Source organism: Neovison vison, chromosome 4 (assembly GCF_020171115.1).
Source record: "Neovison vison isolate M4711 chromosome 4, ASM_NN_V1, whole genome shotgun sequence".
NCBI classification, from domain to species: Eukaryota; Metazoa; Chordata; class Mammalia; order Carnivora; family Mustelidae; genus Neogale; species Neogale vison.
The window spans coordinates 18,401,496-18,473,584 of NC_058094.1; the positions used below are offsets into that span (position 1 = coordinate 18,401,496).

The 72,089-nt window shown below is 41.4% G+C and overlaps 1 protein-coding gene and 1 pseudogene across 1 annotated transcript; one reads left to right on the forward strand and one right to left on the reverse strand.

Annotated features, from left to right (window-relative positions):
• Positions 1-2,669: 2,669 nt before the first annotated feature.
• HAS2 (hyaluronan synthase 2) lies at positions 2,670-35,718 on the forward strand. Its single transcript, XM_044245023.1, has 4 exons — positions 2,670-3,255; positions 16,536-17,162; positions 30,589-30,690; positions 32,818-35,718. The coding sequence occupies exons 2-4, from the start codon at positions 16,536-16,538 to the stop codon at positions 33,745-33,747; spliced, it is 1,659 nt and encodes a 552-aa protein (XP_044100958.1). The 5' UTR covers positions 2,670-3,255; the 3' UTR covers positions 33,748-35,718.
• Positions 35,719-40,744: 5,026 nt separating this feature from the next.
• LOC122905300 lies at positions 40,745-40,920 on the reverse strand (annotated as a pseudogene).
• Positions 40,921-72,089: the final 31,169 nt, after the last annotated feature.

Below are 72,089 nucleotides of genomic sequence, written 5' to 3' on the forward strand. Positions count from 1 at the left end.
CAAACTATATCATCATAACTGTGTAAAGCAGGTATTTGCTTCTTCGTCTATCAACTAGGAAATACAGGTCTTGAGGGTGAGTACAATTCCAGGATCACACAAACGGATTCCACATCATCACACAATGCCATGTCAAAGATAGGGTTTTAATTTCAGGTGTCTCTTATCCTGGATCCTCTCTAAGAAAATCATATATAAATGTAAGTAAATACATATATATTTAAAATATATGTAAATAAAATATATAAACATATGTATGTATGTTTATATATTTATATATAATATATATAATATACATACATATATATGTATGTATGTATATATAATATCTACCTTCAGGAACTTTCATGTCTGGCTTTAAATTACACTAGCCTCTTCCCTGTTCTCCTGAGGTGAGGGAGCTGATAGAAATCCATGGATGTGTAATGAGCTTTTATAGTCGTCCATAGGCAACATTCTACTTTTTTTTTTTTTTTTTTAACATTTTACTTTTTTCTTTATGGGCCATGAATTACAAGCACAAGGGGACAAACAGCAAATGTGTTTCTGTTTAATAAAGAAAACCCGTTTCACTAAATGTTCTCATTGCTGGAACTATTAGCACAGGGACAGCTAAATGCTACTAAGCAAGAATCCGCCATTCTGCATCACATAATACCATGGAAATTCAGAGCCAAGGTTAAGTGTTCCTGTGGGGTCCCACAGCTAGACACCTGACACCCACGATTTTCACCCTACCCCTAAATAAGGTTAATCTATAGTATATGTAAGAGTGCATAAGGGCGCCTGGGTGGCTCAGTGCGTTAAGCCGCTGCCTTTGGCTCAGGTCATGATCCCAGGGTCCTAGGATCGAGTCCCGCATGGGGCTCTCTGCTCAGCAGGGAGCCTGCTTCCCTCTCTCTCTCTGCCTGCCTCTCTGCCTACTTGCGATTTCTCTCTGTCAAATAAATAAATACAAATCTTTTTTTAAAAAAAAGAGTGCATAAGTTAGATAATATATTTTAAATGACAACTTAGCATTTAAAAGCTATCATCCAATTAAAATTCAAGAAAGAGGAGTCTAAGTGGGATGAAATTGAGCTCTGAAACTTAATCCAGTTCCTCAAGAGCTGAATCACACCTAAGGCAGTGTTCAAACAAAGGCTGAAGCCTTGAGGGTGTGTAGGGGACAGTTAGTAAGTGGGTTTCCCCAGAGCGGTGTGAAGTCATCAGGCCAGGGTAATGCTTCCCAGAGGTGTAACCTCGTGGGGGGTGGGGGGCGGGGAGGTGTTGGCGGAAATGCGTGGTACTTTGCAGGTCTGCCCCTGGGGACTGGGTTGGCTGCGTACCTGGTATTGCCATAAAATTCTTGACCTCCAAGCACATCCCCTACCACCACACCCTGCGCGACTCCTTGAAAAGCATCGTTTCAAATTTCACTCGACTTTTCTGTTTTGACTTGTTCATTATTATCCAAAATATGTGATAAGGAGCAAAAACCCACTTTTCAAGGCCTAGCCGAGTTTCAAAGAAGTCCGCACTAAAGAGAAACCTTGGAAGAGAAGGAAAAAAAAAAAGAAAAAAGAAAGAAAGAAAGAAATCTCTTGTTCCCCTGTAATAATTCCAGCGGAGCCTTCAAAGGCCAAAGCGGTGCATCTGTAAACTCACTCCCATTTTTTCCTAAACAGTGCCACCTACTGTCCATTTTAAGTCATCAGGAGCCGTGTTGGCGAGGACCAAACAAATAAGGGGAGATTAACCGGGAAAAGTAACTCTTCCCAGCTTTAGGGCATTGGGGGAAAAAAAAAAAAAGATTGAGAAAAGAACGCCTGGGAGCAAATGGAAGCATTCTGACTAGTCAGCTTCTTAGAAGGCTCGCAAGAGGCAAAAGTCATTCATTCAAGCCATTCTCTTGGAAATGGCTTTTTCTCATGGCCCTGCCTCCGAGTTCTCCAGAGCACGGTTTTTATTTTATGCGTTGTTTATAATGCGTGCCGCTTGCGTATTTTTACATGAGGGGTTCAAGTTAGGAAAAAAAAAATATGATCATGTTTTCACTTTTTCCGTTACCCAATACGGAAACGTCTGTGTAAGGAGGCTCTGACACTTGACATCTGCTCAGAAACTTTTGAGCTCCTGGGAAGAAAGGGTTAACATGCGGTAGACCTGTAGCTGATTTTACTTCATTTAGCGTCGCAGGCGGCTTTCGAATTTCCAGGTGTGTGTACACAGACACACACACACCCCCCTCCCAGATATCCCTCCCCTTGGCTGTTCCTTAGCCTAAGGGCACCATTTGGCCTTAAAGTGAATTAGCGGAACGGTGTGGGGAGTTATTTTGCGAAGAGGGAATCCTTGTAACTCACGCTGGAGTTCAGGGATGTCTGCAAAGCGCGACCTCCCCGCTCCGCCGCTGGAGGGAAGGAAGGAATCAGGTGGTGACCAGCATCTGTGCAGTGAATTTCTCTGCACACGTTAGCAATCAAGTTAATTGAATTCATTGGAGTTTAGAACCGGCCTCTAGCTCAGAGAGGGCTTTGAATGGCCCATTTCTCGTTCTTCCTCTCCCCCTCCCCGCCTCCCGCCCGCCCGCCCGCCCGCGCTCCCAGTTCCCTCCCCTCCGGGTTCCCCAGTCCGCACCTCCCTTCTCCACTCCCCTCACCCCCCACTCCCTCCTCCGCCCTATTAAAACACCCACCAGCTCACTTGTTAAGACCCCCTTAAGTTGGAGGAGGCAGAAAGGCAACAACAGCGAGGAAGGAGAAGTCAAGACGTCTGGAAAGAATTACCCAGTCCTGGCTTCCAGCAGCCCATTGAACCAGGGACTTGAACCAGCCCCAGCCAAAGACTTTCTCCTGATTCTGCGCTTCCTGGGTTCTTCGGAGTCTTCACCGGGCTTTTCTTGACCCGAATAAGAAAAGAAAGTTTCCGATATCAGGGGAGGGGGAACTGGAGCAAAAAATAAAATAAAATAAAATAAAAAAGTTAATTTATTTTTAAAGCACAAATTTTTCTTTTTAAGAATTAGACTGAAGTGCAACGGAGATAGTAAACAGAATAGTAGTGATATTTCCTTTTTAAAAGTGGGGGAGAAGCAAACATTTAAGACTCCCCCATCCTTTTTAAATGTTGTTTTTAAATTTTTTATTTTTTTTGGCTGGTCGTCTCAAATTCATCTGATCTCTTATTACCTCAATTTTGGAAACTGCCCGCCACCAACCCTCCGGGACCACACAGACAGGCTGAGGACAACTTTATGACCAAGAGCTGAACAAGGTACGTTACCCTGGCGCGATATGGTGAACCAGGAGGGCCCCCCCGACTAGGCCAGGGAGAGGGAAGAAATTATCCACGGAAGTGTTAAAAAATTGTAAAGCTGGTTTTCGACAGATAAGTTTGAGGTCGGCCAATTTCCAACAGACTGAAAATCAGGGGCTACTTCAGATCAGTGTCAGGCCTGGCAATAGATCCCTGCCCTTTCTCATCCCTGCGGCGCTTGCCAGAAATCCGCTGCCTTTCTGGGAACACAGGTAACCTCTCTGCCTGGGAAAAGACTGCGTGTCCCGGGATGTACTTTTCCACTCCTCATCTTGCGGAGCCGCAGAGGGGCTCCAAGTTGGGAAACAGGGATTTCCACTGTGCAAGGAAAATGCATTCCGCACAGCACCCCCGCTCCCCCCCACCCTTTGCCCCTATCCTTTCTATCCCCCCCCCCCCGTACGTGGGGAGGAAAACCCTGCAACAGCCCAGAGCCTTTTACTTTCAAGTGGGAAACCCGCTTTTTACTTGGAAAGCAAAGGGTTAAAGCGATCCGGGCTCCCAGCCTCGGAGAGCCGGGACCCCCGAGAAGGAGGGTCCTTTGCCACCTCCTCGCGGCTACCGGCCTCGCTCGGCCACTCCCACTTTCCCGGGCTTCCCTTCCTTTGCTCTCCTCCGACCCCAGAAAAGTGTCAGGCTGGGTCTGCCCCGGCTCTGCTCGGCTCCGGAAGCCTGACTCGGGCCGGGGGTCCCCGACGCGGGCGGTGGCACTCAGGGTCCCCAGAGGGAGGAGGGCGCGCGTCCCTCTCCCCGCCGCCCGGGGGCAGGGCGTGCGTGGGGACCGGGCGCTGCAGCGCAGGCAGCTGCAACGTCCCGGGAGCCAACTCCGACGTGGCACCGAGCACGCTGGCGCTTCTTTCCGCAGCTGCAGCGCGGGGCCGGGAGGGTGGGGGGCCTGGGGGTGCCGTCCCTAGCGCCCGGCCGGGAGGTGGGAGCCGGGGGCCCGCGGGAGCCGGGGCGAAGTGGGAGGCGAGCCAGAGGTTGGGTCGGGATGGATAATTAACACCTTGGGCGGAATTCGTCACGCCGGTTCCCGCCCAGCGTGAGCGAGGGCTCCGAAGTGGGTCCCTGCGAGCGGGAGGGCGGGTCTGAAAGGAGGGTCTGTGTGCGGGCGGGATGGGCTGGCGACAGAGCCTCTTCCCTCCGGCCAGGGAGACTCAGCCGAGGGGAAGCGGCGCTGAAAGAATAATTAAGGCTGGAAAGAGGGGCTGGGAGCGGAGAGGCGGTGCCTGGGGAGGAGGGTTTACGAGACCCGGGTCCTGTTACACCGGCTTAGGTGCCCGCGCCTCTCCCTGCATCCCCCCCCCACCCCCCACCCGCCCTCAAGGTGTACTTGGACTCAGCGGCCCTGCGCGCCTCCGGGCGCGCGAGCAGCTACAACCGTGCGCTCCGAAGGTGCGTGTCGGAGTCCTGGCGGCTCCTCCCTGGCCGCTTCCCCCCGCCTGGGGACCGTTGCAGCCGGGCGTCTCCCGAGCAGCTGCCCAGAACCTCTGCACTCCAACCCACGTGGCTGGCCTGGGATTGCCTTTGACGTCACACCCTGGGGGGAGGTGTGACGCAATAGATCGGGAAGCTCTGATTGGCTACAAAGGGCTTCCCCGACCTGGCAGCCTGAGTATATATAGACTCTCAGCTCAGGGTTAGGAGTAGAGAGAAGGGTATTAGTAGTTGGACTTTGCTGGGGAAGTGAGGGTGATGATTAAGAGGGGGGTAGATTTCACTGCCTTTTGTAGATTTCAAGCCTTTCTCCTCGCAGATTTTTTCATTGCAGTGAAGGAGTAGGAATCATGTATTTTGGGAAAGCGTTGAACGGGATTATGATTTTTTAGAAAGGCAATTTTAACTTTTAAAAGGTCAGCACGTATTCAGACACATTCAATGATGAAAGGCTTAAAAATTAAAAGGTGTATTTATATAGATTTGGTTAGGACAAATATTTATGCCCGTTAAACTGTTGTAGATACGGTTTTAAGTTTTGAGACTAGGATTGAAAAGAATACTTAAATTCTAAACATTTTCTTTTCATTCCAGTGTGTGCAAATTGACTCATTCATTATATTTTCGCTGCGTTTTTCTAGATGCTAAATAAGATTACTCAAACTACTGAGGTACTGCCTTTTTATGTTTACTTTTATTTTTATTATTTACTATTGATTGACTGGTACTGCATTTGTAATACCCATCATGTTCATTGCAGGTTTTTTCACTCCTTGGCTATTTTACATTTTCAATAAAAGGTTAACTCTTTATAGTTGCCTATTATAGTATTTATGTTATGTCATGTGTAAGTTTGCAGTTTTGGAACTAGTATTCAGAATTCTAGGTCAACATTTTTCAATGATAGCATTGGAATTAGAATATCAACACTCCGACTCACTTTTTCTTACATATTTCCTGAGGTGGGAGAGTAGGAAAATGTCTTGTAGATATATGGGCCAATGTATTACCTGGTATTGTACCTAGAGCTAAATCTTTACTTTACCAGAGAAAGATCTGCATCTTTGATAAATTAAGGTCTTAAGTTGGTGATTAGTCGCAAATTTGAATGTCACTCTCCAAAGCAAAGGAAGTAGCTGCCATCCTGGAACACAGGAATTGAGCAACAAATGAATAAGAAACTTCCTAGAAAGTAAGTCAGATTGAAACTAACTGTTCTTGTTAGGTTTATAGAAGAGCCTCATAGTTTTGAATTTCGTAAACACGTTTATACATCGTTTCTGTGCCAGCTTTCTTTTAAAACTTTTTTTAAATTTTTTTTTTTTTTTTTAAAGATCTCACATAGAGTGAGTTTGCGAGCATGAGCTGGGGTGGGGGAGGGGTAGAGGGACAGAGAAGCAGACTCCCCTCTGAGCCGAGAGCCTCAAGTGGGAATCAGTCACAGGACCCTAAGATCATGACCTGAGCCGAGGGCAGACATTCAACCAACTGAGCTACCGAGGTGCCCCTAAGACAATTTTTTTTTCTTGAAATTTTAGGCACAGACTGCTCATGGATTTATTTATTATCTATTACTAGAACTGTGGGGAAAGCCCTTATGGGTAATGTATAGGTCCCCTTTGGCCAAGTTATATTACAGTGTTACATTTTTTTAATTGAAGTGTGGTTCACACACAACGTTACATTAGTCTCAGGTGTGTAACGCAGTGATGGAACAAGTTTGTTCTTCTCGCTATGCTCTCCACTGGTATACTACCCAACCCCCCATAATCGGACAGTATTACAGTACTATGGACCGTTTTCCCTATGCTGTGCCTTTTACCGCTTGACTTATTTACACAGTTACATTTTTTTCAATCTAAAAACAAGTGGTTTGTTGAATTATTAGCTTCTCAGCTTTTGCGTAATGTGGGATTGCTGAGTTAATGTAATTGGAGAACAGAACATAAACTCCACTGTCCCTTTCTGGGTTCTGTTTTTTTTAAAATTCAAATTCACTCAAGTTGTGTCCCACTAAGAGGCTGCAAGGACCAAGCCAGTGGCAGGTATGACAGCTGAATGGGGAGACAACTCCCTGCAGAAAAGTAATTTCCTCCCTAACTTGGTTTTAATCCTTTCCTCTCTAGCAGCGATTTGCATAGAGTAAGTATCACCCCGGTGCGTAGACATTAAATTATTCAAGTATATTTTGAATGTCATCAGTGTATACAGATGTATAGAGTTTCTGTGTGTGTGTGTGTGTGTAGCCTTGTCTACAATCTGTCTTTCCAAGTTACTCCCAAGGTGGGACTTGAACTCATGACCCGGAGATCAAGAGTTGCATGCTCTGTTGGCAGAGCCAGCCAGGTGCCCCTCACAATCTAGGAAGATGTTAACTGATACAGGACTCAACATTAAATATAATGAGGTTACATTTTTTTTTTTTAAGATTTATTTATTCGGGGGAGAGAGTGAGCATGAGTGAGCAGGGGAGGGGCAGAGGGAGTGGAGAAGCCGGCTTCCCACTGAGTAAGGAGCCGCATGTCAGCTCAATCCCAGGACCCCGGGGTCATGACCTGACCTGAAGGCAGACAGACAACTTAACTGACTGAGCCACCCAGGTGCCCATCTTAAATATAATATATATATACACATATATATATATTTTTAAAGATAATATTTATTCATTTGACAGAGATCACAAGTAGGCAGAGAAGCAGGCAGAGAGAGAGGAAGGGAAGCAGGCTCCCTGCTAAGCAGAGAGCCGGACAGGACCCTGGGACCACGACCTGAGCTGAAGGCAGAGGCTTTAAACCACTGAGCCACCCAGGTGTCCCTTAAGTATATTTTTTTAACTTAAATAACAAAATAGAAAAGAATGCCTCTTAACTGCATAATTTTTACTGAAAAGTTCTAAAAAACAAATAAGATGCAGTTTGCATTTTAATGGAATTTGTCAGACAAAAAATATACTCAGAGACGTCTTCATAAATAACCGTAGTGTAAGGCAAAATATAATGGGGCCCATAAAAAAGTAAAATAATAGCTGCTATTTATCACATCTAATATGTATCAGGCACTGAATTAGATACTTTATATACATTATGTCTAATCCCAACCCCCCATAAAGAAGATTCTGTAATTAAAGGAACCTTGCTGTTCCTTTAGAATGAACAGCAACTCAGAATGATGTTGAGTTGAAGCATGAATGATGAAGCAACTCAGTCAAAGTCACAGTGTTTAGAGAGGAGTGTGAATGTCATTGAACCCACTAATTCTTGGGTTTCTGGGTGGCTCAGTTGGCTAAGCGGCTGCCTTCGGCTCAGGTCATGAACCCAGAGTTCGGGTATCAAGTCCTGCCTTGGGCTCCCAGCTCCATGGGGAATCCGCTTCTCCCTCTGACCTTCTCCTCTCTCATGCACTTTCTCACACTCTCTCAAGTAAATAAAATCTTTAAACAAAAAAATCCAATAATTCTTGAATATAAGGCCCCCTGAACTGGTCTATGCTGCAGCTGGACTAGTCGAATTTTATGGGGGCCAGTGTTGAGGAGAAGCCATATCTGAGAGAGATGAGAAAAGATTTCTCTAGGATTCTTGGCATTTGTGGTGCCTGCGGCTGCTTGGGGCTCTGACCAGTGAAGATCGTGCCCAAGAGCCAATGGAGGAGGAATACAGAGAATGAACATTCCATGCCAAGTCTTTCTGCAAACTTTCCCCTTTGCCATGTTGAATTTCAGGATGAAGTTTATGATGGTGAAATTCAAGAACCAATAGGGCAGTTGGGAGAACGGGCATCCTGGGAGTGATCTATCAGTACTGATGGTACCAACAGAGAGAAATCTGAAACCAGGAGCTCTGGATCCAGACACAGCTGGAGTGTCAAGGCCTTGGAGAGGCCCATTGCCTGACCTTGCAAGCGTGGCTCCAGGGTCTCTGCTAGGATCAGTGCAGTGGGACGGGAGAGACAAAGGCCAGCTTCAAAGCCAGAGAGGGAGAGGAGGTCAGAAGGGGACAAGATGAGGGTCATGTGCTCTAATATGTCCCAGAGGGGAATGTGCTGTAGTGTGAAGTCTGTTGAGAGGCTCTATTTGGGCACTTTTTCCTCGGATTTCTGGTTGAGGACAGTGGCCGAGGCAGTACAGGAGGGATGCGGATGGATGCAAACAAATCATTGAAGTTTTCTTAGACTTTAACCCAGTGATTGCCAAACTTTATTGCAATAAGTATCACTTAAGGAGATTTGAAAATTACTGATGCCCTTTCAGCACTCCATACCAATGAACATGGGTTGTTGTGGAAGGCGTGCATGGGTAGTTTTTACAGACCCCCCCAAGTAATGTGGATGTACAGGAAAATTTGGGAACCCCTGCTTTTTCTTTGCTCACCATGCCTTCCTAACCCACCCTTAGCAGGCAAATGGCTAAAAGCAGAGTATGTCTTACATGACAAAGAAGCAGGTTTCCACGCTCCTCGCTAGGATCTCCCACCTAAGTTAATATTCTTTTTTTTTTTAATTAAATTTATTTTCAGCATAACAGTATTCATTATTTTTTCACAATTCTAATTGTTCTGCCTATGACTGCAGGCCTGGCCGCCCCCACCCCCTGCAATACAACAAGTTAAGGGTTAAGAAAACCTGTGTTCCAGAGCCAGTTCAGCTGTTTATGAGATGTGATTTTGAGCAGTGCGTTCGTAAAGAAATAATCTTTTTTTTTTTTTAAGATTTTATTTATTTATTCAACAGACGGAGATCACAGGCAGGCAGAGAGAGAAAGACGGGAGGAAGCAGGGTCCTCGCGGAGCAGAGAGCCCAATGCGGGGCTCGATCCCAGGAGTCTGGGATCATGACCTGAGCCCAAGGCATAGGCTTTAACCCTCTGAGCCACCCAGGCACCCCCACTAAAGAAATATTCTTCACGGATCTCCTTTTGGGCTCTATATGTGTAGATACTGGCTACAAATTAAAAAGACAGCAATCTAGACTTCCGTGGGTTTTGGAATATAATGAGGAAGAGGGGCAGGTGTACTTTATGATTTAAGTTACTCTTTCTTTACATTAGGACATTAAAGCTATTAGTATCCCACAGAAGCTGGGATGGATGGATATATATATATATATATCTCCATATACATGTATATCCATATACATGTATATATAGACATAGATATATATTCCTTGCCTGCTTAAAGCAAGCCCACAAAAAGTTACATTAGGCACAGGGAGTGGACAGATACCAAAAGGAATTTACTCTCTGTACTCCTCCCAGTTGAAGAGCACGTCCCCTTTGCAACATAATGTTCATCCACCTAGACACTCTGCTGTGGGCGGTTGTGATAGGAAAATAAAGTTTCAACCCTGTCCCCCAAATTTGAAGTCAGGGATATTGATTGTCTAAGGACACATGGCTCATTCACAGGAACCCTCATGTGGTCAGAGAGCTAATACGAGGCAAACTTGGGCTTCAGTCCATTTCTTCCCAGTCCAGCTGTGCTCACTATGCCATGCTTATCCTTTATTAACTAACAGTGGATCAGAGGGAAGGAGAGTCAGGCTGATGGGGTAGTTAGCAGAAGGACAAGTGGCAGAGGGCTAACCTCGCTGAGCTCTGTTGGTCATTTTTTTTTTATGTGCTTGAATGTGTCTCTTTATTAATTTAAAAATCTGTTTGTGAAGTCAACATGATTATTTCCTTTTTATCTTACATGGAGGAACTTACGATGTCAGGTATTACGTAACTGGTTCAGTGTGTACCATGCCATTAAAAGGAAGAGCCTGAATCTGGCCCAGTTCAGTCTGGTTCCAGAGACGTGTAGGCATGTGTGCAACACACAAGTATACACACACACACACACACACACACACACATCATTAGAACCAAACACAAAACAGTATATGGTTCAACGAACAGTAAGTAGTATAAGAGTACCAGTATGCCCCGTGCCCCAGACTTGACCCCTGAATTCGTAAGTTCTTCAGACTGTAACTCGCAATTTCTGGAAATGCTTTCAGAAGGCCAATTGCCCTTTTCTAACTTTACTATCATAAGGGCTTCTACAGCTGGTCTGGTACTCCTTAAAACCATTACATTTAGATAGCTGGGCAAAAAATCATTCAAAAGTAAAGAAAAAAAATCCTGCCGGATGAGGGGTACCCTTAAGGGTTCAACATATACCCATCGCCCCTGCAGCAAAGATAGGAAAGGGACCTGTTCTTATTCTGCATTGACCGTCTGACTCCAAAAGGACTTACTCATTTACTCAGCATGCCTACTATGTGCGGACCCTGTTTTGCGTACAAGAACACATAGTTGACAGATGATCAAGGCCCTGTGGCCAGAGTGTACACAGGGCTCGTTAGAAAATCAAGTAGAATCTGGGGAGTGGAACAGGGAGTGAAGAGAGGGAGGAATCATTTTAGAAGGAAGTGCTAAGCTAAGACCTCTGGGAAGAGGAATCCCTTGGCGCTTATCTCTGCAGCCTTTCCCAGATGCTGACGAATCATTGAACTCACTTCCTCTTCTCCCGCATCCCCCACATAAGGAACCCTTTGTGAAGCTGTGGGAACACAGTTCTTGCCACGGCGCTAGTGCTGTGGGAGCAGCTGTCATTCTAGCTCATCCCATGTTACTTTCTGGTTAATAACAGGTTAAGGGGGAGAAAGGTTCTGATACCCAATGACGTGTGGAGTCCAGCTCCAGGTATGTGAGCTAACAGCAAAGCTGCTCTCTGCTCTACAGATGGAACAGTGAATGGAGGAGTGCCTTTCTCATAGGAAAGCAGGATTTGGGCCGCTTTCTTTGGGATAACGAATTTCTATGTCACTTTTGGCTGCATCCACATAGAAGAGTGTAGGAGCCCAGAAATCCTCCTGGAGTGTTGGTTGATCGTGTATCTGTACCTGTCAGTTCCCCATTTTCCATAACAGCAGGAAAAGAGTTTTTGAGGTTCATCGCTAAAAGTTCTTTTCACAGCATGTTGTATTAGCCAGAGACAAAGGGATGGTGCCTGTTGCATCATGAGGAGTCAAATCTACGCAGCAAATGTTTATGGAGAACTCTTGAATCTGGCATTACGCTACCCTGCGGATCCTATCCCTGGTTTTGGGACTGTGGACAAGTTAACTTCTGTACTGGAGAGCCCTGGGTTTCCTCGTCCTTTGTAGATGTTATTTGTAACATGAGATTGAGAATACATTTACCATTTAAAGCTGTTAAGATGAAATAGGATCGGGATGCCTGGGTGGCTCAGTTGGTTGAGTGACTGCCTTCTGCTCAGGTCATGGTCCCGGCGTCCCGGCGTCCTGGGGTCAAGTCCCACATCGGGCTCCTTGCTCGGCGGGGAGCCTGCTTCTCCCTCTGCCTCTGCTGCCACTCTGCCTGCCTGTGCTCGCTCGCTCTCTCTCTGGCAAATAAATAAATAAAATCTTAAAAAAAAAAAAAAGAGTAAATAGGATTATGCTACTCAACAAAACAGACAAGACTTGCCCTGGTGCCTGGAACAGAGTGAATGGGGAATGTTAGCTGGTAGAAAAATGATGCCAGGGACAATATTGATGGGTAAAGTTAGAACCATTCACTCAGCAAATATTTACTAAATACCACCCATAAGCCAGACAGTGTTTTATGGCCTTGGGGCACATTAGTGAAAATAGATTTAAAAAAAAAAATCTGTTGACTTTGCGGAACTTACCTTATGGTACATCAAGATAATTCGTTAACAATTGGCTTAGCTTAGAATTTACTGTGAAGACTAGTACTCAGTGAATTAACTGGTATCCGGTCTAACAGCGGCCTAAAAATCAATTAAAGTTTGATTCGAGCAAAAAAAAAAAAAAATAATAATTTAAGTTTTATGCTTTAAATGCTTACAGAAGGTGATTTCTAAGTCCATTTTCCATGTAGCAATAAACTCTTACGATCCAGGATGGAACTAACCATATTTTCCGATTTAACAATAAAGCCATATGTCTGACAAGGAGACTTTGCTTATGAAACAGAGTATCTGAATTGAGGATTGTCTCAGACTCAGAAAGTCTCACACATATGGTGCCCATATCTATGAAATTGCCCTGGGGGGTGGCGGGGTGGGGGGGTTATAAAGCAACACACACAGTGTGTCCCTCCTGGAGATCAATGCATCTCAGTAAAGTTGGCTCTGAAATGTGCCTTGTGCCCTCTGGCCCGGACCGACATGCTGCATGTGTCATAACGGGCAGCAGTACAATATGTTGCAGAAATAGAAAGGTTCGATTTTTAACTGTGTTGCTGCAGCTTACTAGCAACTTTTCCCAGGCTTCAAAGGGACATTCTGGAGACTCCTCTGATGTAAGAGGGTGTTCCCCCTTCAGCTGTGGCCAGCAGATGCTCTGCAAACGCTCTTTGTCCGCGTGTGCTGATGAAAGCAAGGAAACTGTGAATAATGGAAAAGAATGGCAGGCAGTTCTTTTGCTGGCTCTGGCGATGTTAAACACAAGCGAAACACACACTTCAGCTTCTCCCTGGCAGAGTGTTGTAGTCCCCTTAAAATTTTTCACTCTTGTGAGAATGACTCACATCTTGGAGATGACAAGTTCCAAGTCTGGGGCTCCGTGCACCTTTAGGCATTGGTTAAGGTGCCCGGTGGGAGTTTTCAGCATCCTGTCAGCTGTTTTAATTAACAAGGGATGCTGTGCTCTCTTGCCTTCCACTGGGAACTCACGTTTCACCGCTCCCCAGCTCCGAGAATTTTCCGTTGTGTTCAGATTACCTTTATCAGCCTCTGATGTCCTGTGTTAAGTGCCTAAAGGGGAACACGCATTTGTGTCTGTTGTTTTAGCTTCCTTGTTAGCCAATACTTGAAACTGTCATGCTTTGGGTTTTTTAAAACCCTTTCATAAGGGTTGGTTTTGATTTGGCTTCTCACTGCAGCTCTGTGAAGGGGCCTTGACAAATACTATTATCTCCTCTTGACAAAAGAACATAATGTCCACAAGCTAGCATCCTGGGCCTCCAGGCTGCTTTGCATTACCTGGGTTGTATTAGTTAGAGTAAGTGAACTTAAAATTCGTAGTGGGTAAAGCAAAAAAACAAAACTCAGCAATTCATTCTTGCTAACAGAGCGTCCAAGGCAGGTCTTCCTGATTGGTGGCTCGCTCGCCTTCCATGTGGCTGTTCAAAAACCAAGATTCCTTCATCTTTGGGCTCTGCAAACCCCGGGGACCTTGTCGGTATGCACATTGAGCCTGTGGAAGGAAAAGAGAGATGGCAGGAGATCGCCCTCAAGTCCCTATCGGAAGTGGCCCATGTCAGGGTTCCAAAAGCTGGAACACCAGAGCCAGCCACCCCAAGCCATCTTGTGCTTAGGAGGGGAAACACGGTTGATGGAGAAGTCATACAAAATTTCCCCAAAGCACAATGTGTTTCCACTCAGGACCACCTCAGTGTATAATGACAGGCACTGGACTATAAATGATGCCTCTTGGATCTGGGAGACGTGTTGGCCACACAACGGGTAGCAACCAACATCATACCAGGTGCTGGGTGGGCATTCAATTTTAAGTCAACGTGGAGTGGGAAAACGGAGACTTTGCAGAGATCATTGCTTACCTTAAGTTTCCACTTAAAATAGATTTATTTAGCTTTCAGAAGTTGGTTGAATTCAAGAAAAAGGTCAAGTATTAATTATACATAGATAGGACAAAAACCCCAATGTCAGAGTGAATGATTGAAGATGGGGGCGCCATGTTTACAAACACCAGTGACATCCTTCATTATAGTTCATTATTGGAAGAGGAAGACATGAACTAAGGGGTGAGGGATTGTTATCATGGCTTATAGTAAGATAATATTGGTTTTCATCTTATTCCTGGCACAGAGCTTCTAAAACCCTTGTAGTTTTTTTGTTTTTAGATTTTATTTATTTATTTATTTATTTGACAGAGAGAGAGAGAGAGATCATAAGTAGGCAGGGAGAAGCAGGCTCCCTGCTGAGCAGATGCAGGGCTCGATCCCAAGACCCTGAGATCATGACCTGAGCCAAAGGCAGAGGCTTTAACCCACTGAGTCACCCAGGTGCCCCAAACCCTTGGTATTTTGAAGTGAGACGATAGAGGTGTCTTTTATTATGTTAATGGGGTGACTTTTAGACAGTCTAAGTAAGGATGAGGACTCTGGCCAGTGGAGCCAACCATTTGATTAGAGGATTGGAGCATCTAGTCCCACCCCCCAGGCCTCCGGGGAGTCTAGAAGGGCTGGAGATGGAGTTCAGTTGCCAATGGCCAGTGATTTAATCAGATATGCCTGTATAATGAAGCCTCCGTAGACACGCAGAAGGGGAGAGTTGAGAGGGCTTCTGGGCTGGTGAACACCATGAGATTTGGGGGAGTGGTGCTCTTGGAGAGGCATGGAAGCTCCGTGCCCTTCCTTCAGACCTTTTTTGCTGGCTGCTGCTCCTCATAAAATAAACCCAGGAATCTAGTAAGTAAACTGGTTTCCTGAGTTCTCTGTGAGCCGCTCTGGCAAACTAAACAAACCCAAGGTGGGTGGGTTTTGGGAACCTCTGATTTAGAACTGGTAGATCAGAAGTATGGGTCACCCCCTGGGTTTGGGACTGGTTTCTGAAGTTGTGGAGATGCGGGCAGTCCTGTGAGGTCTGATGCTATTGGGGGGATGGTGTCAGAATTGAGTTAAATTGTGGGACAACCACTGTTGCCCGGAGAATTGTTGGGTACGTGGGAAACCTCCTTCCCATCACACACCAGAGTTGGGTCCAAGAACCCCAGAAGACAAACAAAATAACAGAAGTCTGCCAGGTAATTCTTGTACGTTTAGTTTTGTAGATATTCAAGGAAATTTAAAAAAAAATTGTCCTATACTTGGGTTGTTCAAAGCCTTATTAGGAGATAACACAAACTATAAAGAGGAATACACAACCGCCTACCATTAAAAGCTGAAATGTGTTTCAAGTCTAATACATTACAGTGTGTTGCTGTTTGTTCCTTAATTTATGAATGGTTTCTATAAACACTTACTGTGTGCTGACTGTGTTACAGTAAGATTTCTGATCCTCAGGATTTTTTGTGCTGGTGATTGGAGGAAACAGACTTCTGAACAAAGGAGTGCAAATCAGAATTACAGGGGCTTGAGAGATGTATGTGCCGGGTGCCCAGGCTTAAAGAACTTTCAATGTCAGCAGAGTTTTGGAGTCTAAATTCCCTCATGTAATAGATTAAAAAACCTGAGGCTCAGAGAGGTAAAGCGACTCAAGGTCACACACCGCTAATTGTCGGAAGAGTTAGTACTAGAATCCAGATCTCCAAACTTGGATGGCTGCATGGAGAGGGTGTGAGCTGAGGGATTTGCATTGGAGAGGAGATGAAATTTAGCAAAATCTCCAATGCATTTTTCACTGGTCAGTATTGGGCGGGGGGCAGGGGGCCCTGTGGTATAGGAAGAAAGAATGCCTTGCTCTCTAGAACAATTAGGTTCTACATGTAGCTGTGGCCTCCTATGTAGAGTGTATCCTTAGGTAAGTGATCTAACATGCTAAAAAGAATACTTTCACATATTTTTTTTGACACGTTATGGTTTCCAGTAGCACCTTGGCCACCATCATCTCCATTGATTCTTGAAACAGCCCTCTGGGGTCTACCAGAAGGGCATCTTGATCCCTATTTTGTAGATGAGAAAACTGAGGCGGTAGAAAGTCACACAGCTGGTTAAGTGAGGAAAGTGAGCTTGGAGCTCTCGGTTGCTTCTAGCCCAATACTCCCCATGATGCCGTGTTGACAGCAAGTAGGGGACAAGAGTGGTTAACCAGCAGTATCATTTGATTTTCTTCCAGATGCATTGTGAGAGGTTTCTGTGTATCCTGAGAATAATTGGAACCACGCTTTTCGGAGTGTCTCTCCTTCTCGGAATCACCGCTGCTTATATCGTCGGCTACCAATTTATCCAAACAGATAATTACTATTTCTCTTTTGGACTGTACGGTGCCTTTTTAGCGTCCCACCTCATCATCCAAAGCCTGTTTGCCTTTTTGGAGCACCGAAAAATGAAAAAATCCCTAGAAACACCCATTAAATTGAACAAAAGCGTTGCTCTTTGCATTGCGGCGTATCAAGAAGATCCAGACTACTTACGAAAATGCTTGCAATCGGTGAAGAGGCTGACCTACCCGGGGATTAAAGTAGTCATGGTCATAGACGGGAACTCGGAAGACGACCTCTATATGATGGACATCTTTAGTGAAGTCATGGGCAGGGACAAATCAGCCACCTACATCTGGAAGAACAACTTCCACGAGAAAGGTCCTGGTGAGACGGAGGAGTCGCATAAAGAAAGCTCGCAACATGTCACCCAGTTGGTCCTGTCCAACAAAAGTATTTGCATCATGCAAAAATGGGGTGGAAAAAGAGAAGTCATGTACACGGCCTTCAGAGCCCTGGGACGCAGTGTGGATTATGTACAGGTGGGTTTCCGAATTCCTGCCAGGGCAAACATACATTTAAATAAAGCAGCTTTTGTATCTCTCCAGGCATGTGCTATATAGCCCATCCTTGTCTCTCTGAACACAGTACTTCTTTCAGTTCATTTGAAAACAGCCTGACTGCTGAAAGCACATTTTGAAAGAGAGGAAAAAAAAAAAAAATCTTGTGTAACTGTTAAGACTATCTACGAAAATGCTTAACTTATGCAGTGTTATGGGTTGGAAATCAAGATTATTTTGAACAGGAGAACCTTCCTTCCTTCTCCCTCCCTCTCTCACCTTCTCTGCCCCCTCGGTTCTGCCAAAACAAATCCAACGTCATTTTCCACAGTCTTAAAATCTCCAGCCTGGTAAGAAAATAGTGTCTGCCGAGCAGAAGGGTCTTGAGAAAATCTGCAGGCTTGAGAGATGGCTATAAAAACGTTTTTCACAGAGACCGGGCAAAAAAAATGGGGGTGGTGAGAATGATTTTGATTTAAAAGGGGAAAGAATTCAAAACTGAGAGAAAGAAAAGGAAAAGAAAAAAGAGAGAAAAACAAACAGACAAAGAAAAAAGAAAAAAAAAAAAAAAAACCTTCCCAGAGCAAAACCAAAGTAATGTTTATTTCACTCCCCAAACAGCATTACCTCACTCACTGCACTTGACCTTTGAAAGCATTTGTGATGGTGTTTGCTCTCATGAAAATGAGACAGGCTGTGTCTGTCATTAATTCCCTGACTGCTCGCCCTTGGGTTTCTCCCCTCTTTGGTTCTCACTGAAGCTTTCTTTAGAATGTTGGTAGGGTCCCTGTGAATTTGTTGGTTGCAACTGTCTTGCAGATACTTTTGTTAGGTTTTTGGCCACGATGATATGGAAAAGGGAGACCTATCTCTGACTTAAAATCTGTTGGGACACCCTTCTAGTCCTCTAATAGGTAAAATCCTACTTTTCAGAAGAACCGTCATATACTTCAGGGGCCTCGATTGCCACAAAGTCCTGGACAGTGGGATGACAGGCTCTGTGTTACGGGTTGGGAATGGACACTGCCTTCAGAATCGGTTGATGCTAGCTGGACGACCTCTAGTGGGACCACCTCCCCAAGCCTCAGTTTCCTGCATAGAATAAACTAATCTCATAAGGGGTTTGGGATTACCATGGGGTAAATTTTGGTTAATAGCTGAAGAGTTTTGAGGTACTTTTTTTTTTTTTTTCCAGTTCATACCAGTCTGCATATTACTATCTTCTGAGGAGTTGATACAGTTTCATTCTCTAGTTTCTCCTAGTCTCCTAATTTCGGAATGGTCACAATTGAGGTACTTTTTAGTTAACTCAGGACATTTTTATGTATTTTCATAATGCAACGTCAGGCCCAGATAGGGGAGGCAATTATCCTTTTATTTAACTTATTTTAATAAATATTTTTTAAGGTTTTATTTATTTGATGCAGAGAGAGATAGCGAGCAAACACACACACACAAGTAGGGGGAGCAGCAGGCAGAGATAGAGGGAGAAGGATGGGAGCCAGACATGGGGCTCGATCCCAGGACCCTGGGAGCATGACCCGAGCTGAAGGCAGAAGCCTAACTGCCTTGAGCCAGCCAGGGCCCCTAAAATGACCCTTTAAAAGGAAGTGATGGGATGGCTGGGGAATTTATAGAGGGTTTGAAGACTGAAGCTCTGGGCCTAAAATGAGGAAGCATGTTTTGATATTTTGCCTTTAATTCTAGTTAAAACCATTGCTATGTTTGTCATTTCTAATCAAGATGTCATTGTGAGTGTTTTCTTTCTTTCTTTAGGCCTCTTCTTCCCAAATCCCCTTCTCCCTTCATTCTTGTTTTGAATCTTGTTTGTATCCTTGACAACTTGACACTGTGCCTGACCAGGACAAACTGTGAAATGTTAGAGTAGGCTTCTTGCTAGAGCCCTAATCAGGTTCCAGAACTTTCCTTCCATCAGGCTGAGGCCTCCAGAGAGACTGACCCAAGCAGCAGCTGTTCCCTGGGCCCTGAATCCTGCTGGAATTCTCAGCCCATTCTATGCTCTCAAACAAGGGTATTTGAAAACCTTTTGGCATTCTGAATCCAGGTGATTCCATGCTGTCATCCCTCATCCCATCCCCGGATATTTAATCGTGTCCTATAAAAATGGAAATGTCCTATGGTTCAAACCAGTACATTCTCACCATCCATTCTGAGTGACCCAGGGTCCAAGCATTGCAAAGCAGAAGCAGAAAGACAAAGGAGAGGGGGTTAAAGGAGGTTGGCTACTTACTAAGCATTTAAGTGACTGAATGGGAAGAGCAGGTTGGCTACAGAAAGAAGGGAAGTTCAGGTGCTCACACACAAGAGAAGACAGGGTTGGGGCAGACACAGGACCATCAGCTCACAGGCTTGCTAACTTGGCTGAAGATACTGCTTAGCTGTGCAGACGCAGCCAAGGTGATTGGTCTCCTCTGGTTGCAGCTGGGTCTTGGGCACTGGTTAGCTCTCTTTCCACTTGACCTTGAGTAGTTGTCCCGCCTGTGGCTCTCATGACCTATTATTTCATGCCTTCACCGCCCTCCCAGCACCTACCCAAACTTCCTCCTTAGCTATTAACACATAGCCCAGCCTCTTACAAGAGAAAATCAAAGGTACTGCTTCTCAATGCTGTCAAGGTCATCTTCTCTCTTCCTTGTTCACAGTCGCAAGGGTTCCCAGCTTCACCACCTGACTCAAGGTGAACCTTTCTGCATATGCGCCTGGGCACTCTGGAGCAGCTCCCTCTGATCTCCACCACTGCAAGGCTCTACTGCCTGTCCCTCCACCTGTCTCAGCTCTCCTGTCTGGTCGTCTCCGCCTAAAGCCTTTCAAATAATTAACACCGACCTAGAATACAGAGAGAGAAGCTTTAGCTGGGAGAAAGCTAGTGTAGTAGCAAATTCACCTAGGATGCTAGTGGCTGCTTTCAGAGATAAAGAATACAGGAAAACATAAATAATGAAGTGAGAAAAGAAGGAAATGAGAAATAAAAGAGGAGAGTGGGGAAGGTTTTCTGAATTTCGAATCAAAGTGTTTTCTGGAAAGAACTTTTTTTTCTTCCAAAGAGAGACAGATCTGTCTCATGGCTTAAGTAAGGTAGGGCAAAGTCTGTCTTACTTTTGCAAAATAGTACTTATATTAGCTTTTTAATTTACTATAGTAACACATGGTGGTGTGTTTAAAAATATGGAAAAGCACAATGAGCAAAGTTAAAATCCTCCGCAGCAAATACTTGACCTATAGATTCTCAAATTTGATACTTGACAGCATAGACCTTTCTAATTTCCCCTATTTTGAAATAGTTTTCAGATTATATTGTAGTTCCTTTTTTTGTTGTTTATTACTTATTAACAATGTCAGAAGACTTTTTAGCTGTACTTTGATATCTAGATTATGTAATTTCTTTATTCTTACGTCTTTTTACTGAACATGGATATTCCAACCAAAGTGACCACTGGTAACCATGTGACCAAGGTGTAACTATCTTCATCCCCTGATGTGTGTATTAGGGATTGTCCAGGCACAAAATAACATACTAAGCATAAACATTTTCTACTGGAGAAGAGTAGAGGAGACAATTTTATGATTAATGTACTTTTTTTTTTTTATTTAAGATTTTATCTATTTACTTGACAGAGAGATCACAAGTAGGGAGAGAGGCAGGCAGGGGGTGGGGGTGGGGAAGCAGGCTCCCTGCTGAGCACAGAGCCCGATGTGGGGCTTGATCCCAGGACCCTGAGATCATGACCTGAGCCGAAGGCAGAGGCTTAACCCACTGAGCCACCCAGGCGCCCTGATTAATTACTCTTGACAGTATCCTAGGTATCCATGTTTCCTTTAGCAGGAGAAAAGTAAGACTGAATTCAAAATTGTAGAGCTGACCTTCATTATTCATGGAGTCTGTATTTGTAAGTGATCCCACTCGCTAAGATGTATTTGTAAGCCCCAAATCAGTACTTGCAGTGCCGTGGGGATCATTTGCAGACGTGGAGAACAGCATACAATTTGAGTCACCTGATGTGTGTGTTCCCAACTGAGGTCAGAGAAGACTGTGCTCTCAACTGTCCTGTACATGGTACAGCACAGCGTAAACAAGGAGCTTCATAATCTACTTCGTATCATGTTTCTCACATTGTTGTGCCTTCTGTGGGTGATAACGGCTGTTTAAAGTGCCCCCCAAGTGTAGTGCTGAGTGCTGGCTAGTGGGACTGCCTCACGGAGGAGCTGGATTTGTTGGGGGGCTTCGTTCAGAGGTCAATAAAGTGCTGTTGGCCCTGAATTCAATGTTAATGACTCAAATTCACATTTTAAGATGTATTTAAACAGAAATGCAAATAAAACAGGATTCGGTATTGATCCATAGACAAAAATTTGCAACCAGAGGCTCAGAGGAACTGAACCCCATATTTGTGCCAGAGGCAATTGTTTTAGTGTTCTCTAAGTAGTGTTCGTGGAAACTTTGTAGGACATAACTGTCAAGGATTGTGAGAATCACCCGATGTCATATTGCCTTGGTTCCTGTTCTCTATGGGAAACCTAAGGAATTCAAATACTCCGAGGGCCAATGTTGAGAATGTTGTGTCTTCTTGTATTGTTCATACTAGAGGGTGAGATTAGAATATGTTGAAATAGGAATGGGAATGGGGCAATCTGAATTCTAGACTTGACTCTTGTTTTCTTGCTATGGTAGAACAAATGATCTTTGAGATACATCCTGAGCTTAGAGCTTTAACTCAGTATAGTTGGTTCTTCTTCTTTCTCTTCTTCTTCATCTTCTTCTTTAAAAGATTTTTTTTTTGTTTGACAGAGACAGAAAGATCACAAGTGGGCAGGCAGGGGTGGGGGAGGGGGAAAGCAGACTCCCTCCTGTGCAGAGAGCCTGATGGGGGACTCAATCCAGGACCCTGAGATCATGACCTGAACTGAAGGCAGAGGCTTTAACCTACTGAACCACCCAGGTGCCCCCTTCTTCTTCTTCTTCTTTTTTAAAAATTTTTCAGGATAATTTTAATTCCTCTGACATTCTAATTTCTTTGTGGCAATACACCTAGACTTTGCATGAGTATAATCAAAAAACAAAGCCAAAAGACGGGGGGAGGGAGGTTACCAGAATTTACTTTTCATTTAGCAGTTACTGTCCCATTTTTCCACTTTCATTTTTATTTTGTCATTTTTATTGTGTTCTTTCTTTTTTAAGATTTTATTTTTGAGTAATCCCTGTACCCAATATGGGGCTCAAATTCACAACCCTGAGATCAAGATTCACACCCTCTACTGGCTAAGCCAGCCAGCTTCCCCTCACTTTCATTTTTAATCTGCCCTTTGCCCCAAATTTGGATTCTTGAATGTAAGCCCTGTGTTAAGTGGCACCATAATGGGATTTCCTGACTCCCTTCTTTAGAATGAGAATTCCAACCATTTGGAATAAGGGTGTTTCAATGGCTTAAGCCTTAGAGGTGATAACATTTGGTTTCCCATGTTCCCAGCTGGCTTATCACCTTTTTCTTTTTTTTTTTTTTTTTTTAATGCACCTTCTGTGCCTTTTTTCACTCATGTGTAAGCCTTGCTAAAAAGAGAATGACCAATGACTCCTTTTTTAACCTTCATGTTTTGAAGAGATTCTAGGTTGACCAAAGTCAGTAATTATTTTACAATAGTTGGGATAATTCATTCTACCAAGAAAGGCATATATCTTCCTTTTTTTTTTTTTTTTTTTTTTTAAGCAACAGAGAAGGGCCAAATTGCTTAGATGTCTATGATTGTCTTAGGTGTTCATGCTTGTCTTAGATGTTCATTGACTAGATTTGAACCCGTTGCCATAATCTCAATTGATGTAAGAAAAGGTAGTCTTCCTTATCTTCCTTCCTTTCACAAAAGATTATCCTTCTTTATTTTATTTTTTAATTTTACTTATTTATTTAACAGATAGAGAGATCACAAGTAGGCAGAGAGGCAGGCAGAGAGAAAGGGGGAAGCAGGCTCCCTGCTGAGCAGAGAGCCCAGTGCAGGGCTCAATCCCAGGACCCTGAGATCATGTCCTGAGCCGAAGGCAGAGGCTTTAACCCACTGAGCCACCCAGGTACCCCTTATCTTTTTTTTTCTTTGAGGGTATATATATATATATATTTTTCTGGAATGGTTTTACTAATGAATTTCAAAGTATCTTTTTAGCTCTAAAATTTTTAGATTTTATGATTTTGTATTTTCCACTTTAATCTGAGGCTAGTAAATTTAGCTATAGCTTACTTGTAAATTCCATTTATCCAGAATCCAAATAAATAGAAAATCAAGATTTTTTAAAAGTTGAAAGTATCATGCAATATTGATAAGGTCCTAGAAGTTTGTTATACTAAAATTAATTACCATATACTATGAACTTTTGAATAACCTTTTTGGTTATATGAGAAATTTTAAATTGTGTGCAATATTCTGTTTTTTTGTGAAGGTTATTTTCCATTCTTTTTTAGTCCCCCCATCTCCTGCATGTCTGTGGTCCCAACCAAATTATGTAGTCTTTTTTGGCCGATAATTGAGTTCTTAAGTCCATGTTTAAAAAATAAATTTTTTTAAAAGATTTTATTTATTTATTTGACAGAGAGAGAGAGAGATCACAAGTAGGCAGAGAGGCAGGGAGAGAGGGAGAAGCAGGCTCCCTGATGAGCAGAGAGCCCAATACGGGACTTGATCCCAGTACCCTGAGATCATGACCTGAGCTGAAGGCAGAGGCTTAATCCACTGAGCCACCCAGGTGCCCCTTAAAAAATAAAATTCTGTCCCATACATTTAGATACTTAGAAAACCCAAGAGTATTTTCCTCTTTTAAATTGTATCACATTCAGCAGTTTCAACGTCAATGAGGCATGAAGTCAAGATACAACAAACACTTGTATAAGTTTTAATGGGCCCATCCTTTGGGAAAGGATGAACTTTCACACGTTACACCCCAAGGGTACATTCAAGGTTATGAATGAATACTAATCAGTTGCAAACTGCTCTTTATTTATTTATTTTTTTAATTTCTTTTCTCTAGTGAGTGACCCAATCTTTTACATTGCCTGCCCAGGATTCAGTTTTCTTTCTTTCTTTTTCTTTTTAAGATTTTATTTATTTATTTGACAGAGGGAGACAGATCACAAGTAGGCAGAGAGGCAGGCAGAGAGAGAGGAGGAAGCAGGCTTCCTGCTGAGCAGAGAACCAGATGCAGGGCTGGATCGCATGACCCTGGGATCATGACCTGAGCCGAAGGCAGAGACTTTAACCCACTGAGCCACCCAGGCGCCCCAGGATTCAGTTTTCTTAACTTCAGCTCATTGTGTATTGGAGTAGGCATCAGTTTCCTCTGTCCCTGAGCCTTCACGTACTCACAGTAAGGGTATTAAAGACCCCTTCTTTTTGGATGAGTGTCCTTAGCTTAGGGTCCTCTGTTTTTGGTTTGTCACTTCTGGTTTAGGTTTATCTCTTTATGTCTTCCTTTTATTGAGTATTTACTATGACCTGGCCATTATTTGATGCTTTACATGCATTATCAAATTAACTTAACCAACACAACAAACTTCAGGTGGATGTGATGGTCCGTATTTTCCATCTGAGTGGTGAAGGCTTAGAAAGGTGAGGTGAGGGCATCACAGTCAAGAAACTAGTCCAACTTTATATAAACTTCGTGAGTGGTGGATTGAGACCGATCTGTTTGGTTCCAGTATTTGCATGGTACTTTCTCTTCTACAGCAGTGTGTTTCTTTTGGTACTAAACTGGTAAGAGTTCAAGGAGGGCACCATCTTGTGTTTGCTAGTAAATAACTGGTAAATAAATAAAATCACTAAAAAGAGGTGATTTTGGGTGGTGGTTCTGGCCTATCCCTTTTCCGCTAGAGAAATGCCCTGAGGGAAAGGAGGGGGGAAGGAGGGAGACTCCATTTACTTCATGGTAAAGCTGTGTCAGGAAAGCTGGTAGCAGGGTCATGACCAAGAGTAAATTCCACACACTACAGAAAAAAATAGTTTCCCTGGGTCAAGGTTAAGATGAAGGGTCAAGCCTTGCAAGTAGGTAAAGGATAAAGGCAGTAGCAACAGAAGGGGTCCTGATTTACTCTCAACCTGTTAACTCATTGAATGAAGGCAGCCAGAGTAATTAAGATTTTCTCTTAATCTGTGTAGCTCTCAATGCCCTTTGAAGCGGTATGGGGGTGGAGGTGGGGGTGGGGAGATCCACCAGGCGGTCTGAAAGGAAACACGTTAAAAAAAAGTGAAACATTTAAAAAAGTGAAACACAGAGACTTTAACATTTTTTTTAGTCTTGGGTCTTAGAATTTGAACAACATTTGGTAGAATAGGTAATATTTCTAAAGGAGGGTTTTGTTAGGTTAAATTTAAGCTCAATGAGATAAGTTGGAATGAATTTATAGTCTAATAATGTATGTAATAGACTACAAACTAATAGTTTGTAACTGAATTACAGATAGTGCAGACACATTGAATTTGTTCATTGAGCTAAGAGATCATCGATATGTAATCAATTCCTACAGTCATTCTAGAGATTCTCTGCTGAGCCATCCATTTGTGGTAAGGATTGTCATGATTCCATAGGTTATGGGTTTACTTAGCACAAAAATGTAAAGATTATTACCTCGTGCTAATGGTGTACTTTTCTATGGTCCTTTTCAGTTTATAAGGGACTTTGATATGCAGAAGTTCACTCCAGTACCATTCAGATGGTAAATGACTTGTTAAAGTTCTCAGAAGTTATGAGATACAGGCCCCAAGACTTGACTCTGAAGGCATTTGTCCTTATAATGGGCAAATCTTGGCCAAAGGAAAAAAATCTACCTTACCTAATGTTTTGCACCTTTTATGCCTTTCCTGTTCCTTACAACACATAAAGATGGAGGCAATGTTTAAAAAAAAAAATCCACTAGAATTAAAATTGGGTTTAGAACATACTTAATCTAAACTTTTTTTCTTTTTAATTTTATGAAAGAGAACCCTCCCCCTGCAGCCAATTATTTTAGTCCCAGGGTTGGCAAACTTTGCTTGTAAAAGGCCTGATAGGAACTATTAGACTTGGCGGGCCATATGGTCTCTATTAAAACTATTCCATTTTGCTGTTTTGGTGTGAAATTAGCCATAGATGCTATGACAATGAATAGGTATGCTTGAGTTCAGTACAACGGTATTTACGGATACTGAAATTTGAATTTCACATAATTTCCATGTCCCACAAAATAGTACTTAAAAATTTTTTTTTCAGTTAATTTAAAAGGTAGAAACCACTATGACCCCATGGACCATTCCATAACAGGTGTCAGGCTGGACTTGGCCTGAAGACTTAGTTTGTCAAGCACTGTTTTAGACCCGGAGGGGTGTCGGAGAGGGGTGGGGAGTGTGGAGTGGAAGTGGGGGGAGCAGAGGGGGTGGGGGGAAGGGAGGCTGCCACCTCTTGACTGTGAAAGGGCAGGAGGAAGGAGGAAGAGAGCAGTGTTAGGCACTTCAGTTGATGATTCTGTGGCTGAGACTGAGGTGGCTGGTTCCTCCCGGAAGTGTCTTTGTCTTGACTCATTTTAGTGAGATTTTGCTGACTTCACTTCATTTCCATGTCTCCTAGTGAGAAATCTTATGACTTGTGATCATGTGGTTTTAAACCAATGACAGGGAGACACTCAAGTGTGGACAGAGAGACGTTTCGATTTGTTCTCTAATTGTTTCCTGTGCGCAAATCACGGCCTGTAGTTTGTCCCCAGGTGAGGTCAAGCTCTAGGTCAGCTGGTGTGTATGTCCCTCACAGTCTAGCCTAGAGCTAAAAGGCCGACATTTATTATAACTGGTGGGGTGGCAACTAGAAATCCTGTTCCCACTATACAGATACTCAGAAGGGCTCAAGTCGCACTCTATAGAGAGTAATGAAGACATACTAGTAGGTCCGTGAACATACATGCAGACTGTCCCAGATGATGGCTTTTCAGCCGGCATTCTGTCACCAAAGAGCAACCAGAAACCCAGATTTTGAACTTCTTATTTCTCTTTTTCTTCTTCCCCTTTTTTTTTTTTTTTTTTTAAATATGGAATGCGTCACAGCTTTGGATGTCGCCCATAACCCAGGGGCCACGTGTGTCTTCTCTGTATGGTTCCAAGTTGGAAGCCAGTCACAGAAACTGAGTTTCTCTAAAGCATTTTCATCCGGCTGATGCATATCCCTGCCCAGGAGACTTGTGGGAGCTTTCCCTTCTGACACCGCTCAACCCACCATGAGAACAGTCTCTCTCAGAGAGCTGCTGGCACTTTGCTGTTGGAAACTGGCAAGGACAGGACCCATTTAAATATTCAGAACCTCAGAAGTTTGGTTCACGGTTAGTCATTTCAGAGGGGCATTTCCCTTGGCTTGCCTCTGCTCACAAGGCGGAGTTACTTGAACATTAATTCTAGATTGCCCCCTTCCTGTTGATTTTAGGCTTATTTTAGCTTTCCGGTTTTACCTTTCCCAGCCTGAGTCAATAGAGGTGGGTGTGGCCATAGACTCAGGATGCTGGATGCTGAAGGTGGTTTGAACTCTTGCCTTCACAGCTTCTACCCTCATGAAGGGCTGGACAAGCTTGCCGCCATCCATTTACAAACCGGTGAATAGACCAGGCACGCGAGAGGCAAAAAGTCACTTCTGGAGAAATTTGTTTAGGCTTGAGGCTAGCATACCAACCGAAGCATTAGTAAAATCCTATTTTCTATGGTGAAGAACTAATGCCTTACTGTTGCCTAAGTGAGATCATGCCGGACCAAAATAGAATGCTGAAAAATGAAGCAACATAAACGGTTTTTATTTAGAAAATAAATGCTTCTAAACCAGTAAAATAAAATAAAATAAATTCAGATGTTAACCCTAAAATTACTATGATTAGTTAAATCCAGAGAGTTTATAAGGTTATAACCGAATACGCTGTATACTTTTAATTTACAAGTTTCAATAATGCGTTTGAATTGCTGTTTTCACCAACATTATATTCATTAATATATATTAATATTTTTTGCAGAAAAATGTAGCTGTTAGTAAAATGGAGACAGACACAGTTTTAAAAATGTTGAACTTGGGGCGCCTGGGTGGCTCAGTGGGTTAAATCCTCTGCCTTCGGCTCAGATCATGATCCCAGGGTCCTGGGATCCAGCTCCACCCCAGCTCCCCATAGGGCTGTCTGCTCAGCAGGGAGCCTGCTTCCTCCAATCTGCCTCTCTGCCTACTTGTGATCTCTGTCTGTCCAAAAAAAGAAGTTGAATTTCTAGGGCACCTGGGTGGCTCAGTTGTTAGGCACTTGCCTTCGGGCTGGGGTCATGATCAAGCCTCCCATCAGCCCCTCATTGGGCTCCCTGCTCAGCGGGATGCCTGCTTCTCCCTTTTTCACTCCCCCTGCTTGTGTTCCCTCTTTCACTGTCTCTTTCTCTGTCAGATGAATAAATAAAATCTTTAAAAATAAAATAAAATGTTGAAATTCCATAGTTATTTATGTGAGAGACTCCTATCATACTGCATATGGGGGGTGAGGGGAGAGAGAGGCCCCTTAAACTCAGTTTATGCTTCTTAGTTTTGTTTTTTTTTAAAACTGGTATATCAGGTCCCTATTATTTTAATGAAGTAGTATGGACAACTATAAAAATAATTACTTTTGTATAGATTAAATTTTTTTTCCTAAGACTTTATTTATTTATTTGACACAGAGAGAGAGATCACAAGTAAGCAGAGAGGCAGGTGGAGGGAGAGGGGGAAGCAGGCTCCCCACCAAGCAGAGAGCCTGATGGGGGGCTCCATCCCAGGACCCTGAGATCATGACCTGAACTGAACTCAGAGGCTTAACCCACTGAGCCACCCAGGCGCCCCATAGACTAAATCTTGATTAAGTCCATATAGTGTAGTCAGAGTTGATGGCAGAATAATGGGAATTGCTGATAACTCTCCAGTCCTGACAGTTATGTTGTCATTTGGATGGGGATGTGAGTGAAACTGGTTCATTACAGGTCAACTCTGATCAATTTTTTTCTACTAGGCTTTGCTGCAGTGACCAGAAAAGGATACTGTGTCTTATTGGTATTAATCAGGGATAGAGAGCCGGGAGCATTTCCCTACTTCTGATTTTCTTTGAACATGTGTTAGAAGGTCTGTTCACAGGTGTAACCCACCTGGCAGTAGTAGCCTTTCTCAGCGGCCTCACTTCTTCCTCCCCAAATGATTTCATCTGATTAGTGAGTATACAAGAAGAGTTTGCTGGCTCCTCCTTTCCCCTTTCTTCTGGGAGTGGGCTACCACCAAGAAGCTGGCATCTTGCATCCTTTTAGAAGGGAATGCAGGTTATCTGAAGGAGGAGGCTGACCCCACTTAGATGTGACATGGACTTGACAGGTCTGTCTAATACAGGAAAGTGTAATTATGAAGCCTGCTATTCCACAGGTAATTAGATCTGTTTTCTGTATTCTCTTTAGGATTATACAGGTAATATTTTGGTCTCTCATCTCCCTCATTTTTCTGTCTCATTTTCCAGTAGGCTCAGAAATCCGGCTGGAAAGAAAAGTATTTATAACCCTGCCCCCTTGGAGCTCCAACAGAAGCTCTCAGAGGTTCATTGGTAGAGACTAAACCCAATAATTTTCTTGAAGCTGTCGTTTGGTTTCGTTTCAGAATTACTTTTTTGGACCCATAGGAAGATTGTTTTTAAGAACAATTACTAGCATTTGTAGAATGACTTTATGATAATTTACATTGTGTACAAAGGGCTAGATGAATACTTCATGTTTTAGAATAAGAAGGTGGTCTGCAGATCATGCTAGTTCCCTTCCTGATGCTGTATCAGTGGCTAAGTCCAGCTCTTACGGACATCTTGCTTCAAAAGTATACAACCAGATGTAAGAGAATTGCTTTCCTGTCTTTTAGTCATCATATTAAAATAGGGAGGGAAATTATTGTTAAACATGCTCCCTTTCAATAGTCTTCATAGGATCTTCTGACCATCATTCAGACCTGAGGGATAAGTTGCATAAAGGGCTTGTCTAAGACAATAGCAACAACAATAAAAAAAAAAAAGACCTCAGTGACCAACCTAAGATGTTTACCAAGTCCTGGAAAACTGGGATGTTACCTGGACATAAGACTTTCATTGCCAAGATGAGGAATAGCGGTGGTAAACCAAGACAACCTGCTTAGCCTGCAGGGCACACCTAGCACTGCGGGTGTTCCTTCCAGCTATGCCATTTCCTTCAGTACTGAGCATGCTGTTTGTAATGGTCATGACAAAACAAACTGTCATCCCTGCAGTACTTGCTTATTGAGGCCCTGTGACAGTCAAGCTGAAGTCCTAATCTGTGTGCCCAGTTTTGACAGTAGTGACCACACTCATATTTCTTCCTCTTCTTTAACTCATTTCTGCTTTCTTCTTTGCAGGTCTGTGATTCTGACACCATGCTTGACCCTGCCTCCTCTGTGGAGATGGTGAAAGTTTTAGAAGAAGACCCCATGGTTGGAGGTGTCGGGGGAGATGTCCAGGTGCATATGGCTTCACTTCCCATACGCCTCCCTTTTAGATAACTCTTACACACCGATTCTTTGAATGTATATTCACTACACACCAAACTCTCTGCCAAATGTTGCTTTGGTGATAGAGACACATGAGTATGTGCCTTGGACCACTTTATTGCCTCTTTTCTTTCCTTTTCTTTTTTTAAAAAAGATTTTATTTATTTGACAGAGATCACAGGTAGGCAGAGAGGCAGGCGGTGGCGGGGTGGTGGGGGAGAGGCTCCTGCTGAGCAGAGAGCCCGAGGTAGGGAGAAAGGCAGAGTCTTAACCCACTGAGCCACCCAGGCACCCCGTCTCTCTTCTTTTCTACATTGAAAAAAAAAAAAAGGAGGATTTTTTTGGTGGTGGTGTTTAACCCTGGAATGTAACCCTTGTTAGGTATGGCTGATAAGTTATATAAGTTATATATAATTAATTTAAATGTGTAATGATCTCCATATCTTCTTGAACCATAACTTAGTGTTCTGGTAAAATCTGATGTTGGGGACACCTGGGTGACTCAGTGGGTTAAAGCCTCTGCCTTCGGCTCATGTCATGATCCTGGGATCCTGGGATCAAGCCCCACATCGGGCTCTCTACTCAGCAGGGAGATTATTTCCCCCCTCTCTCTCTCTGCCTGCCTCTCTGCCTACTTGTGATCTCTGCCTGTCAAATAAATAAATAAAATCTTAAAAAAAAAAAATCTGATGTCAGAGGTCATTTGGTTGTGAAGGTAAAAAAAATGGAAGTGCTGAGGATGGATTCTATATTTATACCTATGTATTTAAAAGATGATTAATATATGGTTGATTAAAAATTCAAATTGGAACATGAAAGAAGAAAAAAGAAATTGCAACTTAGATTTATACTGGTAAGAAAGGCAAAGGAACAAATAATTAAGTGGGTTTTCTGATTATGACTTATTTCCCACTTATAATTATTTATTTCCCATTATTTGCTAAAAATGGAGAAACCATGAAGTTGATATTAATGAAGGCAACTTGGAATCTGTGGGATAGGAAATGCACTTATATGTGAATATGTGATAACATGTGAAGATTAAAATGAGTGCTTTGCAAATGCGTGATCAAATTTTAGCAAAAGGTGAGAAGCCCATGGAAACTTAACTTTAAAAATTAGGTATTGGGGGCGCCTGGGTGGCTCAGTGGGTTAAGCTGCTGCCTTCGGCTCAGGTCATGATCTCAGGGTCCTGGGATCGAGTCCCGCGTCGGGCTCTCTGCTCAGTGGGGAGCCTGCTTCCTCCTCTCTCTCTCTCTCTCTCTCTCTGCCTGCCTCTCTGTCTACTTGTGATTTCTCTCTCTGTCAAATAAATAAATAAAATCTTTAAAAAAAAATAAAAATAAAAATAAAAATTAGGTATTGTGTTGCTATATAACCCATTTTATACGTGCATGGAGATAATGAAGGCAAAGACAATGCCTGGAATAGACAAACAGCCTGGTGATAAAAGAGGAAGCGTGCAAAATCCAGATGAGAACCGCGCAAAATTGAGGTGGAGGAAAGAATTTAGAAATACTGCCAAGAAAAAGCTGATAATTTTCAATAGCCTTTACATAGAGCATTATTTCAGGACTTAAGTTTTGGGGAGAGGCCAGAACAAACAGTTTAATCACTGGCATTGCATAAAGGAGGGCAAGAAGGAGGAAGAAAATTAAAGGAATTGAATGAGTTGGAAATTAACCAGAACAGGCGAGAATAGGGCTTAAAAACCTTCAAATCTTAGATGGTAGGAAAGAGTGGGAAAATTTAGGAACCGAGAACTAGAGCTTAAAAACACGCCCAATATCACAGCATAACAAGAACAACAACAACAAAAGCCCTGGGCAAAAAAGAGGACAGTCATGTAGGAGAAAAACGGTTGCTCATCCAGGAGTCCCAACACAGGCACACAATTTATCAGATTGATCCAGTAACACAGAATCAGAGAAAATGAAAAACAATCATGTCAAAAATAAGGAGGATGCTAATACAGGAGGATCAAACAACAAACCTCACTTTAGGTAGTAATCTCGTGATGATGCGGATTTTGTTGGTATTTTAGTGGGGGCCTATGTTTTATTGATTTATTGATTTATTTGTATTTCCTTCTTGCAGATTTTAAACAAGTACGATTCCTGGATCTCCTTCCTCAGCAGTGTGAGATACTGGATGGCTTTTAATATAGAAAGGGCCTGCCAGTCTTATTTTGGGTGTGTCCAGTGCATTAGTGGACCTCTGGGGATGTACAGAAACTCCTTGCTGCATGAATTTGTGGAAGACTGGTACAATCAGGAATTTATGGGCAGCCAGTGTAGTTTTGGTGATGACCGGCATTTAACGAACCGAGTGCTGAGCCTGGGCTATGCAACAAAATACACAGCTCGATCCAAGTGCCTTACGGAGACACCGATAGAATATCTCAGATGGTTAAACCAGCAGACCCGTTGGAGCAAGTCATACTTCCGAGAGTGGCTGTACAATGCTATGTGGTTTCATAAACATCACTTGTGGATGACCTACGAGGCCGTGATCACTGGATTCTTCCCTTTCTTTCTCATTGCGACAGTCATCCAACTCTTCTACCGGGGTAAAATTTGGAACATCCTCCTCTTCTTGTTAACTGTCCAGTTAGTAGGTCTCATAAAATCGTCCTTTGCCAGCTGCCTTAGAGGAAATATTGTTATGGTCTTCATGTCCCTCTACTCAGTGTTATACATGTCAAGTTTACTTCCCGCCAAGATGTTTGCAATCGCAACAATAAACAAAGCTGGGTGGGGCACGTCTGGAAGGAAGACCATTGTTGTCAATTTCATAGGACTCATTCCAGTATCGGTGTGGTTTACAATCCTCCTGGGGGGTGTGATTTTCACCATTTATAAGGAATCTAAAAAGCCATTCTCAGAATCCAAGCAGACAGTTCTCATTGTTGGAACGTTGCTCTATGCTTGCTATTGGGTCATGCTTTTGACGCTTTATGTGGTTCTCATCAATAAATGTGGCAGGAGGAAGAAGGGACAACAGTATGACATGGTGCTCGATGTATGATCTTATGTTGTTTGACGTTTGCTGTCACATACGCAGACACACACAAAACCTTAGTTCCTCTTGGGACTGTACAGTATTGTGGCATCCAATAATGCCACCAAAGGAGACACATCACTGCTGCTGGGACTTGAACCAAGACATGTCTCTATGGGTTTATTTTGATTCAGCCAAAGGAAAACAAGACATCAATGAGAAGAAACTCAGATTTAACCTGTTATTTCTATGAAAATGGGAAGCATTCTTTGTTTATGCACTTTTTCCTTATGTACATCTGCCTAACAGTGTTTGCCCTATATACCTCACTAGCCATGCTTTATGTGGGTTATCATGGAAGAAAAGGATTTCGGAAACTCAAGGAAAAGTTCTTTCAACGTATACAACCTAACTTATGGACTGTGTCGATAGCTAATTTTTTTTTTTTTAGAAAAGATTTTCTGTTTAACTCTACCAAATGAGATGCCAAAGGAAATTTCAAAGGCCGTTGGCTGTGCTGTATTTTTATATAATTGTACTGTGTTTTAAAATTTTGTATGCCGATTTTTAAAACAAATTGCATATTCTATATTTTACTTCTCTGCCAAAATACACCTGTTCTTTTTTATTATTATTAAAATAGGTTCTGAAAAAATTCATACTTAAAAAAAAAAAAAACCTACCCAAAATGTGAAGCGTGGTTGACTGATGTTGTTCATGATAGAAAGAATAAAATGTTTCTCTCTCTCTCTACCTTTTAACATGGAATAGTTTATTTCTGTGAAAAATATTTAAACTTTCAATATTTTAACTTTTTTTTCTTCATTTCTTTTAGAAAAGGCCTTCACACTTTGGGAGTAGAAATACATACTTAGGTGCACACACACGAAAGGAAATCATTGAAAATCAAGGCCAAAGGGGGTAGAAAAGTGCAATTTTTCATAAGATTCTTAAAAAAGTGGGGGGTAATGCTAGTCCTTGAAAGAAAACACTGGGCAAATATGGAGCTTCTGGCAGTGTTTTCTCAGGCTGAGTAAAAGGGAAAGTGGAAGAAATTACCTGTGTTATTTGGACAAGTACAATGCAGTTCATCGTTTGTTCTGTGGCCTGAATTCACCAGATCCTGTCGACAAACTGAACATAATTGACCTGTCTCTCTTTCAGCTTGCCAGTTCAGTTTCCGTGTTACTAGGACTTTTGCACGGGTGAGTTGGCTACAATTGATAAGTGTAAAAGCTTATAGATTACAAAATTGGCGCATTAAACTCATTTTCTCCTTCCCAGGGAGGATATTTTTTTTTTTGAATTCATACAGATAATCGCTCCATTTGTCCTGTTACTGGCCTCCATAGATAGGTTTACGTAATCAAAATAATACCCAGGTTTAACAAGTGTATCAAGAATTGGCACATGAAAAAATGAAGGAACTAAGTTCCCTTAACCCAGCTAATTTCACTACTCTTAAGGGCCTCAGTTACCTGGTTTGACTTTTGATGTGATCCATCTTGCCTTGTAGCTGGTGCTGTGTAGACTTGTGTTAGAAACAATCAAAACACATGAGTCGTTGCATAAAACCTGTTGTGATGAAGTGGAGTGTGAATGTGGAGACGTGTTCAACCACGTGCTTCTGGCACGTGCTTCCACGTGCTTCCTCCATGCAGACGCCCTGTTTCATCTATTCTGCCTAAGAAAAAGCTGCACATTCTACCTTTGGACTTCAAAAAGGTACATAACCATTCTGCAACTCAGACTCACGGATGGGAGAGTTTGTGGGAAACAGAGCACAGCATGCCAATAAATGAAACTAAAACTTGAGTTTGCCTTTTTAACTATTTATGTTCTAAGTTAAGCTTTGATAACTTTCAAATGTCAAATTCTCTCATTCTTTTAAGAGATTGAATTAATTGCCTGTATTTATTTTAGCAATTATTCAATGTATTTCCAGTATAGGATGTATAGTATAATTGATTTTTTGTAAATAAAATATTTTTGATAAGAGCATTGCCTTTTTTTCTAAGGGAAGGGGGCATTTCAAACAAAAGCTTTGTTTCCTGATTTGTAGCGGAATAGATTTTCAAGAATGGGGTATGCAGAAAACAAACAAACATGCCTGGTCAAAGATAATAAAAGTCACTTATATTACTAATCATGAAGCAGAAATCCCCTAAATTGGTGTGGTTTGGAAATCTGGAAAACAGATACAGAGAAAGATTCAATTCATATAAACTTTGCCTTTAATCTTAACCTTCTACTTCCCTTGGAAACAGCTCAAATTTAGACAAACTTTTATTATAGTAATTTATCAGAGTGGGGGGGGATACATTTCCAGAAAAGTCATAATCAGGTTTGTTTAATTGTATTTATAAATAATAGCAATATCTTAAAGTAACTTCAAAACCAATAGAGAGCAATAGTTAAATGAATTGGGGCATTTCCAAACAATGGAACATTATTACCCATTAAAATATCCTCAAGATACGAGAAATTGGGCAAATGTTACACTAAAAATATATAACCATTTTGTACAGTAACATCCTGATTTTGTAAAAATACAAATGTTTAAATGTTGGTTATCTCTATTTTTAGGAATATCACCGATTTCTATGCTTATACATTTTTGTATTTTCCAAATACCATGATCCTGTATTTTGATAATCAGAAAAAGGACAAAAGGACAATAAGTATTGCTTTTTTTTTTTTTTAAGTGGATTGGGACATCTAATAGCATTTCCTGTTTTGAGGAGCTTTCATGGTAGTCCAATTTGCCACTCATCCCTCAAATTCATCTTATTTCCCAATTTTCTTTTATTATTTGGTTCCTAAGGCTCCCTTGTTATTTGGGTACAGTTAAATTATCTGTCTATAGACATATAAATTATATACATATATACAAGAGTATATAACATATATATAAACTATATGTATAAACAGTTTATGAATACACATACAGTAGTCACTGAATATTATTGCCATCTGGTGATGGTTCTAATCCCAATTGACTGATAACGTAACTTGGTGCTTTTTAAAAGGTTGGCTAACTTCATGGAAAGGGCCAGTGAGTGTGTGCTCTCGGCTTTCCTGGCCATGTGGTCAGTCATGGGTCTACTCACTCTGCTCCTGCAGCACAAAAAGTGTCCATAGGCATTATACAAACGAATGCGTGTGCCCATGTTCCAATAACCCTTTACGGACATCGAAATTTGAATTTGTAATTTTCATGCATTATGAAATCTTCCATATTTTTTAGTCATTTAAGTATTTTAAAACCATACCAAGTTTATCTGCGTTACTCAGAAAGGCAATGAGCCAGATTTGGCCATGGCTTAATGGCCCTTGTTCTTTAGGAATCTGCTGATTTATTTGTACCGTTAAATACTCAAACCAACACCTAGTTTTACGCACCTATCAGGTATCAGGGACTGCCAGGAGCACCGTGTATAGACCGGCTGTTTTAGTTCTATCAGTCTGAAGAAGGGGTTCTACTATGATTGCTGTTTACGGGTGAGGAATCACAGGCTTAAAGATTAAGTTGGTACCTTGAGCTCAAACAGCTAGTAAATCGTGATGGTGGAAATTAGGGGAAGGCATTCTGATGTCAGACTTACCCTTTGAATAGGTCATTACTCAGTGTGCCATTCGTGGTCCAGCAACACCAGCATCTCCTGAGCATTTGTTAGAAATGCAAAGGCATGACCCCACTCCAGACCCACCAAATCAAAATTCCAGGCCGGCCCCCAGGACTTGTTTAATGAAATCCCCCGGATGACTTCCTCACCCTGAATCTGAGAAGCGTTGCTCTAATCTAGTATCTTCTGTTTTCCTCAGACAAAGCATTGTCTCTGTGACAACTGTCATTCAAATATTAGCATTTTCTTTTTGAGCTATTCAAATATGGATGTTGACAGACACCTGGTTTTAAGGAAGCATACTAAACACCTGTCTTGAGCAAGAAATCAAAAGGTGGATTCAAAGAACTTATAACTGAGTAAGAGGAATATGATAATTATACAAACATTCGGTGCAAAATGGAATAATAAAGGTGTGAAGAATGGCATGGGGATATATAAGGAAGGAATGGAGTGGACTATTAGCTCTGTTAAGATAGCCGTCAAGGTGGTTTGGGGGTGATTCTTTAAGGAGGTACAGATTTTATGGGAACCTTCCAGATGAAAAGAATATGGGTGAAGTAATAAAGGTATGATTTTGGTATATGTTCTTTTCACAGAATTAACAAGTTTAATTAAGGTGGGGTTGGTATTTAACCAAGAGGGCAGACTAAGCTATAGAAAGTACATTTGAGGGACACATGGATGGCTCAGTAGGTAGAGCACGTGACTCTTGATCTCGGCATTGTGAGTTCGAGCCCCACATTGGGCATAGAGATTGCTTAAAAATAAAATCTTAAAAAACACAACAATTGAAGGGTATCTACCATAATCCAACTGGGAGAAGTACTAGAATGATATGTTTCAATTTGATGGGGCACAGGGCATGTAAATAATTTTGAACGGGGTGCTAAAAATACCACAAACCAAACTACATGATGGAGATTTGGATTTGAGTGTCCCACATAAACGAATATGATTTCGTTCAAGTTTGCTCTTCCAGGCACTTGACTGCTTTCATCCCATTCCCTCCAGCTCTCCCTCCAGTTGCCCAAACACCATCTTCAGCTTCTTTTATATACCCTGTAACCAGCTGGTCGCAACAACTGTTTGATTTCCTGCTTGCCGTGACACTCAAATTCCTCTCTCACCCAAGTTATGAATGGTGAAGATACCTCCTAACTACCTCTTTTTCTCATTTCTGTTCCATCCAATGGATACTCTACATTTCTGTTACAATTCTCCTTCTAAGACCTTACTCTGAATGCAAAGGTTTAATTTCATCTCACTGTCAACAAGAGAAAACGATTCAATCTCTTCGAGAACCTTCAAGCCTAATGATTGATCTGTTTCTACCCTTTCTTGGCAGGCCTTAATCCTACTCTTTTTTTGCAGTCCTACTAAAGTAGATTGCTTTGCTCCCCCTTGCACACATTTTGCCCTTTACCTTAGTCAGCTTTCTTTCCTGCAGAAATTCTCAGAACCTCAACATGCTGATGATGTTTTATGAGTCTGCAAGGAAGGCCCATCACATACAGAAATTTCTACACTTAGATGACTAGGGTGTCTGTTCCACAGGGAAGTGAGGTCACATCTGGATTAACATTGTTATCCTGCAGAATTTGTGTAGGTAACACTAGTATATAATTCCTGACACCGCAAGTTGGAATTGTTTTCACTCAAATCTAGGAAAAACATGCAACGCTTAAGCTCCTTATTTCTTGAGTAATCAGCTCCAGGTGCAGAGACCATAGGAATGAAGGGGGGAGGAGCCTTCAGGTTCCTTCCACTGGGCCTTTGAGCCACAGAGACAGGCTCCTCTCAAGGAGCTCAGTTTGCCCATTTGCTGTCACAAAGCTCTCCCCACTATGGCTTCAGCAAACCTAGGTGACTTGTTTCAGCTCTGCCGTTCAGGGCAACCGGGAGTTCAATCCTGGTATATTGGGGAAATGTGCAAAGACTAGGTGAACCTAACCTTTGAAACAACTTGGCATCGTATAGGGCACTGACTGAGAAGCAGCACAACTGTTTCACAAATTGAAGAAAAAGTTGCCTTTATCTTGGGTTGAGTTGGGTTGTCAAGTCGAAAAATCGAATACAACCATTTTTAAACTAGATCAGGAGAGGATCGCAATTGTACACATTCACTCAGAAAGAAGGGAGGCGGGAGCGTGTCATGTAAGGACACATCCCACTTTTCTAGACAACACGTGGTATGTCTCTTCCAGTAAAACCCAAAGAACACTGACGAAAGTTTAAAGGAAATAATAATCTGGGAAGAAGGATTTCTGGGATCAAAGTTGAAGGGCTGTTTAAATGAAACTATCAGTATCATCAGTGCACAAAGGAACTTTGAAGTTCACAGGAGTCCAACTCAGCTGCCTCAAATCCTTGCTGGAATGAGTCAAGACCTAAAGAAAGAAGAGAGAGCGAAGGCTCCTTATCTCAAAGGAATCAACTGCAAACCAGTTGATTTTAGCACCGAGCTCAAGGTTGCACAGCTGACTACAAACCCTGAGGCTAGCATCTGAGTCTTTTATCCAGATGTTTTGGCCTGCCTTATAATGCAGAAAACCTCAAATTAGCAATTTCTGGGCAGCTACTCTCTTAAATCTGACAGATTGAGGCTATGCTTAAATCCATTCCCCTCAAAAAGAGTTGTAAATTATAAGCTTTTCAGGTTTATGGGTCTTTGATATTTAGACTTTAAATAAAAAACCACCCCGGGCTGTCTACAATACCTGAAATTTTCAGTACCATGAAGAAATCTCATAACCTATCAAAAATGGATCTTCTAAGTTCTTGCCCTCAAACAAATCATTGCCATACTACCCACTTTGGAAGTGCACAAGGCCAGAACAAGTTTGGAGGTCTCATTTATTTTATATCTGGGCTTTGGTTGGAGATTGACTTAAACTGGAAATTACCCCACTTCTTTGATCCTTATTTTCCTCGTCTGAATAATAATGGAGATGCCACATCTCAAAGTTACTGTGCAATCAAGGTAGTCTATGCAATGTCCCTATGAAAGATATTTGCCACATAATAGAAGTTTAATAAAATTTTATTTTCTTTTCCCCCTCCTTCCTAAGCAACTAACCTCATTTATGTTCTTTTCTCCTTCTCCTTCTCCTTCTCCTTCACCTTCATCTTCGTCTTCGTTTTTGTCTTCATCTTTGTCTTCTTTCATTTGTTCCTTCTTTCTTAAAATTTCTTTCCGTAGCAATTTCTGGACCAAGGGCTGAGACATTTAACTCAAATACCGAGGAATTTTACTTCTTCGAAATGCATTTTATCCTAACTCCTCCCTCCTGCCCCAGGTTCATAATGTATTGTACAAATTACTATCACATGATGAGCTACCATTAGCTTCTCCAGGCCTGGGGAACTCAACAGCTGTAGTAAGGTATAAAACCCATTTATGCTGCTTTCACAGGTAATGTGTTTTTAGACCTTAACGTGAAGTCTAAGACCATCACAGCAATGCCCCCATATGTGTCCAGTCCACAATTCATTCTACTTATGAAAGTATAAGAGTTAAATTTTTTCAGATACCAGTGAAATGGAAGGGGACAGCAGTTTCTGGACCTGCCATGATTTCAGTCTTGCAAAAGGGACCAATTCTACCAGTTGTGTCCTTCAATGTACCTCAAAAATGCATTTTATTTTTTTTTAAATTTTTAAAAGATTTTATTTATTTATTTGATAGAGAAAGATCACAAGTAGGCAGAGAGGCAGGCAGAGAGAGAGGAGGAAGCAGGTTCCTTGCTGAGTAGAGAGCCCGATCCGGAACTCGATCCCAGGACCCTGAGATCATGACCTGAGCCGAAGGCAGAGGCTTAACCCACTGAGCCACCCAGGCGCCCTCAAAAAGGCATTTTAAATCACCCTTTTGGTGGCTTCTAATACATCCTGAAGATTTTTTCCCCCCCCTAGGAACAGGGGAACTTCTTTTCCTTTAGATACAAAGCAGATAATCTGTTATAATTTTTCTAGTAAGTTCTGACTTCGAGGAGAGCACTTAACTCAATACAATTTTGTGTCTGATAAATTAAATGTTCTGTAATGCCTAAAACATGGTAGGGGGGCAGTGGGAGCATGGAGTTGGCATCTGATGGGTTTGAGTCCTGGCTCTACCGTGTTCTGGTTGACTCTTAGTGAAAATCCCAATTTCTTCATTTGTCAAAGCCTAAGAACTCCTCTGCTACAAAGCTCATAGGGCTGCTGACAGGCTCAATAAAAATAAAAGAAGGGAAAGGCCATTGGAAATTCAGAAAAATCCTTCATATTTGAGTTCCTGTTATGAGTTCTGAGCATTAGGAGACATTCATATATGTACTGTGGCAGAAGTCAGATTGGGGCCCCAAGTCTTCATGGGTACTTATTGCGACCACCCAGCCACATTGCCTACCATCTTGTCCTTGGTTTCACAGACATCCGTCTTTCCCTCCACTCTTGCTCCTCTTCATTTTTCCATGGAATGGACAGTGTGAGATCATGTCATTCACCTGTGTAGAAGCCTTCAAGTGTCTTCTTCTCTTGGGATACCAGGCTCCACAAGGTTCCACATGATTTGCCTTCTGTTTTCATGACCTCTGTGAAACTCCTATCTTTCTTCCCTATTACACACTACACACTGGCACTCCTTCTGCTCCTCAGCCAAGGCAAGCTTGTTTCTACTTCAGGATCACTACCTGTTGCTATTTATTTGCTATGTAGTTCACTTCCTCAGAGAGACCTTATCTCTAATAACCATGTTCCCTAAAGAGACAACCCCATTCCCTGGCACTTTCCAACACAGTATCCTGTGATTTTTCTCAACACATCTATCATTAATGGAAACAACAATTCTTATTTATGTTTACTTGGTTGTTGTCTCTCTCGGCACCTGGAGTATCAATAAAACCCAGAGAGCAGGGGGAATAGTCTAGATTTCAGAGCCTAGAACAGTGCTTGATAGATAGAATGTGCCCAACGAACATCACTGAATGCATGCAGATCCAAAATAATGGGGCTAAAGGTTCAACCTTTGTAAATTTTGTACCTGCCTACCCAAAATCAAATTTTGAAAAAGGATTTTCCTCTTCTCTGCTATTCATTTCAACAAATCAAGAACTTACTCAAGTGAGACCCAAGGAAATACTTAAAACTGTGTGACTTGGTTATATATAGATTGTGGATCCAAAATTGTTTTTATCCATGTTTTAATCAATATTGCATGAAACTGTATTTAAGCACTCAAATCAAGGTTTTACATTTTTTTACTGTCTTTGATAGCTGGCAACATTTTTTTTTTTTTTTATGTCTGGGTATCTGGAGAAGATTATTTTAGAAAGGGAAATACACTAATTCTGTGTGCATTGATGACCACAGCTATCTCTTGCCTAATTTTCAGCTCCACCCAGGGAAAGTCCCACCCAGCATTGCCAAGAATCTAGGCATTGGATGGCAATTTGGAACCAGTAATAATTTTCCACAAGTATATTTTTAGCAGAAGAAACAGCTAGAGATTAGAGAGTGTAAAGAGGGCTAAAAGCTTCCATTGACCTTTTGGGACTTTGACTGAGGCTGCTTGTGTTACTGTGACCCCCTTAGATGGCCACTTTCCAAACCATTCAGAACATTACTTCTGGGCATATAGAGCTGATATCTCACTGCATGGACAGACGCCCAGGCTGGACAAGGTCCAGTTAAGAAAGCATCTCTGTTGGAATGATACTATCTGGCAAGGGACAAATCCAATGATGCCATAGGTATTATCTGTCTTTCCTTTCTATGCCTGAGTCATTTCCTTCATAGACCAGATAACGGGCAGTCTACAGAAATATAACTGGGTGAGAATTCATATATAAACACTGAAATATTTTTTCAGAGTTGATCTAGTCCAGCTGAACTTCTGGAGTCAGATGGATATGGGCCCCAGCTATAACCTCATTCTCTTTCTACTATCATGAATGAGAACATATGGACCAGTTGTTTTGTTTGTTTTGTTTTTACTCTAAACCCACTGATAAAATCTTTTCATTTTTTTCCTGTTTAAGCGAAGTTGACAGGTGTGAATGGTACAGTTGGATGAAGACTTAGATTTGCAGTAAAAACAGTGGATAATCACTTTAATCATAGATAATCACTTTAATTCAACTGATCCCTATCCAAGACTAGTTCACCAGTCCTGATTAGTTCCCTCAACCTATTACGTCATCCCGAAAGGTCTACGTCAAGTAACAACCTCCTCTGTGAAGACTTTGGGTAGTGACGAAACAAGTCAGTGACTCCATCTTTTATTTCCATATGGCCCTTGTATTTTCCGTAATAATGTCCTTAATATACTACATTTAGTTATGTAAAAGTTTCTCTCTTCTTCTAACAGACTGTGATATGCACAAGGAGGAGGGCTATGTCTTACTCATCTTATCAAACATATCTTGCCAACATGAAATGCTGATCAACTGAAGACTTTGTATTTGCTCATGAAGTGAGTAATAATTGATCAAGTGAGTGAATAAAAGTAATTTATCTTTAGTTTAGCAAAAAATACAGAACCCTTAAGTCAATGACAAGTAAATTTTGGTTGAGTGTTTACCAAATGACAGTTTTGAATATATGATTTCATTAACACTAAACAAGCCTATAAATTAAATATTAATACCTTTCCATTTTTTAGTAAGGAAGATGTCAAGAAACAGGTTGAGGGGAGTGAGTGCCGACTTCAAAATCTAAGAAGGAGAAAAGTGTCTCACTTAAAAAGAATTTGTTCACTATGTGGCCAAACTTGTATTTTACTGAACTTAATTAATAGAAATCAAGCCAAGTGGCATCAACAGAGATATCCCTCAGAATAATGACATTTGCTGTTCAACTTTTTCATCTTCCATAAAAACCCTGTTGTATAGATGAAAAATGTCAGACTCAGCAGTGTAAAAAACTTTTAAAAAGTCTATAATGAGGCAGAATTAATTTTAAAAAGATTTGCTTCCTTCAAGTTTGATGCTCTCTCCAATTTCTCATAACCTCCTTATATTGTTTTCCCCCGCTATAAATTCTAATAGCATTACATCAAGTCATATCTCAATAAACACATTTTTGGAGGGTGTTAAAATAACGGAGTCCATTTATGTTACACGAATTACCAAAAGAAAAAAGGATATCTGTTTATCTAACAATACGGAGCTTAGAGAATCTAAAAGAATTTAAGATTGGAATGGTTAAAAACACTGGATTGGGCTAAAGGCATGAATTAGAATCCTGCTCTGCCATTCATAATTTGGGTAACCCTGGATAGGTTACCCAGATTCAATGAGGCTATGTTTTCTCAGTTTTAACTAATCCTTCTCTTGAATGTAATAGAACATGACTGGCTAATTAGAGGAGAGAAAGAATGTACTGGAGTTTCTAATGAGGAAAGACCAGAGAGTCAGGTAAAGAAGAGGGTAGGCATATAGTAATTGTAGATAACTAAAGGAGAATTCTTTTCCAGATTCCTACTCTTTCCCATGCCCACCTCCCACATGGAGTGAGCTTCAGCCCAGGTTCTGTCTTTGTTTAAATTCTCACAAGGGAGATTCTGATTGGTCCATAAGTCTATTCTGATAGGTCCTATGACTACCCTTTGGCTAAGGTTGGACAGAACTCTTCAACAGCCATTGCTATTAATTCTATACACAGTAAAAAGGAGGTCATTCTCCAAAAGGTAATCCTCTTACCCAAAAAAACTCACGAGTCTGGCAAACAACAGACATCTTTGCAACTCCTTCATGGGGTTATTCTGAAGATGGCAATGGAAGGACCGGAACTCAAAGGAGGGGAAGAGAAAGGCAGAGACCTTTGGTCTTCGAGTCACAGACTACTTGATTAACACCAGTATTAATGACTGGGGTTTCACGATTTTAGAATCAATTTTCAATACTTAAAATTTTAAAAAGTCCTATGTAATTGATCATTAGTTGGGGAATCAGGAATTGTAGGAACTTGGCCTTGCCTGCTATGTTTCTATATTTATAATACTTCCTCTGTGAGGTTAAGGAAGCTGCTTTGTAGAAGGGGGATACTAAAAAATGAATCGGAAACGTAATTACAGATCAAAAGAAACATCGGACATAGTCAAGCCCATCTTCCTCAGAGAGAAAAGCTGAAACTCACAAGAGAAAAGGGGCTTGTGGAGTGGGTTTTGAAGTCAGAGGTCTTTATCAGTTATATGGAGAACTGGGAACAAAAGGCCAAATGAATGAATGAGGTAACCTATAAAATCCCTCTTTCATACTGAGATTCTTGAAGTCAATGTGTGCCTGGCTGTTCTGTGGGTCTGAGTCATGATTTGTACATTCTGAAGATGAGCTCTATGTCAGGGGTCAGAACTCCAGAAGCAGTGGTCAAACATTACCACCACACCAGTTCCCGGAATAAAAAGCCAAACGGTCTGGTCTACGAGCTGGGGAAAGGAAGTCCAGGAGAGAGATGGGGATCTGGTCTGAGGAAAGGACTAACGCTTTCTGACTTACCTTCTGCAGACGGGGGATTCATTTATTCAGAGCTCACTGCTTCGACAAAGGGTTTCTTAAAGATGCCTCGCTCTCTGCCTTCATTTTTGGAAATAAAAAAATTTAAAATAAATGAATAAATAAAGGATCCATATGCTGTGCATACAGCTTTTTGGAAGTTTAGCAGAGAACATGGCATTCTGGAACACATAAGTACCCTGAGCTCCCTGTAACAAAGAGGAAGGTCCCTGGCAACCAGCCCCCAGGACAAAGCTTGTGCTCAAACTTTAGGGTCCCCTAGGGTTGGCGATGGTGGTTTTCATTTAGGTCTGGATGGGCCTCCCAAGTAGAAGATTTCAAGACTGATTCTGATTCAACTCTGTCATGTAGTACTTGTGGTGCCAGATTTGAGAAGGAGGGAAAAAAAAAAAAGCAAAACAAAAAACACTCTCCAAGTCCAGAAAAGTTTGGCTCAAGATGGCCTATAATCAAAAAATAGCAAAGAGGAAAAGACTGTGTGTTTGTTCTTATAAAATATGGAGTCAGTGCTTTTAGTATCATCAGACTTCAGTGTCAGACCTCTGTCACAGCTGCGGCTAAATGCATCTGAGAAAGAACTGGAAGGTGAGTGCCTGGGATGGGATCCTTGTGCCTAGGGCATTTCCTTGCCTGACAAATCTGTGGATTTCAACAGCCCTGCTAATTACAGGGCCGGGCAGCCCAAGCCTTGGCTCCGATAGAGAGACTGGGTTCCACATTCAGTGTAGTAACTTAAGCCACCCTGGGTGTCCCAACTTCTGCTCTCAATCTACCCTCAGAACAGGCTGTCCTCGGGCTTCGTCTACGGAACCCAAGAGGAAAGGGAAGGCAAAGAGGAATTTTTGTGTGCATGCCTCTTGAAACTGCAGCGGAGTTCAGGCTTCAAAAGGCCAACGAGAGTTTCCCATATCCCTGCTCCTGACCTTTCCCGCAATTCAGTCTCTAGGATTTGAAGGGTTTTAAACCAGTGTGTCTCCACCCTGTTTGGAGGGTGTCATGGGAATCTCCAAACAGAGCCATATTTCACTTTTACTCCAGCCTGTGGGAATGTGGTGTGAGCCTTGATCAGCTGTGCCAGTCCTCAGCCCTTAGGTTTGCATGGCACCGTGCCAGCTCTCTGATGGCCAACGGCTTTTCGTGATTAAACTCAATTTAGCTGCGGGGGGTCAAGGTTTTGAATGCGAGAGGCTAAATCATATTGCCCGTGGTCAGATTTCAGTGCCACTATTTAAAAATGGCATCAGCTCTGTCTAGTCGAGTCTGTTCCTCCATCTAAAAGAGAGAGATGAGAATAGCAAGCATTGGCTGAATTCTTACCCTGTGAAATATGTTCAAAGCACGATATGCTTCCAACTTATGTCATCTTCATAATATTCCTACAATGCAGGTGCTCTTATCATCATTGTCACCCTGGTTTATTGAGAAAACAGGGCACTGAGTGATTGAATAGAGCTCCTTGGGAGGCAGGTTTACACACAGCGGACAGGGCTTTAAACCTACAAGTTCAGCTCTGGTGACCCAGTGCCTACTTGCTATGCTGCATTGTTTCTCCAACTTTGCTGGAAAGGACCAGGACCTTAGTCAAAGGGTTCTGGTGATACGAAATGAGCCCTGTATAAACAGGTTGTAGTGCAGTGTCTGGACCATAGTAGACACTTCATAAATGCTAATGATTATTGATAATGATGACGGCAGCATGACGGTTATGGGAATGTGACGATGCTAACAATGGCGAAGTTTGAGAAAATGTATATCGGTCCTCCTCAACCACGTGTCACCTTCTTCAGGACAGGAATCCAGGATAGTAGAGTTCCTTATTCCCTTGAATGGGTGGAAAGGGAATGAAGCTTCCACCTCTTTAGAAAGAAAGCCCTACTGTCTTAAAATAACCACCACCCCCACCCCCCGAAAAGGGCTCCCACTATCCCTAGTTTACTTCAAAAGGATGGGAAAGATGAAAGAAAGGAAAAGAGTCAAAGCAAGAATTTCTCTGCCCTCCTTCCCCAAATCAGGCTCTCTCCTAGGTGACCGCGACCACAGATTTGTTGGGTGGATCTTATTTTACAATTTCACCAATTAAGACATTCGGATATGAAAGAGGTTATGAATCCTGCTGCAAAACCTCACCCACACCCATGAACTCTGGGCCACAGTTCATCCTTGACCACGGTGCCATGCTGCTGTAGCGCACATCGGTCACTGTAGGTAGAAACTAACTGAAATAAACCTTACAGCATTCCCAAGGCAAGCAACATCCCTGACTTCACAGCGTTCTCTCACGTGACAAATGTTTATTGAGCATCTTGTCGATGTAAAGTGTATGCTGCCTGATGGCTTCTGCCAGCCCTGCCACGGGCCATTCAGAAAGTGTCTTGTCAGTGGAAAGCAGAGCTCCAGAGCCATTAGAGCAGGAGGCACCTGTCCAGAAAGATATTAAACAAGGACACAGACTCATAATTCCCGACAGTTGGGAATCTGTTGTTTTAAATACCCTTCAGCTCCTCTTTAGTTTTCTGTAGGCAAAAATAGCTCAGTTGCCAAGAAACCTATGTGTGGTGGTAACTTCGCACTAAACAGATGTATAAATCCATTGTTAAATGAAATTCTGAAAGATTGCTCTTTAAAGCTTTAACTTGTGTTTGTGCAATATAAGATGTATTCATCATTAACACCCTAAAAATATTTTTTCATGATTAAATAATGTGAATTAGGACAAGAACTTACTGATCACAGAAAGATAGGGACTAAATACTATCGACCTTATCTCAGAGACTGGGTAGTCCAATGTAGGTTGAGAAAATTGTGTCTTGGGGCACCTGGGTGGCTCAGTCAGGTAAATGTCTGCCTTGGGCTCAGGTCATGATCCCGGGATCCTGGGATTGAGCCCCACCTGGGACTCCCTGCTCAGGGGGCACTCTGCTTCTCCCTATCCCTTTGAATTACCCCAACTTGTGCTCTCTTTCTAAGAAATAAATAAAATCTTAAAAAAAAAAGAGGAAAAAGGAAATTGTTCCTGAGGCAAAGCTGTCATATTTCTAAGTTAGCTAAACCCAAGGCACACATTTTATGGAAGTAATTGATTTTTAGAATCAGTTTTCTTATGGGTTGAATTGTGTCCCCCCCCCCCCACTGCCAAGCAATAGTGAACTCTTAACCCTCAGTACTCCAGAATATGAGGTTATTTGGAAATAGGACAATTGTAGATGTAATGAAATTAAGATAATGTCATTCTGGAGTAGAGTGAATCCTTGGTTCAGTAGAACTGGTGGACTTATAAGAAGAGAAGAGGGACACAGGGAGAAGATGGCCATGTGACAACAGAGGCAGAGATTACAGGCTACAAACCAAAAAGTTACTAAGTAGGATCAGCAACCATGAGAAGCTAGAAGGAGGCAAGAAGCATTCTTTCCCCCTGCCATTAGAGAGAGCATGGTCTTGTCATCACCTTGACTTCAGACTTCCAGCCTTCAGAACTGAGAGAATACATTTCTCTTGTTCTAAGGGGCCAGCTTGTGCTACTTTGTTAGAGCAGCCTTAGGAAAAGAATACATATGTCATTCTAAGAATAAAGATGAACTTGATTTAAGATAGAAGAAAAGTCTTCCCTGGGCTAGATAGTATGCAGGATTTTATTATTCATATTGATTTTGCCTGATTTACTTACCTTGCATTCACAATGTTTAGCAAGAACTCAGTGAATGAATGAAGGAATGCATGCATTTTTTAAAAGATTTATTTATTTTTTTTTGAGAGAGAGTGAAGAATAGAATCTCAAGCAGACTGCCTCCTGAGTGGGGAGGCCAATGTCGGGCTCAATCTCATGACCCTGAGATCATGACTTGAGCAGAAACTAAGAGTCAGGTGTACAACAGACTGAGCCACCCAGGCACCCCATGAATGTATTTACTTAAGGTGATGTCTTTGTCTGGATGTCCTCGCTCCCTGACTCCTCCACTTCCACTACCTGGAAGACTTTTCCTCATCCTTCCTATAACACTTTGTAACTTTTTGAAGACATCATTTTGTTTTCTAGATAGGAGAGACTGTGTTATCAACCTTCAAATCATCCAAAATGCTGAACAGTACTTTGTAGAAAACAAATGCTCAATTCCTTAGTAAATATCCATTAGATTGAATTAAGTTAGTTAAATTTTCTTTTTTTAAAAAAATATTTAATTTATTTATTTGACAGACAGAGATCACAAGTAGGCTGAGAGGCAGGCAGAGAGAGAGAGAGGTGGAAGCAGGCTCCCTGCTGAGCAGAGAGCCCGACTCGGGGCTCGATCCCAGGACCCCGGGATCATGACCTGAGCTGAAGGCAGAGGCGTTAACCCACTGAGCCACCTACGCACACGTAAATTAGTTAAATTTTCACTATTACCTTAATGTTCTCCTTTTCAATCAAGTCTGTCCCAAGTTCTGCTTCATAATTTACCTTTGTCCCATACTTCAAAGACTAAGATGTTAGAACAGCTGTTCCAGTTCCTTTAGGGAACCAATGAACAACTGGTAACATTTTTCTATACTTACTTCATGATTTTCTTGCTGAAATTGAAAAAAGAAATATCAGACATCTTGATAGTTTACCACTACATATCCTAGTATGTATTTCTAAACCCTAGTATGTATTTCTAAAAGGTAAGAACATTTTCTTGTTTAATGACAAGATTATTATTGTACCCAATACAACTTACTATAATTGTATCAATATTATCTAATACCATCCTACATGAACATGAATACATGTTCAGCTTTCCCGAATTATCTCAAAACGTATTTCATTGTTGCTCTATTCAAACTATGATCTATTCAGTTTCCATTCATTGCATGTGACTGTTTGGTCTTTTAAGTAAATTTCAGTTAAGACAATTGCCCTGTTGCCTGCCTTCCTTTATATAACATGATGTCAGATCTAGGTTTACAGAGTTTATATTTCTGTTCATCTGTATGTTCAAAGTTCATACATAGTAAAAAGTTTAAAAAAATAATCAAGTTCAAATGGATCATAGATTTAAATGTAAAATATAAAACTCTAAGGCTTTTATAAAATGACATAGGATAAAAAGTCTTTGGGACCTAAGGCTTGATAAAGAGTTTTTTAGGTATGACAGTAAAAATCACCATTTTTAAAAAGAAAATTGGTAAATTGGGTTTCATCAAAAGTAAAAATTTTGCTTTGAGAAATGCCCTATTAAGAGAATGACAAGGGGCACCTGGGTGGCTCAGTGGATTAAGCCGCTGCCTTCGACTCAGGTCATGATCCCAGGGTCCTGGGATCGAGTCCCGCATCGGGCTCTCTGCTCAGCAGGGAGCCTGCTTCCCTCAGTCTCTCTCTCTCTGCCTGCCTCTCTGTCTACTTGTGATCTCTGTCTGTTAAATAAACAAATAAAATCTTAAAAAAAAAAGAATGACAAGACAAACTACAGAGAGGGAGAAATTATTTGTGAATTTCATATCTGACAAAGGACTAGTATTGAGCATATATAAAGAATATGCAATACTCAACAGTAAGAAAGCAAACAATCCATGTAGGAAATGGGTGAAAGACATGAATAGAAAAAGATATATTTCATCAAAAATGATATTCATATGACAAGCACATAAAAATTTGTTCAGTATCACATTAAGGATATTAAAACCATTATGAGATACCACTACGCACTCTTAAGAACTACAATCAAATAGTGACAATACCGAATGTTCATGAGATTGCACAGAAACTGGATATCTCACACACAGTTGTTGAGAGCATAAAATTGCAGAGTTACTTTGGAAAGTCATTTGGCAGTTTCCTAAAAATCAACAACTAAAACTAAATATATACTTGTTATACAATCAAACAATCATACTTTTGGACATTTATTTCAAAGAAATGAAAAATTATGTCTATGTGAAAACTGGTACCTGAATGTTCATAGCATCTTTATTCATAATAGCCCCAAACTGGAAACAACACAAATGTCCTTCAATGGGTAAATGAAAAAAAAAACGGATACATTGACGCTAAGACATATTATTCATCATTGAAAGAATAATCAATTGATATACATATCAACCTGGAACGATCTAAGGAATTATGCTGAGAAAAAAAAAAGCACATATGAAAGGTCATATGCTATGTTATTACATTTATATAACATTCTTTAAATGGTAAAATTATAGCAACAGAGACAAAAGTGGTGATTGACAAGTGTATGGGATGGCAAGAGGGTATAACTTGAGAAGATCTTTGTGGTAAGTGATGTTTACATGTTTCTACACATGTGATAAGTATGAGATAGAACTAACCACACACATTGTACCAAAATGAACTTCCTGGTAATCATATTTCTCTATAGTTATCTAAAATATAAATATTGGGAAAACTGGGCCAAGGGTTAATGGGACTTGCCTGTACTATTCTTGCAACTTCCTGAGAATTTATACTTATTTCCAAACAAAAAGTTCAAATTAATCCAAAACTAATGGGTTGCATTCCAGGCAATTACTGGACTCCATGTATCATTATCCCATCTTCTCACTCTTTTTTTTTTTGTTTGTTTATTTGACAGACAGAGATCACAAGTGGACAGAGAGGCAGGCAGAGAGAGAGAGGGAAGCAGGCTCCCTGCTGAGCAGAGAGCCCGATGCGGGACTCGATCCCAGGACCCTGAGATCATGACCTGAGCCAAAGGCAGCGGCTTAACCCACTGAGCCACCCAGGTGCCCCCATCTTCTCACTCTTGATTCAGTGCCTCTTTTTCCTGAACTTTACCTTTCCATCTGGCTTATATCTTGGGTTCCCTTCTCTATATCATTTAACATGTGATGATGTCCATGCCAAATCACAGTGATCCCATGCTTCTCAAATCAGAACTACATAGGAGGCTTGCTAAAACACAGATTCCAGGGCCCAGCCCCAAATATTCTGATTCAGGAAGTCTGGGAGATGCTGATAAGTGGCATTTCTAATATAGTGTCAGGTGATGCTGATGGCGACTGCACTTGGTACTCCTGGCACAATGTTTTATTTAAAACTGGTAGTCAAGATGCCTGGAACCTAATCTCTAACCTATAGATGTTCATCAACACAATGTCTCTGAACGTTGGTTTTTGAAAATGTTAGGTACTCAGTTTATGGGGTTATTGTGAAAGAGATAAAGTATATCCAGCTACTGAAATAGAGGATGTGAGGGCTAGGGTCACAGAGGTAGCCAGGGGCACTCAGGTTTGAAGAGTCAGATCTCTTAACTCTCCACTTGGGTTCTTTTCCACTATATCAGGTGATCACTTCTGTAACTCAGTTAGGAATCCTGATCTTGTACAACTGACCATTCCTTTTACTCAGTGCCCATTTCACCTCACTCAGTAAAACATAGTTCAGGTACTACTTACTGATTCCGTTATACTTTGGGGTATAATTCTGCCACAAAAACCCACAGTGGGAAGCATAAATTTAGGGAAATTTCTAGATGTATATTGCCAAGCATAGTATGACTTTATAGCGCTACATGCTGTTTTAAAAAGCAGGTCCCTAGTTGAAACTTTTGTAGTGGGACCATAAATTGGGGGATCTGAGTTTTCTAGGTCTGGCTCTGCCATTAAAGTTCTCTGACCCTGGGCAAGACACAGTTCCTCCTTGCTCATCAACTTTCTCCTCTGTAGCATAAGACATTTTTTAAAAAAGATTTTATTTTGAGAGGGAGAGCACAAGCTGGGGGAGTGGTAGAGGGAGATGGATAAGCCAGCTCCCCACTGAGCATGGAGCCTGATGCAAGACTCCATCCCAGGACCTTGAGATCACGACCTGAGACAAAGGCAGACACTTAAATGACCGAGCCACCCAGGCGCCCCACGACTTTTTTTTTTTTTTTAAATAAAGATGATTTCTCCAGTCTTTTCCTTACCTTGTTAATTAATAGCTGTAGTGAGGATCGGGGGCAAAGCATGGATTTGGAATCTGATTCAGATTCAGTCTAGTTCTGTCAATGATCGACAGTGCTAACTTGTCCAACTGACACAATTTTTATAGACTTTTGTTCCCTTTTCTACAAAATGAATATAATAATACATCCCTCCTAATTTAGTTATCATTATGAAACATAATGTGTATACAAAACTCACAGTCATAAATTAAAGTAACAATTGCTGATCCTTCTATATTTTGTCTTCTTTTTTTTTCTCTCCCTCTCTCTCATCTTCTGTTTTGTCTTACATCTTCACTCACAGAATTCTCTTTTCCAAATATGACCTTGATATACATTTTCTGGGTACTAAGAAAATAAGACCCTATTCATCAACCCAACAAATATTTAACTAGTACCTAACATATAGCTGGCAAATTCTTGGAATCATGGGGAGTAGTCCTAAAAGGATTATTCCTATTTTCCCCAGTCCAAACTGCTTTGGACTACATTGATTCTTGAAGGTATTGCTGTATTCTCCATCTTCTTTATGTACGGTAGCAGCATAACAATTTCTTGGCATCTAAGAAGTGAAGTCAACCCCAAATCAGGAAATCCATTGAGTTTTCAGTGCAATTTTATATTCCTTAATTATTTTAGCCCCTTAAAAGTCAACCTTATGAGTATTTCATCAAGGGTTTTAGCTCATTTTTGTACAATTGCACAGAGATCAGGTCTCTATCTTGAGCTCTACATGATTTTTTTTTTTTGCCAAATTAGTTCATTTCTATTGCAGAGAGTGGCTAGTTATTCACCAAAACCACTTCCTCCTCTTCCTGTATACACAGAAAGACAACACTCTCCACTCTGCCTTGCAGTTTGGTGTGATTGAATATTTGAGTTCCTGTCAATGGAATGTGAGTGTTAATATGTTGAGTATCACTTCTGGATCTGGTCTAAAAAGCTCCCAGTAAGCTTTTCCATGCATGATACATTTCTGATTGTTACAGCTACTAACATTGCCTTAACTTATAATCATTTTCTGTCACTCCAATGTCTCTGTTTCTCTTTTCCCCATTCTGTACCTCTGCCTCCCTTCCTAATAATGTGTTTCTTTCCTAAAATGCACTAATTTTTCTATCTATCCTTTTAGGCTCACATCATGTGAGCACTGTGTCATGTGAGCTGTAGATATGTTCCCCCAAATCCTTTCAAGCACTCTATCTCTAAATACTTGTAGCATGAACAATCAGTATTATGCTGATTTTTGCTACTTGATTAAATTGGAGAATACTGGTCATGTATATTGGGTTTCACTCAAATCAGATTGTCTTAGATCATCATATTCTCATGATACCCCAGGAGGTATTGAATATACAGTAAGAACTTAAGAAATTTCTGCTGATTAATAGAAAGTTACTGGTTTGATAAGAAAATTGAAAATACCTGACCATTTCCTGGCTATTTATTAATTTTCAAGGATTTCTTGAATGTCTATTATGACTTTGGCATTGCTGTAGAAACCAAGACCAAAGTAAGCATACTACCTCATTTATCTACCCTTCAGAGTAAGTGTCTTTTCATTTTTTCCACCCTAGACCCTCCCTCTTGGAGTTGGCTGCTATCTATGCATTGGCAAGGGATATCTATATGGTTTGTTGAATAGACTAAGCCTTAAATCCAGACACTTTGATGGTCATACCCTGGCTCCTTTATTTTTTTCAGTGAAAACAAGCATAATATCCTTATTCTCCGTGAACCTCTAGCTCTGTCACCATAAAACAAAGAGAGTCATGTGTAACTTACAAGGTTGTCATGACAATGAAATAAATAGCATGTTTAAAGAAAGGATTTAAACCTGAATAAATATAGCAGATGCTCAGATAAGGTGAGTTCCCCCTTAGCATGGCCCATTCATTTCGAAAGAAGACATCTTTCCCCGGGGGACACGCAGACATTTAGAATCATATTTGATTCGGAGTAGGTGACCAGCTTAGAGGGCCTAGAGTACCTCTCTGCCTTTAAGAATTCCCCAAAGGCAGGGGGAGGTGCCTGGGTGGCTCAGTGGGTTAAGCCTCTGCCTTCAGTTCAGGTCATGAACTCAGGGTTTTGGGATCGAGTCCCGCATCGGGCTCTCTGCTCAGCAGGGAGCCTGCTTCCCTCTCCCTCTCTCTCTCTGCCTACTTGTGATCTCTCTCTCTGTCAAATAAATAAATTTAAAAAAAAATTCCCCAAGGATTCTTAGCTGGGACAGAGAATTTGTATCATCTTTATATTCGGGGGAGGACAGATGAAAATGTTGATTTATTAGACATGCAAGGTTGGGGGACACTGACATTCTTCCTAATTTCTTGCTTCTTTTTCTGACTTAGACTTTCAAGCTTACAGGGCAAGCGAATAGCAGTTTAAGCTTGTTTCATCCCTATGTCATGACGATTATGCCATGTGTGAAATGTGCATTCTTGCAAATGAGATGGTTTAGGGGAATATGAGAACGTAGCACTCAGTCTCTGAGAAGCAACCCACCAGGCCAGGATGGGGGAGATGTGGCTAAACAGCTGCACGTGTGAGAGGGATTAGCGATTTCAGTTGACTGCCAGCCCAACATGAGTCACCAGTGTGTTGAGGCTGCCAAGAGGATAATTTGATCTGGGGCTGAATTAACAGGGCTGTAGTGTCCAGACCAAAGGGAGTGATCTTCCTGCTGTCTCGGCATGAAGCAGACCACACCTAATGTGCTGCAGCTCTTATTTACCCCAAATACCCACTCTTTTTTTTTTTTTTAATTTTATTTATTTATTTGACAGACAGAGATCACAAGTAAGCAGAGAGGCAGGCAGAGAGAGAGAGAGAGAGAGAGGAGGAAACAGACTCTCCACTGAGCAGAGAGCCCGATGTGGGGCTCGATCCCAGGACCCTGAGATCATGACCTGAGCCGAAGGCAGAGGCTTTAACCCACTGAGCCCAGGCACCCTCCAAATACCCACTCTTTATAGTGGACTGTTCCAAGAGGAGTTTATTGTATCATGACAACGGATCGTCTAATAATCGTGTTAAGAAATGTATTCCTTTACCTTATCTCTACTCTAGAACTTACCATGCAAGTTGTGTTATTTTATAGGTAGGCGTTTGCACCATTGAGGACTAGGAACACGTCTTTCTCTTTTGTCTAACTTGTAGTATAAATGAGATGGAAAATTTTGGGTTCTTTTTTACAAAAATGGATCAGCTTCTTGCTGTAGGGAGCTTGAATGTTGTAGTCAAACTGATCTGGATTCAAATCCTGTTTCAACCAGGAGGAACAAGAGAAATCATGTGGTTGCTCCTCTAATTTCTAGTTCTATATTTTGGAGTTAGTTAGAGTGTTTTTCTTCATACTCCTGTGTTCCCGCAACCCTTGTTGCATACTTGTGTACTAGACACGGGCCCATAGACTTATATCATCCTTATCTTCCTTTTATATAAAGCAATGATGCATTGAATCTGGGGAGCTATGTCTCTATAATAAAGAAATTTTGGAAGTTAATTAGGTAGGGAATGGGGCAATGCAGAAATGGGAATCTGGTAAGATGACACGCTGGGGATTTTAGGTAGAATGATAAAGAATCAGGTACTAGACATTAGACACAATCCCGTTTCAAGTTACCAGAGTTAAAGCAGGTGACTTCATGACTGGGAATGGGGTCAAAATAAAAACTATCAAACTACCCCCCCCTTACCCTCCCTCTTCACCTCACCTATTAATCAGGACGTAAGATTGAATTAACAGCAAATGAGCAGTGAGAGAAGCCAAGGGTAATTCACGCAGAGATTCACTGGCATGTCTGGGTACATCTTTCCTTCTTTCAAAATTAATTAAAATGAAGCAAAGCAAAAAAAAAAAAAAACCAAAAAAAAATTTGAACATGAGAAATATATAGAAAGGGGAGATGCATATTATTCTGAAGACTCAAAAGAAGGACCCATGGCTAAAATATATTTTATGTAGGAAGCCAAGAAAATTTAAAACAAAATCTTGGAAAAGAATGTAACAGATTCTTTATGAAATAGAGAATAATAAAATTTAGCATTTTGAAGTAGAGTGCTTTGTAACAAATACAAATAAAAAGGAGTGAATTACCAATAATATTGATATTATGGATGAAATTTAAAAGCAATAAACTGAGCCAAAGAAGACAGAAAGAAAGGGCCACACATTCTATAGGATTCCATTTATATGAAATTATGGAAAAGGTGAAATCAATCTAGAGCAATAGGAAGCAAACCAGTGGTTTCTAGGGCTGGGGTAGAGAAGAACTGCCTACAAAAGGTTGCTGAGAAAACTTTTGTGAAGATGGAATGAATCTCTGCCTTAATTAGGGTGGTGATTACATAAATTTATGCATTGGTCAAGCTCACCAATCTGTACATTTCTGATGGGTGCATTTTGTGTGTATGTGTGGAAATTATATATTTTCTATGTTGCAACATATTCTAAACACAACTGAAATGTAGATGCAAATGAAAAGTAATGGTGGGAAATATTTATTCAAACTAACATAGGTAAAGAATATCTATGCTATATTGGAAAAAATACCTACATTATTATAGAAAATAGCTAAAATACCTGAAGAAGTAATTCATAGATGTGCATATGGCCAAAACACTTTTGAATATATTTGCCACCATTATCAATCAAACAATGCAAATAAAAACAATAATTTTCTCATTTTCTTTTTTTTTAAGATTTTATTTATTTATTTGACAGAGAGAGAGATCACAAGTAGGCAGAGAGGCAGGCAGAGAGAGACGGAAGCAGGCTCCCCGCCAAGCAGAGAGCCCGACGCAGGGCTCGATCCCAGGACCGTGAGATCACGACCTGAGCCGAAGGCAGAGGCTTTAACCCACTGAGCCACCCAGGCGCCCTCTCATTTTCTTTTTTAATCCTTTCATCTGTTTCATTCATCTTCCCATCCATGTTGCAAATGACAAGATCTCATTCTTTTTTATGGCTGAGAAATATTCCATTATATATATATATATGTGTGTGTGATATTCTATATATATGAGTAATATTTGAATAATATTCCATTATATATGTATGTATACACAAATACCACTTCTTTATCCATTCACCTATTGATGGATACTTGGCTGCTTTCATATCTTGGCTACTGTAAATGATGCTGCAATAAGCATATTGCATGTATTTTCTATGCATATAGAAATATGCATATAGGGGTACATATAATTTTCCAATTTTCAACTATCAGCTTTGAAAAAATTAAAAAATACTTAATAATCTGAAAAGTGTGACCAGCATATTGTGCTAGGAGAATCTTTGGGCTTTTTCTGAAGGCAGTCTGGAAAAAACCAATATTCATTAAGTGTCTGAAGAAAAACACTCAACCTTGACCCTGGTCATTGTATTTCTCAAAATGTGTGTTGAGGAAATGTTGAAATTTTGATGAGCGCATGCGTCACGGTATTCTGTATAATAGGAAAGACAGAAAGAATCTCCATATTGACTAAGAGGGAAATGATGGAAGTATAATAACCTGTTGGACATAACTTACACCATTTATAAGCATGTGATAACCCACAGGGCAATGTAAAATTGTGATAGCTTCTATGATTGTCCTATAAGGACAGTGAGGATATATGTAAGCAGAATAAAAACACGTAGGATGATTGACATCTTATTTTCTTTATCTAGTTTTTTATTTTCCAAAATGCCCTCAATTAGATCTCTTGAGCAACATTCCCAGATAGGACATGATGTTTAGGGCTAGGGAGGCAGTGTGACATCAGGGATATGAGAACATAGCAGCTGTTTGTGGCACAGACTTAGCATGGCAGCAAGAGAAATAGGCATGAAAAAGCCTAGCAATAGGGCCCTTAGGTGACTCACTTGGTTAGGCATCTGCCTTTGGCTCAGGTCCTGATCTCAGGATCCTGGGATTGAGCCCCGCATCAGGCTCCTTGCTCAGCAGTGAGTCTGTTTCTCCCTCTCCCTCTGTGATCTCTCTCACTTTTGATCAGCCTCAAAGAAATAAATAGAATTTTTTTAAAAAATAAAGCTGTGGTAGATTTACTCTGTAGGTCAATTTATGATACTTATGTTTTTTGGGTTTCCTTCCATTTTTTACACTTTAACCTTTACTATAATTTTTTTGGAAATGTCTTCCATCACTTATGTCCCAGACTTACCAGTATATACATCCTCATATATTCTGCCAAAGATAAATTTGGTACTAAAAAAACCCCAACAAAAATAAAATTTGCAAAACAGCCAGTCCTTCTGTATTAGGTACTTTAGAAGAAATAAATATTATCTCTAATTACCTTTCGGCCCACCTGGGGGAAAAAAAGACATGTAAGAAAAAGAGGGGGGCGCTTGGGTGGCTCAGTGGGTTAAGCCTCTGCCTTTGGCTCGGGTCATGATCTCAGGGTGCTGGGATCGAGCCCCACATCGGGCTCTCTGCTCGGCGGGGAGCCTGCTTCCCCCTCTCCCTCTGCCTGCCTCTCTGCCTACTTGTGATCACTCTCTGTGTCAAATAAATAAATAAAATCTTTAAAAAAAGAAAAAGAAAAAGAAGGAACACCTATTAAAAAATAGCATGTGTCGGTCTGATTCTGGGCCTTTAATTCTGCTGTTTCTTTGGTCTACCAATCATTGCACAAATAGTACTCTTTTAATTTGTTTTTTTGTATCTCTAAATTTTCTACTGGTATATATTCATGCAATTGATCCTCATACCTAGCAACATCTATCAACTCTCAGGAGTTATTATTTTATAGTTTACTTTGGGTTTTCAGTAATGATATTATTATATGTGAAAATTGGAACTTTATATCTTTCTAATTCATATAATTTTATTTATTTTTACTCTTTTGTTGAGCTGGCTAACACCTGCAGCACGAGGTTACATAAAAAGTGATAGCATGCTTCTAGTAGTTCATCATTAAATGAAACATTTGTTGTAAAATTTGCTACTTTAAAAATAAAAAGAAATATCCAGAAATCAGTGATGCAGCCAGAAAGCACTTTGAGAGCTCTATCAGGGGAAGCTGAAGAGAGGTTCGTGATGGGGGCACGTTTGGTTTACTGGAAGCAAAGTCAGGCTGAGCAGGCAGTGATGGGATTGATTAATCAGGCAGGCCAGCAAAGCCTAATGGATAAAGTTACGAAGATAAAGTAGGACCCAGGTCTGCGTGGGTCCCTACCACCCCAGGTCAGGGTGTCCCTCTTTCCAGGGAAAAATCTGGAGACAAATGCTAAGATCAAGCCCTTACATTTCACAAAGGAATCTCAAAATAGCATCTCATTTAACACTATGACTAAAAAATAGCAAGAAGATGAGGACAATGGTTAAAAGAAGAAATCCACTCGGAAGGTCAAGGACAACCCTGTCTGAGAGCTAACATTTATTCGGGATTTACGATGTGCCAGGCACCCTCCTGAGAATATTGCATGTACTGACACATTTTACCCTTGCAACAATTTCATGTCTACTCTCATTATTCCTAACGTAGGGATGAGAAGGCTGAAGCCCAGATTTCCCAGCTTTTACATATCAGATCTGAGATTGTGCCTCCCCTCTGCCCGGGGTTGGCACACCTGCAGAGGCAAGAGGAGAAACCATTGAATCTCCAGAATGTTCCCTAAGAGACTCCATCCAGGTCCAGGTCACATTTAACTACTATTTATATTATATTGTATTATATTATATTATATTATATTATATTATTATTTTATTTTCTCTATCTATCTATCTATCTATCTGTTTATATTTATCTATCCATCCATCCATCCAGGTCCAGGTTGGATTTAACTACTATTTATTTATTTATTAATATGAGACAGAGAGACAGTGGGGGAGGGCAATGGGGGAGGGAGAGAGAGAGAGTCTTAAAATACTCTATGCCTAGTGCAGAGCCTAATGCCAGGTTCCATTTCATCACTCTGATGTCCTGGCCTGAGCCAAAATCAAGAGTCAAACACTTTACCCACTGAGCCACCCTTAAACTACTATTTTATTTTTTAAAAGATTTTATTTATATATTTGACAGAGAGAGAGCGAGAGAGAGGGAGGGAGAGATCACAAGTAGGCAGAGAGGCAGGCAGAGAGAGAGAGAAGGAAGCAGGCTCCCCGCTGAGCAGAGAGCCCGACATGGGGCTCGATCCCAGGACCCTGAGATCATGACCCAAGCCGAAGGCAGAGGCTTAACCCAAAGGCAGAGGCCTGAGCCACCCAAGCGTCCCTAAACTACTATTTTAAAGGGAGGTGATATTCAGCCCAAAGGAGGATTGCTCCAGGCAATAGAAAGGAAATGATGTCTTCCCTGTGGCTGGAAAAACCCCGAGACGTGGGACCATGGACAAAGCAAGGAGGAAAAACATGTATTTCTCGGGAAGAAGTACCTGACTCTAGGTTAGCTGGATCCAAAAAATCCTGAAGCTGGGAAAATTCTCAATTATTTTTTAGGTGTGATTTGCATGTTTAATTTTTATATCTTTGTTCAGCTTTTCATAAAAAATTTACAAATGGTTGCATGAAAGTCATGGAGACAGAGTGTTTTTGTGTCCTTGGTGTTTTTTTGTGTACTCTAAATAGTACAATGACAATATATTGTTCTTGTAATGAGAAATACATAAATACTAAAAATAAGCAAGTTTAACTATGTGAAGCAAATAATAAAAATTATGCATAGAAAAAAGTGTATAAAATGTATTTAAAATTTTTTTTTCTGTTTTCCCATATCATCTGTTTTCTTCCATAGCTAGTATTTGTTACATTTATAATAGGAAAAAAAGTAAACTTTTTTGACACATCAAATATTTTTATTTAAGCTTCTGCTGAGGTACTATTTTCAAAATGTGCCCTCTGCCCCATGTAGATAGGGACTTCCTTCACCAGGCACAGAGAAGGCAGGGGATAGGTGAGATCTATCAAGTCTGATCTATCAAGATATCTTTTGAACCTAGTCAATATTAGCTGGTTTTACTAACACATGGAATTTTTCAGACTCTTAGTGCATGTATGTGCACACATACACACATGCATGGGCTTTATTGAAAGATCACACTTTGCTTCTAGATTAATCAGTGAGTAAAATAGGAGAATGCCTGTGTTTATTGCCTTTTTACATCATAATTAGATTTTTTTCTCAACATTGGTTATAAATATTTTCAAAAAGTTTGAAAGGTTGAGTTTTTACACGGAACATCTATTAACCTACCTCTTAGGGGCAATAATCAGCATTGTGCTCTTCTTGCACACCTGTCACACACCCGTCAGTGTCTATTCATCCATCTTGGTGTATTTCAAGATTAGTTGCATGCAGATAGCAGTGGATCCCCCCACATACTTCGGCAGGCATATCAACATAACTAATGTTTATGTTTTGTGTGTCTTTCCTTAAAGATGAGACTTTATTATTATTATTATTATTATTATCATTGTTATTTTTGGAGAAGTTTGAGGCTCACAGCAAAACTGAAGGAAAGGTAAAGATGTTCCATATACCTCCTGCCCCTGAAACATGGGCAGCCTTCCTCCTACATCCCCTGTCAGAGAGATACATTGTTGCCATCCATGGACCTACACTGACATATCATTATCAGCCCAAGTCTGTAGTTCATCATACAATTCCCTCTTCCTGTTGCACCTTCTGTGGGTTTGAATACATGTGTGAGAACATGTATCCATCATTATGGAATCATGCAGAGTAGTTTCACTGACCCCCAAATCCTCTGTTCTCTGCCTGTTTATTCCTCTCCTTCCTAACCCTGGCAACCACTAATCTTTTTACCATCTCCTTAGTTTTGTCTTTCCATGTATGTGTGCACATACATGCACTAATTGAAATCATCCAATGTGTAAAGGTTTTCAATGGCTTCTTTTACCTAGTAACTTGCAGTTAAGTTTCCTTTGAGTCTTTCCCTGTCCTGGTAGCTCATTTTTCAGGGCTGCATAATATTCCATTGTCTAGATGTAACACCGTTTATTTATCCATCACCTACTAAAGGATACATTGCTTGCATCCAGGTTTTGGCAGTTATGAATAAAGTTGCTATAAACATCGATGTGCAGGCTTTTCTACAGACCTAAGTTTTGAACTTCTTTGGGGGAATACCAAGGAGTCTGATTGCTGGATTATATGATAAGAGTATATTTGGATTTGTAAGAAACCTCCAAAATGTCTTTCAAAGTGACTGTACCATTCCATATTTCCATCAACAATGAATAAGAGTTCATGTTATTCCACGTCTTTGCCAGCATTTGACACCTCATTATCACCCCAAGTCTGTAGTTCAAAATATCATTTGCTTTGCATGTTGTACGTTCTATGGGTTGGTTAAATGTAGGAGAACATACATCCGTCATTACAGCATCGAGCGGAGTACTTTCACTGCCTTAAAAATTCTCTGTGTTCTGCCTTTTTATTATTCTCCTCCAACCTTGACAACCACTAATCTCTTTACTGTCAATTTACTTTGGTGTTGTCAGTGCTCCAGATGCTGGTCATTCTAAAAGCTGAATTTTTTTTTAAGGTCATGCATTCCTGCCAAAACATAGATTTTTTAAAAAAAGATTCTGTTTATTTATTTGAGAGAGAGAATGAGAGAGAGAGCATGAGAGGGGAGAGGTCAGAGGGAGAAGCAGACTCCCCACTGAGCAGTGAGCCCGATGTGGGACTTGATCCTGAGACTCCAGGACCATGACCTGAGCCAAAGGCAGTCACTTAACAAATTGAGCCACCCAGACACCCTCACTGAAACATATATTTAAAAATTAGGGGGAAAAAAACCCATTCTCTGGTCCTATATTCCAATTTCAGACTCATTAAATATTATAATTGTAAATAATTTTTGCTCCATAGTTTTAATGGACATCTGTATACCTGAATGTATAGTAAGTCTTTGCCCTTAGGGTAGAATAAGTTCCTGGTTTATTCAAGAATTTCAGGCAGAGCTCTCATGGCCATGGATGACTTTCTACACGGAGGAGTGAGGGATGCAAGGAGAGACCGACTACAAATGCAGGTCCCACACCTCTGAGACATCCAGAATGTTCCCTACCTCTTACTATAACTGCCACGTAACTTTCCTCCCTGACCCCCGAGTCAGGTCATTATCAGAAATGTATTGGAGTGCCTGGATGGCTCAGTTGGTTAAGTGTCTGCCTCTAGGTTTCCACTCCGGGCTTGATCTTGCATTTGTGGGATCCAGCTCCCTGTTGGGCTCTGTCCTCAGCACGAAGTATGCTTCTGATTCTATCTCCCTCTGCCTCCCACTTACTCTCTCTTTCAAATACACTCTTAAAAAAAATGTGTTGTTGTATTAAGCTGTTTGGGGAAAAACCCAAGTGATTAGAAGAAGGCATAGGGGTTTCCAGCCAACTGGGGAAAATAATACACAGAATATTTTTTTGGGAAAAAAAAAAGGATTTTTAAGCAGGGTCAAAGCACAGACTAAGGTTTCAGGAGTAAGGTGGAAAACTGTGGGCCAAGACTCAGGGAATTTTTCATGGGGCAAAATATAATCTTGAGGGAAAGGTAGAGCTTGGACAATGGAAAGGGACAGGTACTTTGGACAACAGCTACAATGTAAGCAATGATGCTATTTATGGGAAAGCAGGTGTACCTTGTGGTTGTAGTGGATTTTTTTCTTTTTGTTTTTTAGATATCGTAGATGCTAAGCTCTCATTAAGCTCTTTCCCATCAGGAATTCTTGGGTCACCACCATTCTCGTATCTCCCTGGCCCTCTGATCAATCTCACAATTGCTTTACAGTTTGCCTGAGGTTGCATCATTTCTGTCGTTACCCTCTGATCGCATCTGGGCACAGATGCTCATGCTATTTGATTTGGCACCAGTTTATTTCATTGAGTAACACGGTAGACATTTATAACTCTAGAGAAATCATTGTACAATGTGATTATTGTTGTTCATATTGCCTTTTTTTTGTTTTGTTTTGTTTTGTTTTTTGCCTCTCCCTCTGAGAATCGTTAGGTCTCCTGGACCAAAGACCTTCAGTTTGAGGTAGTAAAAAATTGAATGGACCTGGAAGTCAGAAGACCTGGGTGCTCACCTTATTTCTGGTACTGCTGTATTGGAGACCCTGGCCGAAACATTTAATTTCTCCCTGAGGTTGTACCATGAAAGTAATCTCAAAGGGCCTTCTATGAAATAGAGCCAAGCACAGCACTGAAATGTCATCAGGAAAGACATGTTGGGAGTGAAGATGGGGAGACATGAGATTTTTTGCAGCTTTTAAGAATTGCCTTAAAAAGAGTAAATTTTCCTCCTTGGGGGATGTGGTAGGTAATAGATTCCTGAGGATGACCGAAGTCCAGAGGGCAGTCCCTCGCAAGAGTCCTGAATGTGTGTGTGTGTGTGTGTGTGAATGAGTGTGTGAGTCCTGGCAGTGGAGAAGCTTGACATCAGGATGCCGCAGCTAAGAAAAGACATCGACTATGTTTTTCCCGGGCTAGTCTTTGGGAGAAAGAAACAGATAACACAAAAACACAAACAAACACAACCACCACCATAACAAGTGTGACATAAGACAACCAGCAGGGATTTGGCAAAGAAAAAAATGTAAAAAGCAGATACCCAATACCTGCATAATACCCTTCCATGGCCACGGCAATGAGAGAGAATCTTGAATAATGAGAACCAGTATTGGAAATGAAAGCTACAGGGATCTGAAAAAAAGGCCATTGGTATTAATTAGTTAACATCAATGGAGCGTTTAAATGCCAGGCAATTTGCTCCATCTTGAGGCTCTCCCCATTAAAAAGGATACTGGCTTTGAAGCCCGCTCCCCCCTCAAAATGGCTTTTGGCTCTAAAATTCTATGAGAACAGAGACCTTTCCTTAGAATTGTGTTTTTGGATCAAGGTTCCTCAACTAGTAAAGGAAATACAAAGTGGCACTACCTGAAGCCCTTCCTCCAGAGAATCCAAGCTGGCTATTTCCCTAGTGGCGGGGAGACTCCAAGGCTGGCCCTGGTGCTGGAAGTGTTAGTCATGGAAAAGTCAGTGTGCTCAAGCCTTCGGGCCTTGGGAGGCTTTTGTGAGGCGGTTACCAACTGCTCGTGGAAAAAAGTGGAGGCCACTCAGTCATTCTCCATCTCACATGAAAACTGAGGACAGCGCTTTCTTGACAGGGCAGTTCTTTTTTTTTTTTTTTCCTTAAAGACTTTATTTATTTATTGGAGAGAGAGAGACAGTGAGAGAGAGCCTGAGAGGGGAGAAGGTCAGAGGGAGAAGCAGACTCCCCATGGAGCAGGGAGCCCGATGCGGGACTCGATCCCGGGACTCCAGGATCATAACCTGAGCCGAAGGTAGACGCTTAGCGACTGAGCCACTCAGATGCCCTATCAGGGCACTTCTTAAAATCAAAACAAACAAACAACAAAAAAACAGGGCGGTTCTTGTGACGATTAAGGGCGAATGTAGCACAACATGACTAGGGTTTTTTGTTTTGTTTTGTTTTGTTTTTAAATTCCTTTTTCTTTTTCATTGCTCTTTTAAAAGTAACTTGAGTTCTAACTTTGAATACAGTCCTCTTTTTTTTTCTTATCACACAGATGTATTTTATGGTTTAAAGGCAGAGTGTGCTGACCCCCAAAAAAAACCAAAAAAACAAAAAAGAAAACACCTCACCCATGAAAAGCAGTTAAAGCTTCTTTGTGTATGTGTATATACATCGACAAAGAAGCTTCCAGAGGGCGAGGGCTCTGTGAAAGACCTGGGACAATAATGTACCTTGGGTTTAAAATAATCCCCTATGGCATGGTGTATCTTGTTGCTTCCCATAGAAATAGCTCACACCAGCTGTTTCTTTCCACTCCCATCAGCCCTAAATGAGTAAATATGAGACAAATGGCTGTTTAGTCATCTTGTTGGCATCTCAATTCTACATTGGTCTCCCTCAGTTAGAAAAATATTTGGTGTATCCTGGTTCAACCTGCTGCACTCATATTTACAGTCAGAAAACACAGTCCTCTTTCTTAAAATATCCTGAAGTGAGTAATGCAAAAAGGCCAGGAATATCACGGGCCAAGGGTTCACACAAACTCCAGCTTTTGTCCGCTGTGCCCTGAGTTTTCTGCCTTGGCAGCTCTTAAGCCTCTCAAGCAGCAGTGTTCTTCTTAACAACTCCTACCTGCCAACAAAATCACAGCCTGCGGTGTGTAGGTTTCATTTCCCAGACACACTGCAGAAGCTGGGCTTAACCTGCGGGGGTGGAAGGCTTTGCTTCGTGGAGGAGGGGGAGACCATTCCAGACTCTTCTCCTCAGACCTCCGCTTTGAAGTTGACAGGCTGTCCAGAATAAAGTGCATGGCATTTACAGTCTTCCCCCGACAGTTGCTGCCTCTGATAAAATAAATAAACCTCATATGGACACACTTTCCTCCTTATCTTCTGCCAGCAGCGGCTGGTTGGTGTGGGGCTCCCATCTGTGGCCACACGAGGCTGTGGAAGGTGGTGTCGCCTGGCCGGCCACAGAGGATGGCTGTTTACGGTGTGATGGAAGACAGGATAGGATCGTTAAAATAAACTCTGATTTCCTGACACTTCCTGTCTTTATCTAATGAGGCCAACGCGCTTCCATACAAAGGTCTCTGCCTGCTGGCCGCTCTGTCTGGTTGACAATTCCATTCTTTCCTCTAACACAGATAATTAGAGTGCAGTGAGGCCGCTCTTCCTTGAAAGCCTCTTTGCTGGACTCTACCAGTTCACAGGAGGAATGGAAATGGCCCCTCCTTTCCCGAGGCTGTGAAATTGATTTAGGGACCTGGGTCTTACCTGAGCTTGGAAACGACTTTTTGAATTTTTAAAAAATAAATGTATAAATTCCAGGGATAACTTTAAACCTAATGAGTCTGAAATATTTTATGACAAATATTATAAGGACAAAATAAAACCTGATTTTTCAAGCAGAGAAGTACGACGCCTCCTTCCCCGAACTCCAACCTGTGAGCCACACTTGGTCTATGACAGGTTAAGTGCGTGTGTTCTCGAGACTATGTGTGTGTGTTTAAGTGTGCACCTGCTTGTGTGTGTGTGTGATGACCGCTGGCTTGCTTAGAGGCAGCTGGATAAGAGGAGAGGGATACTTCTAAGATTTTTTTTTGAAAGGAATTTTAAGGAATCTGCTGGCTGCTAGAAGTCTTCACTTATTAGGACCGTGACCAGGCCCAGGAATGTTAAATGTTTTGCTAATTTCTTCTATTGTTTCATTTTTATTTTTTAAAAAAGATTTTATTTATTTATTTGTCAGAGAGAGCGCAAGAGGACAAGCATGGGGAGCAGAAGGTGGAGTGAGAACCAGGTTCCCCACTGAGCAAGGACCCTGGGATCACGGCCTGAGCTGAAAGCAGGCACTTGGCCAACAGAGCCACCCAGGTGTCCCTGTTCTATTGTTTTAAAGAAGTCTTTTTTCTTCTGTCCCTGACATCTGCAATTTTTCCAATTTATTTGTTTGTTTGCTTGCTTATTGAGGTGTATTTAACAAATAAAATGATATATATTTAAGGTGACGTATAAGGTGATGATCTGATATACACATAACATTGTGAAATGTGTGTTTCAATCTGACATCTGGTCTAATGCTTTCCAATGACCAGGATCCATGGCAAGCCTTGTCCTTGGGCACAGCCTCTGGTGTGACTGCTTTCTTGCCCCATGGAACTGAGACTAATTCTTTCCCCTGGTCTCAAGACTAGATAACCTGATCTGACGTCAGATGCTTAGCCAACTGAGGCACTCAGGCAGCCCAGGATTATGTAGAGATAGGGGTTTCAGTGAACAGTTACTTGTAGAAAATTAAGCCCTTTGAATATGGAAAAATCAAAGAATAGTTGATGATTTGTGAACTTCATAGGCCAATGTTCAACAGATATTTATTTATCGAGCACTTTCTATGTACCTACCACTGTATTAATATATGCATAATCTACCTTACATATGTGATATATGAGTATTAAATATAATGTATTTATTACATATAGTTATATATTCTATATTCTGTATATACTCATATGTAAACACTTCATTATGTTCTTGCTAAACCACATGAAACAAATGGAAAATAAAAGGGTTGAAACAGAGCATCAGCTCCTGCCTTCCTTGCTCTATTGACTGATCATCAGTAACACTTTGTACAGCAGTGAGTGTACATCAAAATGAGTTTTGCTGGTTTCATCAGTTTCTAAATTGCCTGGTCCCTGAGAGCCCATCAAGGAATTGCCGGCCGGCATCCATGAAGGTGAGTGTCTACCCCAAGCCCCTCTCCTAGACACATGCACACACACACATGCTCTTTCCCTTTTTCTTATTTCCACAGGGGACTTCAGCTATCCCTGAGATCAGTCCAATCAGCCATGTCTCAGTCCAGCTGCCTGGCTCTTACCAGTGCCATTCCCTATTGAGGTCAATGCTGTTCCAGGCTACCCCCAATCACCCATGATCTTGCTATGAGTAGGATGACAACTGGAACCCCAAGTAGACTAGCACGTGTTTCTGCCCTTTCCATATACCTCCCTTGATAGTGACAACCTATTTAAGGAAGGCTAAGATCACCATCCTCACCAGGAAAACTTACTTTGGACAGCTGGCCACACCTTTTGTTGATTTTTGTAGTTTTCCATTATGACTTAGTCTAGCATCTTGTTTATTCTCAACAGCCTTTTTCCTGAGAACCTTGTTTGCTCTGACCTAAGCCTCGGAGAGTTCAGAGCGTAATTGTTAGAGGAGCTTAGAGAAAGCAGTGATGGTGAGGAAAAGGTGTTGGGGAGATGCGAGAATTGAGTTGAGCCCTGAAAAATGAGTGGGATTTGTTCTATTCTAATTCCTCAAGTTTTTTAAAAACTGAAACAATTATAGAATTACCTAGCCCTATAGAAAGTTGGAGCTAGGGACGCCTGGGTGGCTCAGCTGGTTAGGCAGCTGCCTTCGGCTCAGGTCATGATCCCAGTGTCCTGGGATCGAGTCCTGCATCAGGCTCTTTGCCCAGCAGGGAGCCTGCTTCTCCCTCTGCCTCTGCCTGCCTCTCTGTCTGCTTGTGCTCACTCTTGCTTCTCTCTCTCTCTCTGACAAATAAATAAATAAAATCTTAAAAAAAAAAAAAAAGAAAGAAAGTTGGAGCTAAAGGAATCTCTATGGTCCAGATGTAAATTATACCCCATGTCACTGGACAAGATTTTAAAAATTATCTAGGTGAGAATAAATCTGTGAAAGTAGAATCTCCCAGTGCTGGGTGTGGTGAGCTCTTGGAACATGTCCTGGAGCAGAGCTGCCATGTGGCACAACGTAGGTACCACTGTCAAATACCGAGGCACATAGAACCACCTGGAGTTGGGCCATGACCTGCCTGCCTGACCAGATGTGGAGGTTTTCCTTTGGGAACACCTGGTCTGTCTCAAGTTTCTGACAAGGAAGTCAGCCTGTGTATCAGAGAATCCCAGCTTCTACTGGGCAATGAACAGCTCCAAAACTGTGACGTATGTACATGGATTCATTTCGCTTCAGTTGCCCTCCACCCTTGAGGTGTCTTCCTTCCTAACCCTTTAGCTTCAACCTTGTCCCCCACATCTTAGCTGGTACCTCTCCAGCGACCACCTAAGACATATATTATTTTTTTAAAGATTTTATTTATTTATTTGAGAGAGAGCTAGAGTATGAGCAGAGGAAGGGGCATAGGGAGAAGCAGACTCCCCACTGAGCAGGGACCAAGCCCCCCACCGTGCCTGGCAACATGGGGGTGTTCGATTCCAGGACCCGAGGATCATGACCTGAGCCAAAGGCAGAGGCTTAACTGACTAAGCCACCCAGGTGCCCCTGGACACATAATATTATTATTTCCATATGTTTTTTTTTTTTTTTTTTTTTTTTTTTGAAGTTAAATAACATTTATTAAAAATAAGATGTCAAAATTCTTACATAGTGCCATCATCACCTTCATTTCCCCTGCACCTCAAAACATTTATACCTTTTAGGGAAGACAATGCTATTGACAAGTAAATGCCAGACCGGAAAATTACTATTTTGTTTCTACCATGCAGAGCAGAGAAAAATAATACATTGCAGTAAATGCCTCACTAAACTGACCACAGCATAAACAGTTGTCTTGGGGATCATATTGAGAGACTGTTCTCTTCAACAATAGAATAGATCGTGCAAGTTTTGGAACTGTCAGTAAAAGTGGTTGGACTATTAGGTTGATTGTAGTATTGGGAGTCTTTTTAAAAGTCATCTAGAAATGATCATGAACTCTAGTCAGGGCATACTCCTGAGCTCTATTTTCATCACACTGTGGCAGGCCTTGGGCAAGATTTATTCTGAACCGCTCTCTAAAGAAGTTGGCAGTGT

Excerpts from the sequence above, each read along its gene's own strand:
- HAS2 (XM_044245023.1), top strand. The coding sequence starts at position 16,536 with ATGCATTGTGAGAGGTTTCTGTGTATCCTGAGAATAATTGGAACCACG. Across the intron at positions 17,163-30,588 it reads GCAGTGTGGATTATGTACAG|GTCTGTGATTCTGACACCAT; the intron begins GTGGGTTTCCGA and ends TCTTCTTTGCAG. Across the intron at positions 30,691-32,817 it reads GTGTCGGGGGAGATGTCCAG|ATTTTAAACAAGTACGATTC; the intron begins GTGCATATGGCT and ends TCCTTCTTGCAG.